The following is a 72,089-nucleotide window of genomic DNA, read 5'->3' as shown; positions in this document are numbered from 1 at the left end:
CAGCCAGCTGGTATTAGAAGTGGAGCAGATGGCAATGCTCACCCTCTGCCTTAACCCAGCTGGTATTAGGAGTGGATCAGGTGACAATGCCTGCCCCCCTTCAGCCAGCTGGTATTAGAAGTGGAGCAGCTGGCAATGCCCGCCCCAAACCTTAAACCAGCTGGTATTAGGAGCATAGCAGGTGTTAATGCCCACCCTCACATTAACTCAGCTGATATTAGGAGAGGAGCAGATGGCTCCCTTCAGCCAGCTGAGATCAGGAGCAGAGCAGGTGGCAATGCCCACTCTCTGCTTTAACCTAGCTGTTACTAGGAGTGGAGCAGGTGGCAATGCAGGCCCCCAACCTTAACCCAGCTGATATTAGGAGCAGAGCAGGTGGCTATGCCCACTCTCCATCTTAACCAAGCCGGTATTAGGAGTTGTGCAGGTGGCAATGCCCACCCCCGCCTTAACACAGGTGGTAATAGGAGCAGAGAAGGTGGCAATGCATGCCCTCTCACCTTAACCCAGCTGATATTAGGAGCGGAGCAGGTGGCAATGCCCATCCTCCACCGTAACCCAGGTGGTATTAGGAGCAGAGCAGATGACAATGCATGTCCCCTCGCCTTAACCCAGCTGATATTAGGAGTGTAACTAGTGGCAATGCCCACCCCCACTTTAACCCAGCTGGTATTAGGAGCAGAGCAGGTGGCAATGGCCACCCAACCTTAACCCAGGTGGTATTAGGAGCAGAGCAGGTGGCAATGCCCACCCCCAACTTAACCAAGGTGGTATTAGGAGTGGAGCAGCTGGCAATGCCCAGTCCCCTTCAGCCAGCTGGGATCAGGAGTGTAGCAGGTGGTAATCCCCGTCCCGCCTGCCTTCGCCTGTTGGGATCAGGCAAGGAGCAGGAGGTGATGCCCACTCCTCCCTTCACCCAGCAGGTAACAGGTAGCAATGCCCAGTCCCCTTCACCCAGCTGGGATCAGGCTTGGAGCAGGCACCAATGCCTACCCCCCTTCACCCTGCCGTAATCAGGCGCAGAGCAGAAGGCAATGCCCATTTCCCCTTCACGTTGCTGAGATCAGGTGTGGAGCAGGTGGCAATGTCCACCCCCCTCTTTCAATGGCCTGGATCAGTGACAGAGGAGGAGGGAATGCCTGCCTGCCTGCTCTCACCTTTCTAGAGATCATTGTATTTTTCCCACAATGGGCTTTGTTTCTAGTCTGATATAATGGGTAGTTAGCAGATGTAATTTATTTAAAATGGCTTGTTAAGCTTTTAGATATGTTTTATTTGCTTTAAAAGTCTGTTAAGCCTACATAGTTCAAACTTGGCTGTCTCTATTTATAAAAAGCCAACCAACTCCCCTAAAGAAAGAAAATCAATAGCTATGCAACAATGTTTACTCTAAATGCTCAGCGTGAAGAAAGTGCAAAGTGCTATAAATAAATACTATACAAAAGATCAATATTACAATTCCACAGCTCATAAATACAATTAATTCATAAATAAGCATAGCACACCACAATCATAATCAACAATTGGTGCAATTCCACAGCTCATAAATACAACTAGTTCAAAATAAATAGGCAAACTACAGTCTTATTCCAATACAAATATAAATCTATATAAACTACAGTCAAATTCCTATACATAACTCAGCAAAAATTCCATCTCATGAAGAATATGTAGTACATTGAATCCGCAGTACATTCCATAAATAATCCTTAATATCAAATCTTTACATTAAGTCTGTGCCTCAGTTCATACGCTTAATAGCCCAGTCTTAATTCTAGTGCATTCCAAAGTTCGTTTCTGCGGAAAACTGAAGACGACTAGAAATCCTAAGTACGTCCTGCTTGTGAAAAGATGTAACTTCTGGGAAGCAACCCAACAAATTGCTAGCTGTCCTTTGTTTCGCTCTAGATGCTTTCTCAGGGGCTATATCATTCTCTAGGGAAATGCAACATTCACACCGGAAGTACCTGGACGGGCTTTATCGGAAACAATGTCCATTAGTTAGCAGATTTAATTTATTTAAAATGGCTTGTTAAGCTTTTAGATATGTTTTATTTGCTTTAAAAATCTGTTAAGCCTATATAGTTCAAACTTGGCTGTCTCTATTTATAAGCTTTACTCAGCTTGACTTAATATTAGTTCTGAAGTACTTTTGTTTCTTTGTTCCAATATTGATAAGAAGAATTAATTAGGCAGTTGTATCTTTAAGTACCTGTTAGTTGCTTGTTTCTACTTTGTAATTGTCTAAAGATTAGATAATAAGGTTAAGACAATGCCTAAGAAGAAAAATAATCAGACATCTGAGACAAACTTACCTTCTGAACCTTGGCCGTTTCCAGACGGCTTACCTGCCTCCGGAACGTTGCGCCATCTTGCGGAGAAAATGCGAAATATCACATTTTCTTGCACAAGTTTTGCGCGACATCACGCAAAACTCGCGCGAGAAAACGCGATATTTCGCATTTTCCCCGCAAGATGGCGCAACATTCCGGAGGCAGGTAAGCCATCTGGAAACGGCCCTGGCCTTTCTTTGATGGATATAAGAGATCTTATTGTTTCTGAATGTACAAATTTTGAGGAAAGAATCATGTTAGCAATGGGGGTAAGATTGATTCTGTGGATAAACCGTTCTTAATGAAAAGGAAACTGAAGAGATTTAATCATTTAAAGAGATTCTTTAAAATGTTTGAGAATTTAAAGATCATCAGGAAATAACTGAACAATTGAAATCAAAAGTTGAAATTTTAGATTCTGAATTTACAGTAAATGATGTGGTAATAAAAATGATGATAAACTAGCTGAACTGGAAGAGAACATTCTGAAATTGGAAGATACGATTGAGAACTTAAATAAGCCCAGGCAGAGGCATACCTGGGTGCTGTGCCATCATAACTGGGGGTTACAATGGGGTAAGTGCGAGATACGCCATTGTATCTCCTAGTTGGCTTCCTAGGCACTTTTGGCATTTTTGATACCTCCCCTCAGGATTGCACTATTTGTTTTAATAAGAATAAAGCTCGGATAAGCTAATTTACTGTGCAAAATAAGAAAAAAAATGGTGGCTTAGCTTTTCCAAACATTGGAAAATATCATGATGCTGTGAAATTACGGTACGATTATAATGGAGGTAAAGATTCAAACAAAATTGCTGTTGAACAATTCTATGTTAGAATGTTGTTAAACTCTAGTATTTTATGCATGGTCCAGTTACAGCATTTCTGAATCTGTCCTGCTTCCCATGTTCTCCAGAGTTATGCACGTGAAAGAGTCATGGGAAGCAGAAACAGGGTTTCTTGTGGGTAAAAAAAGAAGACAATTATGATGATTTTGTTATAAATCATCTTTTATACTGTTGGGATAAGTATAAGAATAAATTGTCTCCTAATATCTCTCCTTTGGCATCTCTGGTAACAAACCTTGATAGGACTCAAAGGTATCAGTTTAATTCTCTTTTTAAGTGGGAAAAGGTTGGGTTAAAAACCTGTAATACTCTTGCAGTGAATAAAAAAATAGTACCTTTAGAAGTAGTTAGTTCTAAATGTTCGAGTTTGATTAAGTTTTTCAAATATATTCCAGTTAAGATGCCACTATATTGAGACAGGCTCAAACACATTTCGGTATTAGGATTGGTTTTTGTGCAAGGTAAATGTCATGTATATATAATATAGTTCTCTGCATTGATTTCTATTGTAGTAATTTAAGAGTAAATGGGTTAAAATGATAGGACGTTCAATTTCTGAACAAAGTTGGAAATACATTCTTGCTTCTGGTTTTTGTTTTTTGTTGTCATTTTCCTATGGCAGATTTTTATCTTCTATGGCAGACCTGCTCTTGTGCAGTAGTTTATTGGAGGAAAAAAGATAAAGCTATAAATGCAGGTGTAAACCTTAATATACCTATGTCATCTGAAATGATCTTTCTAATGTTGAGAAACAATTTCATGATATTATTTTGCATCTTATCACAGTTGCTAGAATGATATGTGCAAGGTATTGGAAGAAGGACGTTGTCCCAGGTTTAAGAAAATGGTTTGATAAAGTTAAAGTTTATTATGATAAAATTAACATTTTTACAAAAAGGAAAAAAACATCACTCGCTATGAAACTAATTGGATCTTTGGGGGAAACTCATTTTGAGTTGTATGTTTAAAGTCTGAAATTTTGTACATTTTGATGAGTTTGTTACCTTATAATTTGCTGCTGAAGTTGCCTTATTGCCTAAAGAAATTGCTTTATTGCCAGAAGGAAACACTCATTGGACAGAAGGCTTTAATTGTATGGATCCTGTGCCTTGGAAGTGAAATGGATATAAGCCACCAAACCCTTTCAAAATCCTTTTGGTTTAGAACTTTTGACACTGTCCTTCTCCAGGTAGATATTTTTGGGAAACTGTTTGGCTCAAAGCTCACTTTTTTTTTTGTTTCTGTACTTGACTATTGAGTTGCTATGGTGATCCCAAAACAATATTTTAGCTTTCATTTATTTTGGGCCTTGGCCCGTAACAAGAAGCTTATGCAGCTTCTGTTGCATCACTTTACAGCATGTGGATTTATCTTTGCCAATTTTTTTCATCGACAGTATGATTATAGTTTGGCTCTCTGTATTTTGAGTTTCTGTTATGATGGCTCACCTCTGGAATTTGACTATCTGAAGGATGAAACCGGACTACATAATTCCAGCAGAAGAGGGATATTATTATTTGTATAAAACTCAGAATAGCTAAAGCTAAGAATTAAATTTTCCTTATTTACCAAGCATTCTTCCTTCAAGGGAATAAAAGCTCATTCACTTTGAGGTGAGCTGACTCTAGGAACTCTTTTTTCTTGCCATTATGTCCCCTGCATGGCATTGCGCTCTGCAGACAAACAACTCCTGGTGTTCCCTGGCCTGAAGGACATCCGTCTGGCCTCGACCAGGGCCAGGGATTTTTCTGCCCTGGCCCTGGCCTGATGGAACGCTCTCCCACTGAAGATTTGGAGAAGACAGACCAGTGCCTGGGTAGCACTAACCAAGATGTACCCCAAGAGGACTACTCAAATGTAAGTCCCATGTTATTCAATAGTGCTTACTCCCAGGGAAGTGGCCTTAGATTTTCAGCCTATGATTGAAGTCTATACATTCCCTCTTCCAAATGTTTCCAAAGCAAATAAGCAAGGAGGGGTTTTACCTTGTGAGGACTCGATTGGCAGAGAGAAAATGCCATTGCTCAGGGAATGATGGGAAAAAACATATGCACTCATGTGCCATGTGCACATTCCTCTTTCCCACCAACAGAGTTAATGAGGTAAGAGCTCTCTTCCCTTGAGATCCAAATTGTGAATGCCGTTAAGGAAAAGAAGATACAGATGCCACTAAGAGGTAAGAATGGAAACAAAACACAAAATTTTTTGGGTGAGAGCGTATCATTGTAATTTGGTTTCCCAGATTTGGTTCTCAGTTCTGGAAACTGCATTAATGAAATGAAATAGCTATTCCCAGGTGTGTTTCCAGTTCACAACTGTTTTGCCATTGACTCTCACCTTATGGTATTGCAAGATTGTAAATAGCATTAACTGTTTTCACGTGGTGGAATTTGCAACCACCCTCAAAGAGGTCTTTGATGAATCAACATCGCCTGATTGTCAGGCGGACGGGTTATGTCCCTAGGTGCAATTCCATAGTTAATAACAGACTTGTGGTATACTTACCTTGTGGAAACTTACCTGCAGGATGTTTTCCTAACTTTGAATACTGTATTTGGTGAACTACCAGACCATAAGGACTTTGAATATTATTGTTTCATAACAGCGGTTTGTGTTGCAGTAATATTTGCTCATTCGTAATTGTAATTTGTAACTTTCACTCTTTGTTTGTAATTGACAGTACAATTTACATAGCTTTTGAATGACTATTCATCTTGAGAACCTATACTTTATAACTTCACTATCCACATACTAATTTAATTTGTATCCTTCATGTGTAGTTTTCTACTCTCTCCTTACTTATTTTGACTCAGAGCGTTGGCCTGTCAATATTAGGAGCAACTTCTTTAAGTAGCAGTGGCTGTCCAGGGTCTCAAGTAAAGGTCTTTCACACTATCTGCTACCTAGTCCTTTTTACCAGGGTGCTGGAACTGAACTTGGGACCTTCTGCATGTGAAGCAGATGTTCTACCACTGAGCTACAGCTTCCCCCCATATGGGGATCCCCATTATTTAGTGGTGAAGTCTCTCTCAGGGACGTCCCTTGCTTTCGGGGTTGCATCTCTTGGAAACGTAGAAATGAACTGAGGAATACTGATTTATTGTGTATCATGGGAATGAAGAGAGGAAGAAAAAACAAACTCAGGAATCTTCCATCTATTAAACACAAACACCTGGTGTTAGCCTCACATAAAACAATACAAGAATGTCCGTGAGAAGCAAAACACTCCCATCAATCACCAACAGGGTCTTAAGTGAGAATCTAAGCTGCCATTTTCTAAGCCAGTGTCTGGAAGATAGATCCAAAGCAAAAATTTTTCTCATGATTGATTGGTCTTCTTTGATGCGCACTTGCTGGAGGCCGAATTATCTGGGCCCAGGGAGTGAGCAAAGGTAAAGCATGTGAATAAATCAGAACAGGGTGGGGTGCGGGTTGCAAACTTCCATTTATTTAGAGAGGCATTGGAATTGCAATTATCTCGAATCAAAGGAGAATTACTTTGCAACTGTGGTCATGCAGACAGGACATATAGTGCTGGAATTTGGTTATTTGCATTGGCAAGCCACTAAGACTCCCTGGGGGGGGGGTCCCTCATAACATTCCTGTCAAAATTGTGACAAAAATAATGTGGGTGAATTTTGGCCTTTCAGTTAAAAATACATCTTGTAAAGTAACTGGCAAGCAGGTTGGGAATGCAACAGCACTGTGCAGCGCTGCTGATATTAATGTATATCATAAACTGCCTACCAAAGCTCAGGCTCATCATGCATATTGCTACTTTTGGAAACGGGGGTGTCACAAATCCGCGTCCAACTCAGGCTTGGGCTGATCTTCCCCTACCCTGAGGTAAAACTTCTCTAAGCTTATGAAGTTGTATACTGGGCTGGGATGATTCTGGTAGTGTGGTTGATGTTAAGCTTCAACTTTCTTTTTGGACCCACCCTTCAGTAACAGAAAAGTAGTATGGTTACGCAGCCAAGTCCTAGTAGGGGACAGATCAGGGGTTTGCACTTCCCTTTAGCAGAAACTGGCACACAAGGCTTGGGGAGATATATTGTCGATATATTGTCAGAGGCTTTCATGGCCGGAGAATGATGGTTGTTATGGATTTTCTGGGCTGTATAGCCGTGGTCTTGGCATTGTAGTTCCTGACGTTTTGCCGGGAGCTGTGACTGGCATCTTCAGAGGTGTAGCACCAAAAGACAGAGATCTCTCAGTATCACAGTGTGGGGAAGGTGTTGGCAGGTGATTTCAAAATGTAACTGAAGTTTTATTTACAGTATGTAAAGTCAGAAGGCAGGTAGGCAGATGTTTGAACTGAAGAAACAGAAAGGTTTTTATACAGAAACTTCACTGGTGTGAGGCACAAAATGCTTCGTATAACACTAGGTTGCTGGCTTCTTTCAGAGGTTGACACTGCTTCACAAATGTTTCCCTTTTAAAGCACAGACACAGCACGACTTTCCCTCCTCTCCAGACTTAAGGGTGTTCCACTGAGACAAACCCTTACTAGATACTGGGCAAGTGTTATAGTTATAGAGTTATAGAGTTATGAGTAACTCTAGTCTTTGGGCCCTGCTTACAAACTCTAGAAGACTCTGGATGCTTTTTGTGTACAAGGACCAGTGAGAATTATACCAGCCAAGTAGCTCTCATGCCTACACATCCAGACTGTTGTCTCCTCATTTTATTCTTTCTAAGAGCACATCTCTTTTCCCCCCCTTTTGGTGAGGCAGTAGGAGTGTGAGTAAAAAGCCTGAGAAATCACTCACCTTTTGAAATCCTTCAAATACTTTGCCAAAGCGGAAACCTCCCCATTTTCTGGGGCTGAGAACAGGTTATGCAGGGCCATCTAAAGAGTTCATTGCTGGAGGTGATGAGATCCAAACCAGGAAGGACCTAGTGGCTCGTACCTTTAGACTGTATCACCTCTGCTTATTTCAAAGCTTTTGTGTATAATCATTCTTAATGTTATCTCAACTGTCTTTGCAGCCCACAGTCTTTCCTTTAAACAGGAAGTATGGCCTTTGGCCTGTTCTCCTGTATATATTGGTTCTTCGTGTAAAAAAGTGGGAGCTGTATTCTGCTACATTCCTAAGTGTCTGCATTCCTTTTATTCTCAGTTGCTCCTGCGGTCCAGGATAAGAATCCAAAGCACCAATATATGGGTTAAGCTAAGTATTATTTTATGGGGTTCCCTTACAAACCTACTACTTCCCTCCCTGTTCAACAAATGACCACCTACGGGCAGCCTCTGCTGGCTTAACAGCATCTGGACAACCCTTCTCTGGATCCAAACTCAAGTGCCATCGACACATCACAAAGTTATTGTGCTTTTTCGTGAATAACCTGAGGACTTTGCATCACATGTGCGGCTCTTTTCGTTTGTGTCCAAAACCGGTAGGGAGAAGCCGCTTTAGGCTTTTGCTGCAGCTGTTTTTGCATCTGCAAAACACCTCCTGGAGCCACTACTGGTCCTGTTGTGAAGCTTACATGTAGCCACATAAACAACATGATTTTTACAGTGCAAACAATAGTATTTGTTCCCCAGCAAACAAAAGACTTGGTAACGTGTAGTTTAGGGATCTCATTCCTTTGGTGGGGGTGGGGATCCTCTGCTTTCAGCTTCTGCCCCCACCTCCACGGGGGAGGAAGGCACGGGAATGGGTTGCCTGGGCATGACAACATCACTGAGCACTCCAGCACTTCACCGCAGGCCGATTTGGGCCCCAAATGGGCTGAATCGGGCCGGTTTGAGGTCCAAATCGGCCCACAGTGAAGTGCCCGCCCACTCTGGTGCCTGTGCGTTGACATCACCGAATAAATCAAGAAGAAGGGAAGAAGGAGGTAAGAGCCTGGTCTGCCCCTCACTCCTGCTGGAGGGTAAGGGGACCTGGCAACCCTCGTGTAGATGGAGCTTCACCCGCTATCCCTACTCTGTGATGTAGAGAGTGACAGAATTTACAATATAGAAACACAACGTTCCTCTTACATTTTCAGCATTACAGAATGGGCAGTTTGTGTTCTTGCCTTAAGAGGCAAATTAATGGTTTGTTTTTAATACTGTGAGACATTGTTTTAATTGAAAGCCTTCTTGAGAAGGACTCTGAAGAAAAGGCATAGAAATATAATAAGTAAATAAGATCACATGACTCTAGCTTGCTCTAGACTTCATGATATACAAGTTATTTTAGTTGCTATTCAGATTAAAGTTTTAAGCCATTCTTCATTCTGGTAGTCTTTAAGCGTGTGTGCACATGCTTGTGTGTGTGTGTGTGTGTGTGAAGTGTCGTCAATTCACAGCCCACTTAGGGCAACCTTGCTGAGATTTTCAAGGTAAGAGGTGGTTTGCCATTGCCTGCCTCTGCAAAGAGGCCCTGGACTTTCTAGGTGGTCTCCCATCCAAGTACTAACCAGGACCAACCCTGCTTAGCTTCCGAGATCTAACAAGATCAAAGTTGCCTGGGCATCCAGGTCGGGGCAGTCTTTACCTAGAGACTCAGAAAGATCACATGAAGAATATTATATATAGAGCTCTATTTTCAGGTCATGAAAATGGTTGGGGTAAGCTCCTCTGCTTACTATATCTCCGTCCCAGTCTGAACTGGGATCCTGCTTGCCTGTTGTTTTCAAAAGAAGAAAGACACTTGGGAGCTCATTTATGAAACTCTCAACATTACATCCATTTGAAGCCACATTGTTGAGGGAGAACTGTATCCCTCCAGTTTCTTACATTACATCCCCGCCCATAAGTCACCACAATAAGACAGCGTCTGAGACTCTCATGAACAAATTGGTGGCATTACTCAAATAGCATACGGCTATGCTTTCTTACCATTTGCATGCGAGAATCCTTTCAGGATCCTCTTTGAAAAGGTTTTTACTTATATAAATGAAACGTGATATAAACCTTTTCAGAATGCTTTTTAAAAAACATTTTATTTTGTTTAAATATATAGGTTGCCCATGTCAAAGATGTAACTGGGTAAATAAGAAATTTAAAAGCCAAATAAAACATCCCCTTTATAATTAACTTTAAAAGGACAAAGTTTAAAATATTTACTGTTAAAAAGAAATACAACAGTAAAACCTCAACCTTCTGCAGTTGCTCTCTGAAATGGGCAAAGGAACAGTTTTCTTGAAAAGATTTTTTTCCTGGTAATAAACGGGTACAAGAGAATATTTATTAAAGAGGAATTAATGAAGTACTTTAATCAAGAAATATTGTCTCAAGCCTATGTGCTGTGATAATGAAATGTCTTGAAGCTCCCCTTCAGTGAACACGTCCTTGGTCCTATTCTTCTTCTCGACAGGGGCTTTCAATTAGTCACTGTGGCCTCTCGCCCCTCATTAACTCAAAATTAATGGCAGAAGTAGTATTTCATTTTCACCTACCCACCATTGATCAGAAGAAGAGAAGGTGAGAGATGATAGCTAAACCGAGCTATCCCCTCCCTCACAAGAGGCAGAACAAATGGCAAATGTGCTCTCAGCTCTTCCACAGTCCTGTGCTACTGTATACCCTCCATGGCTTTTCTTTCACCCATTCTTCAAATACTCCCCAGAGAGCCACGTACTCAGTTCTTCTTGATGGACTCATAAAGCTAACATTGGCCCATTCCACGCAGCATGTTTTAAGCAGGCAATTCTGAGCATTCACGATGATTGGTGCTGAAACGGCTTGGGGTCCCGTTATTCTGCACTGCATGACCTCGAGGCGATTTGGTGTCTGCTGTGGAGTTGAAATGTGTCTGTTTGCAACTGCATTTTGTGGGGGCTGGAGCTGAAGTAATTTTTTAAAAAACATTTTTTGCATGTATGGTAATGTTGCAACGTTGGAACTCATCTCCTCCCCCCACCCCACCCCCAGTATTTGTTGATTGGGCTGTCCCTTACTCATTGGAGAGGCAATTGGTGGTGGAGTTCTGGGAGGAAACATGTACTTTTCATGCTTGTTCTACTCTCATTTATTTTTTTAAAGCCAAGCCAGGAAAGGGTTAAAATGCTGCTGCTTCATTCCCTCCAGGCAGCTTCCCTGCCTTTTTGTTTTGCAAACTGCTGTGCAAAATGCTTGGGTTTTTCCTCTTTGGCATTAGGAGAAAACGCTGAGAAGGAGGGGGAAACATCCATTTAACCCTTTCCTGGCTTTTAAAGCCAGTAGGGAATAAGCAGCAGTGTGAGAACTAGTTTCTGGCTTTGAAAATAAAAAAAGAGAGTGCGTGCATACCCAGGAGGAAGGAAGCAAACCGAGAAGCAGCCTTATGACCCTTACTTCACTTTACTGATAAAAATGGTGGAAAAGAGAGCTGAGAAGGGTGGGAGTGGTTACCAGTGGACAGACCAATCAGCTCCTGGGGAAAAGAAGAGGGGAACACGAGAAGCAGAACAGGAGTTTTTGATTCTGCATAGACATAACACGCGCCAGCAGCGACTAGGCAGCAGCTTCAAAAAATCGGGGAATGTCCGGAGGGTAAAAAAAAACGGGAAAGATGGACAAAACCCATTCCTGCTTCCCACGACTCCCTTGCACGTGTGGAACTCTGGAGAACATAGGAAGCAGAATAGATTCTGAAACGCTGTAAAGTAACTGTGCAAAAAACTCCATTGTCTGTGCCTTCAGCCTTGGTTTGAGCCATCCCCCCCTTTGGTTCTTTCCTGTTTCTTTCCCTCCTTTTTATTGTTGTTGTTGTTGCTACTGCTTTCTCTAGAGAGAACCCATTGTTTCCTTTTCTGTCAGGAGACTAAAGGTTAATGTTCTACACCAGCTCGGTCCTGCTCTTGCAAATAACCCCCCATTCTTACAGCTCTGGCTCTCAAATCTGTTTTAAGTAGCCCTCTTGTGCCCGAAACGTTCCAGCAGTTCATTTGAACTGATGGGCCTGCGAGAGACTTCTGTCAAGGTGGCAGATAATAAGGAGAGAAGTTCTGTCAGAATGGCACTTAATAAAGGGCTCTCCAGCGTAATACAGGGTTTACAGGCGTACCAGTGAAACTGCGGCACTGACAGGGAAAGAGGAAAAATCCAGAATCTTACAGAATGTGTCACACATTTATGACATGCTATTATTTGCCCTGAATACATCATTCTGACTAGACGACAAGTAAGCATTTTCTGCTTAGGGAATGTATATGTATGTCACAATTGCTACAGAAAAGATAATCCCTGGCTCTGATTCTCAGGCACTGCTTCTTGCTTAGTTACATTGGGTTGGACCGGCCATGATGTTTTTCTAGGCCGGTACCCTTGCTTGTAGAGGAAATCTTCATCAGTTCTGCCTCCTCTGCAACTGGTTAAGGCAGGGAAGGAGGGAACAGACAATCGTGGCAGGTGGGAACTTTTAAAACCAGACTGGTTGTGGATGATTGGCAGAGAACAGCCTGCCCTATACTGTTCTTTCTGATGCTGCTATCCAGGGCTTTTTTTCTGGGAAAACAGGTGGTGGAACTCAGTGGGTTGCCCTTGGAGAAAATGGTCATATGGCTGGTGGCCCCGTCCCCTGATCTCCAGACAGAGGGGAGTTTAGATTGCCCTCTGCACCAATTGGGGCGGAGGGCAATCTAAACTCTCCTCTGTCTGGAGATCAGGGGGCGGGGCCACCAGCCATGTGACCATTTTCAAGAGCTGCCGGAACTCTGTCCCACTGCATTCCAGCTGAAAAAAAGCCCTGCTGCTATCTCTTTGGTGTGTAGATTATTACTCTCAGGGAACTTCTTTCTGTCCTCCTCCTCCTTCATTTCCCTCATGTGAGGACACAGGACTTGTTCCCTGTATCCACCAGCATCCTAGCTTAGACAGATTAGATTCTCTCTCTCCTTTTTCCTTTCCTGAATGGAGTTCCTAAATAAAAGGACTCTTATTTTCTTCACTGCAGTTAAGTGGACTTTGTGTGAGTTTATTGCCTCATTAGCACACATGCACAAACACTTAGCTGTGCTCTCTGAATTGCTCTGTTTAACTTATTTATCCTACATTGCCAACAAGGGATAATATCCATAAAAGAAAATACCAGAAGCTGGTACGTTCAGAAAAACATACACAGAGAGAGAACCACTCATATCTACCCTGGATCTGTAAACTTCTCTCTTCCAGGTCTGTGCTACCAGATAGCCTTTCCTTGTTGGTTTATAACAGGGAGGCCCCCTGGCACCCACTGACACTTTTCCTGGTGCCCCAAGTGTTTTTAGAAAGCAAGTGGGGCCAGATGGGGCTTCTGCCCAGCTGGGCTTTTGATTTGCTATTACAGAACGGACTGGCTGTGCAGACTTTTTAAAAAATTCCTTTGGGGACAGCTGCCACTACAGCACAAGGATCTTTGCTGCATTATGGAATGTAAGCTGTGTGTCTGCAAGAAAATATATTTAAACAATAAATTCATTTTTAAAGGCATCCTGTTAAACAGGACTTCTGCCTGAAGGGTTGAAAAGTTACTGTTAGGGAAATGTGTAAACTCAACCACTGACATTTTGAGGTTGACTCTTCCTCCTACATCAGCCATTTTGTGCCCACCACCCCGTCAGAATTCCAAAGGTGCCCAGAGGCTCAGAATGGTTTGGGGTCCCTGCTTTATACTCTATTCTTCTTCTCAATGGGAACCCAGACTACACAATACTGGGTTTGACTCCCCACTCCTCCACTTGAAGTCAGCTGGGTGACCTTGAGTAAATCACAGCTTCTAGGAGCTCTCTCAGCCCCACTGACTTCACAGGGTGATTGTTGTGAGTAGAGATGGGCACGAACTGGGAAAAAACGAACTATGAGGTTCGTGGTTCATCACATTTCACTAACCACGAACTTTCACGAACCAGCCCTGGTTCGCAAACCAGTTCATTTGGTTTGTGAAAACGTCATTTCCAGGTCAGCAAATCATTACTTCCGGATCAGCAGAACGTTACTTCTGCAGAAAGTCTGCAGAAAGCCCAACCCCCATTGCTTAGGAAACGGATTGATTGGTGGCAGGCTGTCTGCAGTGACGAACCGAAAAATGAACCAAACGAATCTGCCTAAAGTTCATGGCAGTTCATCAGAAATGGGCTCTGATGAACCAGCTTGGTTCATGCCAAACTTTGACTCGTATTTTGGTTCATGCCCATCTCTAGTCGTGAGGATAATAATAGCATACTTTGTAAACTGCTCTGAGTGGGCATTAAATTATCCTGAAGGGCGGCATATAAGTCGAATGTTATTATTAATACGTCCAATTTCTCTTAATCTACATCTTCTTTAAAGGATAATACTGTGCTTTAAAAGAAAATGATGTGGCTGTTGATTTAACATTACCATAAGAAATCAGATGAAATTCATGGAAGCTGCTTCTTGTCAGAAAAACAGAGAAATTGCCTTTTTGGAGTGGAAATGAAAGTCATGCCTCACTGCCCAAGACAGGAGTTTGTTGTTCTTTGTTTACATGGAGATGTGAATACACTTCCCTGTATCTTACAAGGAGAGAAAGTAGGCACGACCTTATGAAAAACACCCAGATAACCCAAATATTTTGTCACATCTAACCAGGCCCTTATTGTGTTCTTCTTGTCACCCACAGCCAACCAGGAGTTAGCACTGGCTGCACTTCAGAAGGACGGGGATAACAAGGTGGAGGCAGAGGTCAGCTGCTGGGAGTGTGCCAGAGCTGGTGGCTTGCTGCATGGGAGGCTGAGCGCAGAGTTGGGAGGCCCTCGCTAAGCCACTCACGCAGCAAGCCGGCCACTCCATCATGCGCCTGCGCTGCTGCCGCCACCGCCACCAGCTCCGTGGTGCACCGTTCGCTGGGGCAGCTGGCTTGCCTCACGGGCAGCATGGGGCAGCGGGGCAGGCAAACCACGCAGAGGGCCTCCTAGCCCTGCGCTTAGCCAGCTGCCCCAGTGCATGCCCACGCCATCACTGCCAGCTCCACAGCGCACCAGGCACCGGGGCAGCCAGCTTGCCGCTCAGGCAGCATGCCTCCCGCCCCTGCATGATGACATCATGGAAGTGATGTCATCACACAGCGCCAGGAGCATGTGCGCTGTGCACATGCTCGGAGGGCTGGACAAGGGTTGCACCTAGTGCCAGAAACCCTAGATCCAGCCCTGGTTTTAAATACACAAACACCTGAGGGGCTTTCTCCATCCAGAACCAGTAGCCAAATGGTAAGAGGGCTTCCTGCCCAGAAGAAAAAATCGAAATGATAAAAAATAGAAAGCCATCTCTTCTCATTACTGTTCTGGGAATGGTCACCAACTCAGATGGCAAAGGGAGGAGTGAAGAACCAGCTGGAACTTTTTCTTCTCCCTCCAAGGAGCAGCCAGATTTGGTCACAGAGGAGGGCTCAAGGACAAGGAAACTCTAGCAATTTTAACATTCAATCCCAAGAGAGAAACAGTGTCTGTTAGAAAGGAGAAACGGGACAAAATGGCGCTTTGGGAAATGTGTGGGAAAGGATCGAAGATAACTCTCAGGAGGAGAAACACTCTCAAGTGATGGGACTGGTGCAGAATCTCATACATGCAACCAAATGTAAAGAGGCTTTTCCACCAAGTGCTCCATCATCTCTGGTTTGTCTGAGCATTCTTAGACATGTACAAGAGGAGAACTCAGAGCGGGACCACAAGTGACGCCTGACACAGGTTGGACACTTGCCAGCTTCCCTCAAGTTTTGATGGGAAATGTAGGCAGCTTGGCGGAATGTTGGACAAGTGACAGTTGAAAAGTCCATTGGACAGTAGTTGGAGAGCCAAGCTGCAAGAGCAGGATGCCTACATTTCCCATCAAAACTTGAGGGAACCTGACTAGTGTCCAACCTGTGTCAGGCATCACTTGTGGTCCCGCTCTCAGTCATCACAGGGCATGTTCAATCCAAGAACCTGCCTACCATCTCTGATATGGAAGTTAGAAATTTGATGAGTGAGCTAGTGAATGGTACTTCCCAGGGTGTTGCATGTGCTGTTCTAGCTGAGACACAGAGCCTCAAAAGCAGGCAGTGGATTGTCTACTCCACAGAACTGATGATGTCCTTGGAAGCAGAACTTCCATTGAGGAACCTCATCTGACCCAAAGCAATCAGCATGAAAATTAAATCAGCCTTCCACCCAAAATCATGCTGCCTAATGAGCTGTTACAAAATTCCTTAGTGAAACTGGAAGCTTTTGTGCTATCCAAACTAGAGTTCCAAAAACCTTCAACGAGTTTGGACTTGTTTTCCACCATGGATCAAGATGCCTGGAAGTTTCTGCCAACTTTGTGCAGCTTATCCAACTTTGGCTGTTTCCACACAGCTGGTCGTTCCCACCCTTTGCCCGCTTTTTGTGCGTGTTTCACTGAGTCACTCCAAAAATGCAGCCTCCCCACACACTTTTGGGCACTTTTGTCATCGTGGCTGGGCTCCCTTTCATAAGTTTTTTTTTTTTTTGCTCTGCATATGCACGATTGCATGCTGAGAGCTTTGGGGGGGAGCTGATCAGACGATTCTGCTTTAACTATTTGCATGCCCAAGAATGCAGAAGAAGCACTCTCTCTGTCAGCTTGTGGCAAAAGAAAAGGCATCGGGAAAAATGGAAGGGAAAAAAGGCTGCAAATGTTTTGCAAACAGAGACCTCTGCAATCATGGGGGAAAGCCGCCAGCATCTTTTTGTCTTTCTGGCTTTTTATTCTTATGTTGCCTTCCCCGCAAGGAACTTAGGGCAGAATGCATGGTTCATCCTCATAAGTTTCATATTCCTTACAACAACCCTGTGAGGTAGGGGAGGCTGAAAGAGAATGACTGGTGCTCTGTCACCCATGACCTTCATGACTAAGAGCCAAGCTACAAGTGACGAATGACACAGGTTGGACACTTGTCAGCTTCCCTCAAGTTTTGATGGGAAATATAGGCGTCCTGGTCTTGCAGCTTGGCTCTCCGACTGCTGTCCAATGGACTTTTCAATTGCCACTTGTCCAACGTTCCGCCAAGCTGCCTACATTTCCCATCAAAACTTGAGGGAAGCTGACAAGTGTCCAACCTGTGTCATTCATCACTTGTAGTTTGGCCCCGAGTAAAGATTTGAACCTGGGTCTCCCCGGTCCTAGACTGACAGGAGAGTTAAGAAGGAGCCAGAGAGGGATTTTCCTCCATTTAATAGGAAGAAATTAAGTGGTTTATAGGTCACAATGATAAAAGATGCTACTAGGGAGGATAAAGGATGTGGAGGAGAGCTGAACTAGATACATTGCAAACAAAGCAACTGAAAAGCAAAAGGTTACGGGCCATTGGGGGGGGGGAGCAGTGTTTGAATCACTTCCTCAATGGGTGGTCCCCAAGGGATGCTGCCAGGGGAATTGAGGGGGAAGGTTACATATGCTTAAGTAATTATCATTCCCTTCTTGTTTCTGCAGAGACCAAGAAATCAAAAAAAAAGAGATCCATCTTCTGCATTCTCTTTTGTTGTGGCTGCAGCAGACAGAGGCCCTTAAAGAGATGTTCTGCACCTCTGCATGAGTCATTTGTCCTCTTTTCTTGTCAGATTCTCTAGAACGGTGCCAGCACTGCGAATAGGCATCCTCTGGTCATTTCGCAGACAAGAAATAACTGATAGACACACCTCTCAGCAAACTTTGGAGTTTCAGAATTGCTAGTGTGGTCAAGTCTCCAGTGACTGCACCATCAGCTGGCAATCACGGCTCAGTGTGCTACCCAGGGCCCTGTGATTGGCAGAAACGACCTCAGCCGACCACAGCTGACCAGAACAGACATACAGCCTTGTAAAGTTTTAAAGGAGCTGAGCAGGCGGAGAAAGGACATGCTCTAGGAATGCTCAAATGGGAAATTCCTGGAGATTTGGGGGGAGGGGAGTAGCCTCACTAGGCTATAAGGCTTTAGAGTTCACCCTTCAAAGCAACCACTTTCTCCAGGGGAACTGATCTTGTCCAATGGAGATCAGTTGTAATTCCAAGAGACCTCTAGACACCATCTGGAGGGGGCTCTGACTCTCGAAAGCTTACGCTCTGAAAATCTGGACTCATATCCTGCTATACTTCTATACTGCTGTTTCTTGTTGCTCAAAGCAGTTTACAATACCACAAACAAATGAAAGCCAAACAGAAACCTTAAACATTAAAATAGCAACACAATTTAAAACCATTAAAACGAGTCATGTAAAAGTCCAACTAGACAATACAGCCTTACACTGCAGCTGAAATAGGATGAGAGAAGAGGCAGTCCGTTCTGTACGGATGAGGCCACGCTCTTTACACTGACAGCCACTGATCTCCCCTCTGACCAACACAGCTACCTTCCTAACGATCCTCCAAGTAGGAAGAGGCGATATCTTACAGGAATAGCTGTTTGTGAGTCTCTGTGGAAGACAATTTAGATCATTATCACACTTGCATACTGTAGCAACCCAGAGATTCTCATCCCCTATCCCTGACAGCTGTACAAGCCACTTAGGACTAGAGAACAAAAGAAAAAATGAACAAAACAAACAAGAACAAAAAGATGAACCAGGGCGTTCGTGGTTTGTGGGTTTCACGAACCACAAACCACGGAACTGGACCAGTTACGAGTCAGTTCATGGTTCATGGTTCATGAGGTTTAAATGCCCCTTTCCGGCCTTAACAGTGGCAGGGAAAGGGGCTTTTAACAGTTTAAAGGGCCCTTTCCTGCCTTGCAAGTGGCAGGTCCCTTTAAACTATCAGCTGGCAGGTGGTGGGGGATCCCCTCCTCACCGCCTGCCAGCTGATCATTTAAAGGGACCTGTTGGTGGCAGGGCCTCAAGGATCAAGGCCTATTCCTTACACATACATACCCAAATACTGATATCTTTGCTCACATTCTGTCACTAGTCTGATGAGTGAGTAAAAGCTGACTTTAGAAATGGGAATGTGAAACCAGTGTTGTTGTTTTTTTAACATGCCCTTGATCCGACTCTTGATTTGATTTGGATGTTACTGCCTTCCTTATCTTAGGAATTGCAATTGCAGAAGTTGTGTCCCCAAATTTGGTCATGCCAAGTACTTTAAGAGGAAGGCAGATACCGTATTAAGTTACCCATGACTGGGCCAGGTTCCACGGCCACATGCAGCCTGGATTTGAAGAGTTCATCTCTGAAAAAATTGCCTGATGGCAAACAACACATTAGTGTGTGGCAGTATTGTTCTGCATTGGTCTATCTAGATAGCCAGTCTTCACCTTTAGGAGGGGTCTTACAAGGGAGGAAATTACATTTGAATGCTCCCTCCTTTAGCGCATTCCCACCAAATGTAGACCCAGAAAAGCAGGAAGTTAGGAGAAACCCAGTATGTCTCCTATCTCTGAGTCTCTCTACACCTCATCGCATGTTCATCAAGTATAGGGAGATGCAATGTTAGCCAAGAAGCATAGTTTTAAAAAATAGAGCAGGCAGAGATTGCTCCTCAAGAGGGCTTGTTAATTTCATCTTTGCCTCCCCAAAGGCTCTGTCAATTTCATCTCATTGAACAAAAATTGTGTGGGATTGCAACAAGAGGGCAGCCAGGAATGGAAATGGGCTGGAGCTGCCTTCCAGAGCTGGGCTTGGACCTGGAGAGGTTATAATGGGTTGAAGTTTCCCTTCTGGCATTTCACATCCCCTTCACACAGCTCCAGTGTATAGCAGCATCTTTGCCCTGCTGCCAGCTCTGTCTTTTTAAACTACCCTTCCCGGCTAACATTGCATCTCCTGACATGTGTTCTTCATGTGTGTCTTGTATAGAGAAACTCTAAGCTGATATGTTCCTGATATGCAGAAAAGCATGCAGTGCTGGAAACCCTTCTTATTGCATTCTGAAAGATACAGTTCTGCTAAAGCTGTATCATGTTGCTTTTCCTGCACACGTAGATCAGGCCTGAGATATAACACAGATGGAAAGGAAAAATCTTCTCAACAGTAGTAAGTTCTCTGTGTTACCATAGGATGTGTGATGAAACCAAGTTTGCAACTCCCATTCTGGTAATAGTCCAGACACAGCTCTACATGGCTGCAAGACAGCTTTAAAAAACTCTTTAATTACAGGCGATCAGAATAGATTATGGTAGGATCCAGAAGCATTCGGGCTGTAGGATTTACTGGAGCAATACTGGAGCAATACTGCCAAGCTTCCAAGATGTACAGAGCTGGCACTAAGAATTGGGCAACTCAAAAAGCTTGCCCCAACCTCCACTGTTGTGGGTCTGGAAGGAATGGTTATTAAAACCACTCTGGTTCCTTAACATTGCACAATTTAAACAAAAATTAATCAGTTTAGGGAATACTTTCATGCCTGTAATTTCTCAAAAAGGAGAGACCTCCACACAGACAATATACTTAGCTATTAATACTCTTAAGTTTTGGTGGTATATAGTATCAGAAGGAGAGTATTGTGGCATATAAAATAGGCACAGAGGCACAGTCCTGTCTTTTAAAAAAGACTTACAGTTAAATAATGTGGTCATGTGAGCTCTCTCTTGGATGCTTTATAGGGCAACCACCTTTTAATTCTTTATGGAACGTGCCTCGTGCTTCCCAAAACTACAAAAGCTTAAATGCTTTCAAGGGCTATTTTCAGATTTACTGCTTAAGAAAATCTTGCCTGGCCATTTAAGAGCCCCTCTGCAACACAGACGGCAGATCAAGCAAGGAACGCCTTTCCATCTGTCCAGTGACATTCTAAAGGGGGTTCCTGTCAAAAATAGACACAGTATATTGGTAGGTAGGTAAATTTATTGTACATGGCCATTGGCCTTTATAAAACAAAGCATATATACAAATTACAGTAATAAAATTTAAAAGAATTCTAAAATACCAGACAACATTAAAATTATTCAAAACACAAGCAAGACCTGTTCAAACTGATGAGATGCTGTCTTAGAGACTGCACTTGCTCTTCTTTTTCTTGCGGCCAAGGCAAAAAGAGCCACTTTATAGGATACAGAGACATCTATGTCAGATAACCTGCAAACTAATTTGGTGGAATCAGAGAGGGAGGGTTATTAGGGTCTTGGGCAGGAATTTCTTTCTTGGTTCTGTATACAAGGGGAAAGCCAGAACACAGTGAAGAAGGTCCTCTACTGATAGACCACATAAAGAAATGCATTGCTCCTTTCGTTTTTTGACGTACTGGAATAGTATATTGCATTTCATGATGATGCGTGCACTGTAACATCCTGTAAGCAACTCATCAGTAGAGATGGGCACGAATTGGAAAAAAAACGAACCATGTGGCTCGTAGTTCGTCAAATTTCATGAACTACGAACCATGAACTTTCATGATCCTGCCCCTGATTTGCAAACCGGTTCTTTTGGTTCATGAAAATGTCACATGCAGGTCAGAAAACCATCACTTCCGGGTCAGCAGAAGGTCACTTCCGGGTCAGCAGAAGGTCTGCAGAAAGTCCATCCCCTGTTGCCTAGGAAAATGATTGATTGGCACCAGGCTGTCTGCAGTCATGAACCAAAAAATGAATCAAACGAACCAGCCTAAAGTTCATGGTGGTTTATCAGAAATGGGATCTGACGAACCGCGGTTCACGAACCACGAACTGGCCTGGTTACTGCTTAATTTTGGTTCGTATTTTGGTTTGTGCCCATCTCTATATGCAATCTGTCAATAAGTTGTGCTTAAAGTTAATTGCTGTTTAATTATACTTTATTGTGACATGTGAATGTACTTCATGTGTCCTAAGCAGCTGTCCTTAGCCAAGCAGCTAGATCACAGTAACATCTAGGTTAAAATGAAAAATTGGTAGAAAGCTATTTAGCAATGCTCTACGTTTTGTATCCTGTATTCCACTATAGAAGCAATCAACCCTGTTGAAAGGAATATGATCACGCTGTGAGTCTAAAGATTTCTTTTCCATTCTGCCATCACAGTGAGAGATGTCTAAATCCACAATTTCTCCCCTTGTTAATACCCACTAGAGTCAAATTAACAAATGCATTCAGAAGTCCCCCTCACCCCACGTAGATTTCAAACTGACTTCTTCAAAATGGGGAGAGTTCCAGACAACACAGACAGGCTTCTTTTGTTAAGCATATAGGTCAGCTTTATTTCCATGTTCAACTCATGTTGAGATCCTACTACAATCTGAACGGAGGAGGGTAAAGCACACTGTGGTGCTCTGTTGGCACACTAAAGCATGAAGTGTGGAGGACTGTTCTCTCGGTGATATTTTCCCCATGCAAAACCTCACTTGTCTGTGAGCATGAGTTTGTAGCAAGCCCACCAGGGTTGCCCTTTGGCAGGCAGCTGTTGAAAGCTGCCCCAACAGGGGAAGCAAGGCTGGCGAATCATGCCGTATATACTGGTGATGGACTTCTTTTATAAAAAATTAAACTTAACCCTACAGTGTGCAACGGCAATAAAAAAAGGTCAACGCTATGCTGGGGATTATTAGGAAGGGAATTGAAAACAAATCAGCTAGTATCATAATGCCCCTGTATAAATCAATGGTACGTCCTCATTTGGAATACTGTGTACAATTCTGGTCACCACACCTCAAAAAAGATATTATAGCACTGGAAGAAGTGCAGAAAAGGGCAACTAGAATGATTAAAGGGATGGAACACTTCCCCTATGAAGAAAGGTTAAAGCGCTTGGGGCTGTTTAGCTTGGAGATACGACAACTGAGGGGTGACATGATAGAGGTTTACAAAATTATGCATGGGATAGAGACGGTAAAGAAAGAAGTATTTTTCTCCCTTTCTCACAATACAAGAACTCGTGGGCACTCAATGAAATTGCTGAGCAGTCGGGTTAGAACGAATAAAAGGAAGTACTTCTTCACCCAAAGAGTGATTAATACATGGAATTCACTGCCACGGAAGGTGGTGGCAGCTTCAAGCATAGACAACTTCAAGAGGGGATTGGATAAACATATGGAGCAGAGGTCCATCAGTGGCTATTAGCCACAAGGTATAGATGGAACTCTCTGCCTAGGGCAGTGATGCTCTGTATTCTTGGTGTTCGAGGGGACAATCAGTGGGAGGGCTTCTAGAGTCCCTTCCCCACTGGCAGACCTCCTGATGACACCTGGTTTTTTGGCCACTGACATAGAGTGTTGGACTGGATGGGCCATTGGCCTGATCCAACATGGCTACTCTTATGTTCTCTTATGTTCTTAACCCTTCTCCAGTAAAAGAATAAAAATTTAAAAGCAGTGCCTTTCAAAGGACCCTCTGTAGGCAGCAAGTGCAAAAAAGGCACTTCACCTTGTCGGAACGAATGAATCCTTTGCATTCACTGTACAAAGAGAGAATATAAATTTTAAAACCATCAAAGACGTAGAAAGACTGTCTGAAAAATCGATGAATCTTTTTCCCGTCACAAGATGTGGTGCCTCCCAGAAGTTCAAACTACCCCTCTCCCACACTTTGGCAGTCAGAAGGTTATTTTTACAATGGCTTTTGGACTACCCTGACTCCACAACAGTAATATTTTTTTCATTTATAAAAAAATTCAACTGTCCACCCCTTCAGGGAGGTGAAAATGAAATTAACAAACTCTCTGAGGCATGATCTCCATTGGCTCTGTGTTTTTTAACTACCCTTCTGTAGAGAAGTATAATGGACAGAGCCTTCCAGGAGGTGAAGATGAAATTAACAAACGTCTGAGGAGCGATATCCACTGGCTCTGTCTTTTTAAACTACCCACCTATAGAGAAGTGAAATTGACAGAGCCTTCTGGGAGGCAAAGATGAAATTAACAAGCCCTTTGAGGAGCGTTCTCTGCTGGCTCTGTCTTTTAAAAACTGTGCTTCCTGGCTAACATTGCATCTCCCTACACTTGAGCATCCCCGTGCAAGACATCTTGTGTAGAGAGACTTTGAGAAAGGAAGGATAGTTAGGGCTGTTGTCAGAGGAGGAAGAGGTAACAAAGAGCAGATTATGGCAGGGTTGGTGGTGGAGGCTTCTGCCCCTCCAAATCCACTGCCTCATTTTGCTTCATTATAGAGGCAGCTCTCCTAATATTGTAGTTCACCCTGGAGGAGTGAGTGTTTGAAATAACAGGATGGGTTTTGAACCAAATCATGACACTTTTCGCCTGCAGTCGTGTGCGGGAATATAGTCTTTAACAGGATCACATCAAGAGCTTCAAGCCATTACTTTTGAAAGTCTCACCTAAGGCTCCTTAGATCAGATCCAAGCCTTGTATGCATGCTACTCCCTTTGACCTCTGTGAGAGCCGAGCACCAATGCAGTGGGATCATTATTGACATGTAGTAATAAGTGGGCCCTTCTGGTACTCTCTGGTTTACTTATCTTATTATCATAACATGGTTGTGCAGCAGGGTGCAGCTGAGGAATGGTAATGCCTCTGAAAACGGGCCAACAAAAATATACAACGTTGAAATGAATATGGCAGAAGACCTGTAAATCGCAAAGTAGTTGTGACTTTAAAATATTGACATTTGGGTCTCCTATTTAAAGAGCAATCATTCCCACATTTAATAGGACTGTAAAGAAGATGTTTCTATTAATGGGGGCTGGGAGTGTTAGGCTCAGATTTATAGTCTCCATGGTTCATACACCATGGGATGGGATGAAGAGAGAGAAGGGCTTCTCTTTGATCTAGTCTGGGCTTTTGAAGATTGACAAACCTAGTTTTGTTGCATACTGGTGTGATTTCTTGCATTTGTAGGTTGAAAACAAAGTGTGAGATTGGCTGAGCAGGTCAAGTGGAGGAACGCTGATGCCAAACAACGTGCGGTGCTGAAACTCACGTAGCTTGTCTGCTACTTTTTCTTCTTTTATAAAATGCAGCTGGTTAGTATATATGTATGTTTTACTTAATTTAGACCTAATCCTTCTCTCCAACGGGAACCCAAAGTGGCTTGTACTGTTTTCCTCTCCTCCATTCTGCCCTCATAACAACTCTGTGAGGTGGGTTAAGCTGAGAGCCAAGCTACAAGTGATGCCTGACACAGGTTGGACACTTGTCAGCTTCCCTCAAGTTTTGATGGGAAATGTAGGCATCCTGGTCTTGCAGCTTGGCTCTCCATTTAATTGTACAGAGCGGCTGTCTATAGGAGGGAGAACATGCGGTCGGGAGGGGAGTGCAGGTGACAGGCTCTTACCAGGCACCCCCCTTCTCCTCTGCTGCGTGTGTGTGTGTGGAGGGTTTCTGTAAACTTCAATTAGATGGAGACCCAAGCTGTAAGACCAGGACATCTACATTTCCCATCAAACCTTGAGGTAAGCTGACAAGTGTCAAACCTGTGTCAGGCGTCACTTGTAGCTTGGCTCTGAGTGTCTGCCACTGACCCAAGCACGCTAACTACTACACCATACTCTCTTTAGATAGTTATACCATGCTTTTTCTCCCATGAGCACCCAAAGCATCTTACACCACCTCCTTCCTCCATTTTATTTTCACAATGACTGCCTTGAGAGTGGCTGGTCCAAGTTTCTATGAGTTTCTATGAGCGATTCCAACCAGTACACCATGATGAAAATTCCTTCCCAGAAACTCCCCCTCAAGAGCCTGGCTGTTTCCCCATGGTCTAAAAACAGTGCGATATTCACAGAAGGCTGTCATCCTTCTCGCATGATTTTTGATGCCATCCATTTACAAAATGCCACAAATGTGGCGTTACATGGTGGCGGCAGCGAGAGTACTATTTGCAGCACAATGGAAAACTGATGCTTGTCCTGGGCTCCCAGAGCGGAGAGAGAAGATTTATGAATATGCCTCAATGGCCAAACTGACTACCTATTTACATAATAGATCGATAACTGAATTCTGGGGGAAATGGAAGGGCATTTTTGATTACCTAGGCAGAAATTAAATGATATAGAAGTTTACATAATTAAAATATGCTAGGTAGAGGGAAGGAGAGGAAAAGAGAAATATATTGTATTCCGGCTTAGGTAAAGGTAAAGGTAGTCCCCTGTGCAAGCACCGAGTCATTACTGACCCATGGGGGGACATCATATCACGACGTTTTCTTGGCAGACTTTTTATGGGGTGGTTTGCCATTGCCTTCCTCAGTCATCTACACTTTACCCCCAGGAAACTGGGTATTCATTTTACTGACCTCAGAAGGATGGAAGCCGGCTACCTGAACCCAGCTTCCGCCGGGATCAAACTCAGGTCGTGAGCAGAGCTTGGACAGCAGTACTGCAGCTTACCACTCTGCACCATGGGGCTCCGTATTCAGGCTTAGAGATGCTAAATATAACAGATTTTTGTTTATTTGAATAGTTTATTTAATCACCAAAACTAATCTATATCTACTGTTCACACATTGTTTATATATGATTGTATACGTTTCAATTTAATGTCTAATCTAGAACCTGTATAATTTTTTTATTACGCACTTTCTTTGAAATAAAATTCTTTATTAAAAAAAATCGCGCGAGGAAGCCAACAGCCTTCCGTGAGTATTGCGCTATTTTTAGACCATGAGGAAACAGTCCCTGTTTGGCGTAGTGGTTAAGAGTGACAAGACTCTAATCCGGAGAACTGGATTTGATTCCCCATTCTTTCACTTGAAGCTAACTGGGTGACCTTGGATTAGTCACAGCTCTCTCAGAGCTCTCTCAGCCCCACCCACCTCACCAGGTGATTGTCGTGAGGATAATAACAACACACTTTGTAAACCACTCTGTCTGTAGCCATAAATTGTCCTGAAGGGTGGTATATGTATCTAATGTTATTAATGTTACTGAAATACTTGTGAACTGCTTTGTTTCTTTATTGCTGTACAGGGATATGACTTTTTCATCTTAATGTTTGGGAGTCAATATTCTGTACTTGCCAGTGCTCAAATGTGACTCGTTTGTGACAATTATACAACAGTGCAAATCAACAATTCCACACATGTATGAATGACCAAACCGGGAAAGAACAGAGTCCCAAAATAGAGTCTCTCTCCATGGGTATGTATAGTTTACATACTCATGGAGAGAGAATCTATTTTGGGACTCTGTTCTTTCCCGATTTGGTCATTCATACATGTGTGGAATTGTTGATTTGCACTGTTGTATAATTATCACAAACTAGTAGCACATTGCACTTTGAAAATACTTGTTGATAATTTGCAAGAGTGTGCCTTTTTTTCTCCCGGGAGTTCTACTCTATTTGCACTACGGAGCTGTTACGGGAGAAGCCATTGTACTCATCCCAGCGCTCAAATGTGAGGCAAGGTGGTGGGAAGAAGGCAATTTTGAAAAAATAACCATTATCTTTCCTGTGAGTTGGGGCTCAGTCAGCTTAATTCTAGAACATGTTTTTGATGCTAATCTTAGCCTTGAAACAGGCCAAGTAACATCAGAAATTACTTTGAGTGTGTGCAGAGAGTACCCTTCTCTGATTTCCACCCCATCATACAAAGAACTTGCCCTCACATATTTAAGATTAGAGGTAAAGATTTCTAGGACTTAACCACCAGCCTTGATTCTCTTCTGCTGCTCTTGAGAGATGCCAGTGGTTTCTGGAAAAAACAGTGGGGTTATTTTCTGACCGGTTTCTAACTGGGACAACAGATTATGTTCCAAATTGAGAGCCAAGCTACAAGTGATGCCTGACACAGGTTGGACACTTGTCAGCTTCCCTCAAGTTTTGATGGGAAATGTAGGCGTCCTGGTCTTGCAGCTGTAATGGAGAGCCAAGCTGTAAAACCAGGATGCCTACATTTCCCATCAAAACTTGAGGGAAGCTGACTTCCGGTTTGGGATTCATGGAGGTCTAACGCAGCTCCATTTGTGGAGCTGACCGGATTGCCGTTTTAACCGGCCGGAGGGGTGAAAATAACCCGTGGCCGACTGCTCTCAGGCGGGGAGCAGGCAAAGAACGCTCAAGACCCTAGGGTGAGTTAGATCTCGGACGAGGGGGGGCTCTACACAAGGAGTCTCCCCCCCGATCCTTGAGGTCCCACCTTGCGACGGGTCGGCTATAATCTCTGCGGCAATTTTGGGGCCAATTCGGCTGGCATAAGACCTACATACCCAAGCTTCGATCGGGGAGGGAAGTCGAGAGGAGAATTTAAGATCGAAACAGCGATTACAACCCGAGAAAGCTGGAGAGAAGGTAAAGATCGCTATCTCTTGAAACGGGACAGATTGACAAAAACAGAGAGGAAAGAAAGTAGACTTTTAAACTGCAACAGACTAGCGAAAAGGAGGTGAAGACTCGGCAGGAGTTGTATTTTAAAAGAGACTAAGTTTAAAGAAGTTATTACAAAAATCGGACTATTGTTTTGAATACCTGTGGTTTTGGAGCTGTGGGAAAAAGACACCATCGCGAGACCTGCTGTGGGAAGACGGGAGACAGGAAGTGCGTAACAACAATAGAGTGGCTGGAGGGAAGCGGCCCTTGCCAAAGGACAGGAAGTGGGGAATCGCCATCTTTGAAAGTGGAAGGGTCGTGGCTTCAGCGGAAGAGGAAGTAGGCCATCTTGGATTATAATAACATAGAGAAACCATAGAGAAAAGACGCCCGACATTTTGGATATAAAAAATTAATTTTGGCAAAGATTGGGACATTTAAAAAAAAGGAAAACGTTTAATTATACGCCACGGAGCTGAGGAAGAGAGCAGATTCGTGGGAGCGAGCTAAAGCAAGCCCCACGATGTCGAAAAAAGAGTGGCAATCGGCAATAGAAAACTTGGACAAAAAACTTATAGACATGATGAAAGAACTTAAGGACACGAAATTGGAGCTTATTAAAGAGGTCAAGGAAGTTACACAGACAGTAAAGTCGGAGCTGTCAGAAGTGAAAAAAGGTGTGGAAACGATTAGCAGTGAATTACAAGGAACGCAGCAGAGAGTTAAAACAGTAGAAGACGCGATGGAGAATTTAATAGACACGCAACAAACAGAGATGAGGCTGGTGAAGGGGAGGATGTCAGTTGCAGAAACTAAACACATGGAGAAGCAGCTTCGTTTTCGCGGTCTGCCAGAAGTGGAAGGGAAGTCAGCGCAAGAACAGATGACTGAGGTGTTGGCTGATTACCTGGGGAAGGAGGAGGAGGAAATTGTGGCTATCCTAGATGTGGCGTATCGTGTGAACTCGAGAATTGCAACCCAGAGGAAACTACCAAGGGATGTGATTGTGCAGTTTACAACTAGAAATATGAAAGAGAGGATTGTGACCAAACAATTTCAAGATCCATTGGAGATTGATGGCAAGACGATTATTATAATGAAGGAACTGCCCAGATCAGTGTTATTGGACAGGAAAAAATATAGAGTGCTAATTCAGACTTTGAAGGACATGAATATCAGATACAGATGGGAGTTACCGGAAGGAGTGTCCTTTGAGTTTGGAGGGGCAAAAAAACGCATCAGATCTGAGCGGGAGATGGAGAGATTTATCAAGGACAATGAAAAAGACTTACCAACAAAACCATGAATATGGAGTGTAAAGTATTATCTTGGAATGTAAATGGACTAAACTCACCGAATAAGAGAAAAAATATTTTTCATTGGCTACTAAAACAAAAATGTGATATTGTTTGTTTGCAGGAGACCCACATTAGAAAACAGGATGTAAAATATTTAAAATCTGGAAAATTGGGCAAAGAATTTGTAGCGGCTTCCAACAAGAAAAAAAGAGGAGTGGTGTTGTATATAAAAGAGGAGCTGCAGCCAAAATTTGTTATGAGAGATGTGGAAGCTAGATTTGTAGCAGTGGAATGTAATTGGAACTTAAAGAGAGTGTTGGTAGTCGGACTTTATGCACCTAACGGTGCAAAGGAAAGCTTCTTTGAGGACTTAAGGAAGCACCTAGACGATCTTGTATATGACCAGATAATTCTTGCTGGAGATTTCAATGGAGTGACAGATTTGGAATTAGACAAAAAGACTACAAAAGCACAAAAGAAAAGAGGACTATTGCCAAAGCTTTTTTTTGAGTTGATTCAACAAGAGACTCTCGAAGACGTATGGAGGAGAGAATATCCTAAAACCAAACAGTTTACTTTTTATTCTGCAAGGCATCTTACATTATCAAGAATTGATATGATCTGGGCCTCAAAGGACTTAGCGCTATGGACTAAGGAGGTAGAAATAATGCCGATGGTAGGCTCAGATCACAACCCAATTATGTGGAAATTTGGAAAAAGGAGAAAAAGGAAAGCCTGGAGAATAAATGAGGACCTGTTACAGGAAAGTGAGAATATGGAAACACTGAGAAGAGAGACTAAGTTTTTTATACAATACAACGTGAATAAAGAAGTACCAACCAGTAAAGTTTGGGACGCGTACAAGGCGGTTGTAAGGGGCATACTAATGGACTTAAATGGTAGAGCAAGGAAAAAGAAAGAGGAGAAAAGACAAGAGATTGAGGAGAAAATAAAGGCCAAAGAAGTACAGTTAAAAAAGAGACCAGGGAAAAAGAAAATACATCAGGAAATCAAAATTCTTCAAGAACAGTTAACAGCAATGAGTAACAAAGAATTGGAGTGGAACCTTAAAAGACTGAATCAAAAAGCTTTTGAGGGTGCTAATAAACCTGGGAAATATTTGGCATGGCAATTAAAGAAGAAAAGGGAAAAGAAAATAATAAATAAAATTTGTGAAGAAAACAAAACGTATTTGGAGCAGACTACCATTAGCAGAGCCTTTTATAAATTTTACGCTAAGCTGTATAATAAAAAAGAAGTAAACAAAGAATCAATAGCATCATATTTGGAGAAAACCAAACTTCCAGAGATCTCGGAAGCTTGGAGAAATAAGCTGAACAGTGAAGTAACTGATGAGGAAATAAATATGGCAATACAATCCGCAAATCTAGGAAAGGCGCCAGGGCCAGATGGACTTACGGCTAAATTTTATAAGACAATGGCCAATGAACTGGCACCATTCCTAAAAGAGGTGATGAACGGAGTTTTTAGGGATCAAAGAATTCCAGACACTTGGAGCGAAGCGAATATATCATTGATCCCAAAAGAGGGCCAAGATCTGACTAGCGTGAAAAATTATAGGCCTATATCACTACTCAATAATGACTATAAAATTTTTGCGAAGATATTGGCGGAGAGATTGAAGGGGTGGCTCTCGGAAGTCATAGAGGAGGAACAAGCAGGCTTTTTGCCAGACAGACAAATAAGAGACAACTTAAGGACAGTGATCAATGCTATTGAATACTACGACAAGCGTTGTGACAAAGAGGTTGGTTTCTTCTTTGTAGACGCTGAAAAAGCGTTTGACAATTTAAACTGGGACTTTATGTTTGCCACTATGGAAAAGCTACAACTGGGAGAAAGATTCGTCAGAGCAATCAAGGAAATCTATAGAGACCAGACTGCAGCAATTGTAGTGAATGATGAATTGACCAAAAAATTGACGATTAGTAAAGGAACAAGACAAGGTTGCCCGTTATCTCCATTGTTGTTCATTTTAGTATTGGAGATTCTGATGATACAAATTCGACAAGATGAGGAAATACGAGGAATAAAAATAAAGGACTATTCATATAAGGTCAGAGCATTTGCAGACGACATAATGTTAATTGTAGAAGACCCACTAGAGAACATGCCAAAAGTGATAGACAAGATCAAGGAGTTTGGAGATTTGGCAGGTTTCTTCATTAACAAAAAGAAGTCAAAGATATTATGCAAAAACATGACTAAGCAGAAACAACAATTGTTAATGGAAACAACGGATTGTGAAGTAACTAGTAAGGTGAAATACTTGGGAGTTGAGCTGACTGCAAAAAATATAGATTTGTTCAAGAATAATTATGAAAAATTATGGACTCAGATAGAGAGAGACTTGATCAAATGGAATAGATTGAACCTGTCATGGTTGGGCAGGATTGCAGCAGTTAAGATGAATGTGTTACCAAGAGTAATGTTTTTGTTACAGACAATACCAATCATCAGAGACTCTAAACAATTTGAAAAATGGCAGAGGAAAATATCAGATTTTGTTTGGGCAGGCAAGAAGCCTCGAGTGAAAGTAAAAGTTTTACAAGATGCAAAGGAGAGAGGCGGAATGCAACTGCCCAATCTGAGACTTTACCATGATGCAATCTGCCTAGTTTGGCTAAAAGAGTGGATGACATTAAAGAATAAGAAACTATTAGCCCTAGAGGGATATAAAAAAATTTTTGGATGGCACGCATACCTATGGCATGACAAAGTAAAGGTCAACTCGATGTTCCTGCATCATTTTGTAAGGAGAAGTCTATTTACAATCTGGAAGAAGTATAGAACTTACCTACAAGAAGGAACCCCCTTGTGGGTGGTTCCATATGAGGTGATAGATCCGAGAGCTGTGGATAATGAACAACAATGTTTAACGTACAAAGAAATAACTAAGATTGAAGTATCTAAACTTAGAATAAAGACGCAAGAGGAACTATCACCTAACTATGATTGGTTTCAGTATAGACAGATTAGAGACTTATACAACTCAGACTTTGCAAAAGGGGGCATACGAACAGAGAACTCGGAACTAGAGCAGACCCTTCTTAAAGAAGACAAGAAAAGAATATCCAAGGTATACCAAGTATTGCTGAAATGGTATACTGAGGATGAGATAGTTAAAACACAGATGGTGAAATGGGCTATAAATTTCAATAAAGAAATAACAATGGAGGCATGGGAATACTTGTGGAAAACTACAATGAAGACAACGACATGTATCAATATTAAAGAGAACATTTTCAAAATGATCTATCGTTGGTACATGACACCAAAGAAGATTGCGCTAGGGAATTTGAATACTTCTAATAAATGCTGGAAATGTAAGAAACATGAGGGCTCCCTCTATCATATGTGGTGGTCGTGTGAGGTAGCTAGGCAGTTCTGGGGGGAAATAATAAGAGAAATGAGTGAAATTTTACAGTTTCAAATAAATAAGAACCCAGAACTCCTGCTGCTAAACTTGGGAATGGAGGGAATTCCAGCCCATCATAGGACGTTGATTTTTTATATGACTGCAGCAGCTAGACTTTTGTATGCGCAGAAATGGAAAGTACAAGAAGTACCAACTATTGAAGATTGGATCTACAAATTGCTGTATATGGCTGAAATGGACAAGATGACAAGAAAACTGAGAGATCTGGACTCAGGGCAGTTCAACACAGACTGGGAGAAGCTGAAACAATACCTGGAGAAGAAATGGGAGGTGGGAGGAAAACTGTGGCAGTTTGAGAACTACTGAAATATAATAAAAGTATAAAAGAGAGGGGTGACTTTACCGGGGGAGGAAGAGAAATGTGAATTTATAAGCAGTTAGATTAATTGATTGAGATATATATAGATATGTATAGGTCAACTGATAGAGAATAATTAATGATAAGGTTTAAACATGAGGATTGACTAACTAACAATATTTTCTTTCTTTGACAAGATTTATATGCACCAAACTGAATGTATAGAAGAGTTAAATTGATTGAGTATCTGAGGAGTTATATAGAATTACCATAAAAAGTTGAAATGAGTAATATATAGAGAATAAATCAAATTGTTTGATTTAAATGTGGGAAATTTTTATGGTTTATATATTTTTATAGGTTTATATAGAATTATTCAAAACTGGAAAATGGGATAAATTGTTTATCTAAAGACGTATAGTTTGGGTGTATAATAATTAAAGGAGTTAATGATGCACTGCTTAATATAATGGAGAATGTATATCTGTTTTAGACAGAGGAATTTAATAGAAGTAAGGGAAAAGGGACAGAGGGTGGGAAAGCTGTTGGAAGTCAACAAAAGGGGGGGAAAGGGAGGGGGTTAGAAACGAAAAATTAGGGGAAAATTGATTGTAATGTAAAAATAAAAATGTTCTAACCCAATAAAAAATTTTTCAAAAAAAAAAAAAAACTTGAGGGAAGCTGACAAGTGTCCAACCTGTGTAAGGCGTCACTTGTAGCTTGGCTCTAAGTCCCAAAAGGTCCCCTTGGACAGTTCAATAAATGCCTGGAAGTCTCTAAGCCCTGATGGAATGATATTGTTAGATGGGGTTGATCTACGGGTAGGTCGCACTTGCAACCTCTTAGCCACAAATCACCTTTGTTCTTTCCAGATGACTATTTAGATTTACCAAAGGCTGCAGAGAGGTAGAAGTTCTGTGAATGTACCATTGGGAGTGGCAGAAAGGTTCTGTTTTGGATCTGATTGCTTTAGGCTCCAGGGAGGCTCCGCTATATTTCCCATTGGGCTCCCCTTTCCACCACCGCTCACCACTCCGCACCGCGCTGTCCAAGATCTGGAATAGATAATAGTTGGATAGGGCAAGCCTGTTCAGTGTTCAAAAGCACCCGATTAGTGAAGAAGGAAGGAATGTTAGGAGCTGTGGTGGCAAAACGTGGCAGTGGCACAAAGGTGAGATGGAGGTAGTGGTGGAGGCTTCCCCCCCCCGACAAGTCTACCACCAAAGGCCACTTCTCATTCTTGATAAACTGGCTGTGCGCTGCTGAATGCAATTTCTTTTTTCTTTTTTCATTTACTTTCTAGCTATCGTTTAACCATCTGTTGGCTTTGAGTGTATTCTTTTATGATGGTTTTAAAGACATTGCTGTGGTTTCAACATTTGATTTAAATTTTGTAAGCAGTACAGGAGCTTGTTGGTAAGCTGGTTTGACAGGAAATACACTTTAAAATAAACAACCTAATAAGAATAAGCGGACACTAATAATAATGATAACAATAACAACAACAACAACATTCAATTTATATATTGCCCTTCAGGACAACTTAACACCCACTCAGAGTGGTTTACGGTGTGTTATTATCATCGTCACAATTACCCTGTGAGGTGGGTGGGGCTGAGAGAGCTCTTTTTTTTTTTTTTTGAAAAATTTTTATTGGGTTAGAATCCATTATTTCCACATTTACATTCAATTTTCCCCAATTTTTTCATCTCTAACCCCCTCCCTTTCCCCCCCCTTTTTGTTGACTTCCAACAGCTTTCCAACCCTTTGTCCCCTTTCCCTTACTTTTATTAGCTTCCTCTATCTAAAACAAATATATATTCTCCATTATTCTAAGCAGTACATCCTTAACTATTTTTAACATTATATGCCCAAACTGTAAGCCTTTGTTTCCATCTTAGATAAACAATTTATCCCAATTTTTCAATTTCAGGTATTTCTATATATCATAAACCATATAGATCATACATTCGTTTATATCAAACAATTTGACTTATTCTCTCTATATATTACTCATTCTATCTTTTTATAATAGTTCTATATATCTCTCCTCACGTAGTCAATCAATTTGACCCATCTATATCTTCAGACATTCAGTTTGGTACAAAACTTGTCAGAAAAAAAAAGAAAATATTGTTAGTTAATCGCTCCTTATATTTAGTCCTTATAATTAATTATTTTCTCTATGTTCTGTTTGTTAACCTATATATATCTATATATATGTCAATCTATTAATCTGACTGCTTATTAATTCACATTTATCTCTTCTCCCCCCGGTAAAGTCTCCCCCCTCTACTTCAATACTTCAGTAGTTCTCAAACTGCCACAGTTTTCCTCCCACCTCCCATTTCTTCTCCAGGTATTGTTTCAGCTTCTCCCAGTCTGTGTTGAACTGCCCTGAGTCCAGATCTCTCAATTTTCTTGTCATCTTGTCCATTTCAGCCATATACAGCAATTTGTAAGTCCAATCTTCAATAGTTGGCACTTCTTGTACTTTCCATTTTTGCGCATACAAAAGTCTAGCTGCTGCTGTCATATAAAATATCAACGTCCTGTGTTGGGCTGGAATTCCCTCCATTCCCAAGTTCAGTAGCAGGAGTTCTGGGTTCTTATTAATTTGAAATTGTAAAATTTCACTCATTTCTCTTGTTATTTCCCCCCAGTACTGCCTGGCTACCTCACACGACCACCACATATGATAGAGGGAGCCCTCATGCTTCTTACATTTCCAGCATTTATTAGAAGTATTCGAATTCCCTAGCGCAATCTTCTTTGGTGTCATGTACCAACGATAGATCATTTTCTCGAATTCACACGGTATGCCACATCTAGGATAGCCACAACTTCCTCCTCCTCCTTCCCCAGGTACTCAGCCAACACCTCAGTCATCTGTTCTTGCGCTGACTTTCCTTCCACTTCTGGCAAGCCACGAAAACGTAGCTGCTTCTCCATATGTTTAGTTTCTGCAACTGACATTCTCCCCTTCACCAATCTCATCTCTGTTTGTTGCGTGTCTGCTAAATTCTCCATCGCGTCTTCTACTGTTTTAACTCTCTGCTGCGTTCCTTGTAATTCATTTCGTATTGTTTCCATACCTTTTTTCACTTCTGACAGCTCCGATTTTACTGTCTGTGTAACCTCTTTAACCTCTTTTATCAGCTCCAATTTCGTGTCCTTAAGTTCTTTAATCATATCTAAAAGTTTTTTGTCCAGGTTTTTATCCAGGTTTTCTATTGCCGATTGCCACTCTTTTTTTGACATCGTGGGGCTTGCTTTAGCTCGCTCCCACGAATCCGCTCTCTTCCTTAACTCCGTGGCGTAAAATTTAACGTTTTTCTATTTTAAATGTCCCGGTCTTCTTATAGAAATTAAGTTTTAAAGAGTCCAAAATGTCGGGCGTCTTTTCTCTATGGTTTCTCTATGATTTTGTAATCCAAGATGGCCTACTTCCTCTTCCGCTGAAGCCGCGACCCTTCCCCTTTCAAAAATGGCGATTCCCTACTTCCTGCCCTCCAGCAAGGGCCGCTTCTCTCCAGCCACTCTATTGTTATTACGCACTTCCTGTCTCCCGTCTTCCCACAGCAGATCTCGCGATGGTGTCTTTTTCTCACAGCTCCAAAGCCACAGGTATTCAAAACAATAGTCCCATTTCTTTAATAACTTCTTTAAACTTAGTCTCTTTTTAAATTCGATTCCTGCCGAGTCTTCCCCTCCTTTTCACTAGTCTGTTGCAGTTTAAAAATCTACTTTTTTTCCTCTCTGTTTTTATCAATCTGTCCCGTCTCAGAAGATAATGATCTTTACCTTCTCTTCACTTTTCTCGGGTTGTAATCGCTGTTTCGATTTTAAGTTCTCCTCTCAGCTTCTTCCCCCAATCGATGCTTGGGTATGTAGGTCTTATGCCAGCCCAATTGGCCCCAAAACTGCCGCAGAGATTATAGCCGACCCGTCGCAAGGTGGGACCTCAAGGATCGGGGGGAGACTCGTTGTGTAAAGCCCCCCCTCGTCCGAGATCTAGCTCACCCTAGGGTCTTGAGCGTTCTTTGCCTGCTCCCCGCCTGAGAGCAGTCGGCCGCGGGCTATTTTCACCCCGCCAGCCGGTTAAAATGGCAGTCCGGTCAGCTCCGCAAGTGGAGCTGCGTTAGACCTCCATGGATCCCAAACAGGAAGTCTCGGGCTGAGAGAGCTCTGAGAGAGCTGTGACTGACCCAAGGTCACTAAAATGGCTTCAAGTGGAGGAGTGGGGAATCAAACCTGTCGTGCTGCTCTTAATGACTATACCAAACTTGCTCTCAGCCTCAGGGTTGATTTTTAAAAGGGCAGTAGGAAATAGCCACTTCTTCTTTCTTGTCCCTCAGAAATGCTCAAAGCAGTTAGAAGTGATGGAAGTGAAGGGCAAGGAAGGTTGCATTTCAGAATACAACTGATTTGAGAGAGGAGGTGTTAGATTGAATTATAGATCAAGCTGAAAAGTCCTGTGTGGGCATTTCATCAGATGCTGCATAGTGCTGACATAGCAGCACATGCTCGGCCATTGCTTGAAGGCTACCCTTTTGCAGCATTGCACATTATGTGCGTGTTTGGTAGAGTCCTGTGCTTTTATTTATGCAGCACGATCTATGGGCATGACCTTCACCAGAATAAGCAAACAAAAAAACCAGAGGAAATCTCCATCCCAAGCAATTTGCAGAATATATTGTGACAATGGGAAAGAACAACGACCTATTATTCTCACGATTATCTATTTAACTACATCATAGCGGTTGTACTAAAATGGGTTCAGCAAATGCATCCTAGCTGAAAATGTTCATTTAAAAAACTAAATAAAAGAACAATGAAATAGGAAAAGGATGGATGTTAGTCATTACCACAGTTATGGAAAACCTTGCTTTTAGGAGACTTACAGCAAAATGATAAACAGTTCCTTCTAAACGAGGGCTGCCAACTCTGGCTTGGGAAGTTCCTGGAGATTTTGGCGAAGTGACTAGGGAGTACAGTTGCCAGGTCCAGGACCCAGCACTTACCTTCTGCAGCCCCATTTCAAATCCTTGTGTGCCGACATAATGACGTCGCTCACGGAAGTGGTGCCGTCACTTCCGGAAGTGATGTCGTTGCACTGTCAGGGGTGCTCTCCCATGTTCCGCCCAGCTCTGATTTGGCCAATTTGGGGCCCAAATCAGCCTCAAGTGGAGTTCATAGATGCTCCTGCTGCCAGTGCAATGTCACTTATGGAAGTGACATCATCGTGCTGGGTGGCAGCCTGCGCACGGTGCGCACTCCTGAGGCATCTGCCAGTGATGGGCAAGCTCCAGAAGTTTGCCTCCTACCACCGATCGCCCAGCGATCGGTGGATGAGAGGACAAATCTCTGGGAGTACCTGGGAACCCTACTATGCAGGGTGGAATTTGGGGAAGGGAGAAAGCTCAGCAGGGGTGTTATTCCATAGAGTCCACCCTCAGAAGCTGCCCATTCCTTCAGGGGAAGTGATCTCTGTAATCTAGAGACCAGTTGCAGTTCTGGAAGAACTCCAGGTTAACTTGAGGTTGATAAACCTATTCTAAGCCCATTGATTTCAGTCAACTTTAAAGTGTGTAACTCTTCTGCACTAGGGGTGTGCAAGCCAAAAATTTTCGGCTATAGCCGAAAGTAGAAAGCCGAAAGAAGATTCTCTATCGTTAAAGCCGAAAGCCGAAACAAGAATCTCTTTCGGCTTTCGACTTTCGGGATTCTTTCGGCATTATTTCGGCATTCTTTCGGCTTTTTTCTAAGGGAAAATGCCTCCGTCTTCCAGGACGCCTGGAGGAGGCATTTCCCCACCAAATAAGCCCAAAATTGGTGGGGACCTTCCTCTAACCCTTCTCTAACAACCACCCAAGTTTCAGACAGATTGGACTTTGGGGGGCCATGTTATGGCCCCCCAAAGCAGGTCCCCCCATCCTCCCATAAGAAAGCGAAGGAGCAGCATATTGTTAGCATGCTGCTGCTGATCTTTCTTCATTATTTCCTATGGGGGAAAAATGAAGAGGCAGGCTTCCTTTGCCAGGGGTGGCATTTTGCATGCAAAATGCCCCCCAGCCCTCAGGGGCCCTTCTCCCACCCCTCCTCCCACCCCCCACCAAGGCTCAGCCTGCTCCCACTTGGGGGGGGCATTTCATGGCCTCCCCAAGTAGGTGCTCTAATCTCTACCACTGACAGCTGGGGGAGGCTTGTGTTGCCAGGGGTGGCATTTTGCATGCAAAATGCCCCCCAACCCTCTGGGGCCCTTCTCCCACCCCTCCTCCCACCCCCCACCAAGGCTCAGCCTGCTCCCACTTGGGGGGGCATTTCATGGCCTCCCCAAGTAGGTGCTCTGCTCTCATCTCTACCACTGACAGCTGGGGGAGGCTTGTGTTGCCAGGGGTGGCATTTTGCATGCAAAATGCCCCCCAGCCCTCTGGGGCCCTTCTCCCACCCTTCCTCCCACCCCCACCAAGGCTCAGACTGCTCCCACTTGGGGGGGCCATTTCATGGCATCCCCAAGTAGGTCCTCTCAGCCCCTAAAGTCCACCCCTTACAGCCCCACACAAACCCAATTCCCCCCCAGCTGCCACACACAGACCCAAATCCCCACATTAGCCCCTCACAGACCCAAATCCACCCCCACCTGCCCTACACCCATAACCCCAGGAACAGGCTGGCAAAGGCCAGCCCTCTCCCTTTGTTCCCTATGCTGGGAACTTCTAAACTCTCTTTCCCTGGGCAATTCTGCACAGCCCAGAGGTGCCACAATGGTGGGCACACTTCTGAGTGCCAGCTGGTCCCTGTGAAAGAGCACCTGAACCACAGACACCCTCCCTCAAATTCCCCCACCACCTACAGAGATGGCTGGCCAGCCAGCCCCATTGTTCCCTATGATGGGAACCAACTGCACAACAAAGAATAAAACAAGAACAACACAAAATAAAGTTTTAAAAAAATTATTTTCTCCCTTCCAAAGTACAAGTAGGCAAAGCATTATGACACATTACACCAGCAGTCCCCCACACAGAAAAATTAAAACAAAACTCACTTAACATCAGAGAATCACAAAGCATGATTCCTGTCAAAAACACTTTATTTCTTGAACAGCTTTAGGTTACACAGCAGGGGGGAACACCAAAGGGCATGGCAGCACTATCTTACACAAAAATAACACAACTCACTTAACATCAGAGAATCACAAAGCATGATTCCTGTCAAAAACACTTTATTTCTTGAACAGCTTTAGGTTACACAGCAGGGGGGAACACCAAAGGGCATGGCAGCACTATCTTACACAAAAATAACACAACTCACTTAACATCAGAGAATCACAAAAACACAATTCCTGTCAAAAACACTTTATTTCTTGAACAGCTTTAGGTTACACAGCAGGGGGGAACACCAAAGGGCATGGCAGCACTATCTTACACAAAAATAACACAACTCACTTAACATCAGAGAATCACAAAAGCACAATTCCTGTCAAAAACACTTTATTTCTTGAACAGCTTTAGGTTACACAGTAGGAGGGCACAACAGGGCATGATAGCAATGTACTACAAAAAATAATACAACCCACTTCACCGTTTTTGACAGCAATTGTGTTTGTGTGATTCTCTGATGTGAAGTGAGTTGTGTTATTTTTGCGTAGTACACTGCTTTCCTGCTCTGCGGTGCCTTCCTACTGTGTAACCTAAAGCAGTTACAGAAATAAAGTGCTTTTGACAGCTATTTTTTGGGGTGATTCTTTAATGTGAAGTGAGTTGTGTTATTTTTGTGTAAGATACTGCTTCCATGCCCTTTGGTGTCCCCCCCCCCCTGCTGTGTAGCCTAAAGCTGTTCAAGAAATAAAGTGTTTTTGACAGGAATTGTGCTTTTGTGATTCTCTGATGTTAAGTGAGTTGTGTTATTTTTGTGTAAGATAGTGCTGCCATGCCCTTTGGTGTTCCCCCCTGCTGTGTAACCTAAAGCTGTTCAAGAAATAAAGTGTTTTTGCCAGGTATTGTGTTTTTGTGATTCTCTGATGTTAAGTGAGTTGTGTTATTTTTGTGTAAGATAGTGCTGCCATGCCCTTTGGTGTTCCCCCCTGCTGTGTAACCTAAAGCTGTTCAAGAAATAAAGTGTTTTTGACAGGAATTGTGTTTTTGTGATTCTCTGATGTTAAGTGAGTTGTGTTATTTTTGTGTAAGATAGTGCTGCCATGCCCTTTGGTGTTCCCCCCTGCTGTGTAACCTAAAGCTGTTCAAGAAATAAAGTGTTTTTGACAGGAATCATGCTTTGTGATTCTCTGATGTTAAGTGAGTTGTGTTATTTTTCTGTGTGGGGGACTGCTGGTGTAATGTGTCATAATGCTTTGCCTACTTGTACTTTGGAAGGGAGAAAAAAAATTTAAAACTTTATTTTGTGTTGTTCTTGTTTTATTCTTTGTTGTGCAGTTGGTTCCCATCATAGGGAACAATGGGGCTGGCTGGCCAGCCATCTCTGTAGGTGGTGGGGGAATTTGAGGGAGGGTGTCTGTGGTTCAGGTGCTCTTTCACAGGGACCAGCTGGCACTCAGAAGTGTGCCCACCATTGTGGCACCCCTGGGCTGTGCAGAATTGCCTAGGGAAAGAGAGTTTAGAAGTTCCCAGCATAGGGAACAAAGGGAGAGGGCTGGCCTTTGCCAGCCTGTTCCTGGGGTTATGGGTGTGGGGCAGGTGGGGGTGGATTTGGGTCTGTGAGGGGCTAATGTGGGGATTTGGGTCTGTGTGTGGCAGCTGGGGGGGAATTGGGTTTGTGTGGGGCTGTAAGGGGTGGACTTTAGGGGCTGAGAGGACCTACTTGCGGATGCCATGAAATGGCCCCCCCAAGTGGGAGCAGTCTGAGCCTTGGTGGGGGGTGGGAGGAAGGGTGGGAGAAGGGCCCCAGAGGGCTGGGGGCATTTTGCATACAAAATGCCACCCCTGGCAACACAAGCCTCCCCCAGCTGTCAGTGGTAGAGATGAGAGCAGAGCACCTACTTGGGGAGGCCATGAAATGCCCCCCCAAGTGGGAGCAGGCTGAGCCTTGGTGGGGGGTGGGAGGAGGGGTGGGAGAAGGGCCCCAGAGGGTTGGGGGGCATTTTGCATGCAAAATGCCACCCCTGGCAACACAAGCCTCCCCCAGCTGTCAGTGGTAGAGATGAGAGCAGAGCACCTACTTGGGGAGGCCATGAAATGGCCCCCCCAAGTGGGAGCAGGCTGAGCCTTGGTGGGGGGTGGGAGGAGGGGTGGGAGAAGGGCCCCTGAGGGCTGGGGGGCATTTTGCATGCAAAATGCCACCCCTGGCAAAGGAAGCCTGCCTCTTCATTTTTCCCCCATAGGAAATAATGAAGAAAGATCAGCAGCAGCATGCTAACAATATGCTGCTCCTTCGCTTTCTTATGGGAGGATGGGGGGACCTGCTTTGGGGGGCCATAACATGGCCCCCCAAAGTCCAATCTGTCTGAAACTTGGGTGGTTGTTAGAGAAGGGTTAGAGGAAGGTCCCCACCAATTTTGGGCTTATTCGGTGGGAAAATGCCTCCTCCAGGCGTCCTGGAAGACGGAGGAATTTTCCCATAGAAAAGCCGAAAGAAAGCCGAAAGAATCCCGAAACGTTTCGGCTTTTTTCTTTCGGCTACCCGAAACGTTTCGGCATTCCCCGAAACGTTTCGGCATTCCCCGAAAGAAGCCGAAACACTTTTGTTTCGGCATTCTTTCGGCATTCTGAATGCCGAAACGCACATCCCTATTCTGCACCATTCACTGCATTGATGGGAAATGTTAAAAGGCAGCAAGTCCCATAGATTTCCCTATATACTACCATTTTGAAGAATGTGGATGATTTGGGACCCCACCTCAAGGCCTCACTTTCATCTAGGCTTCCCAACTCCCGGAAAGCAGAAATCTGGCATGGGGCGAAGCCCAAACCAGAGTCCCCCCACGCTGTTTCTGTGTGATCAAGGGACACAGACGGTGTGCCTAGGGACAGAGCTGAAGGGACAAAGGGCAAAAGGAAGAGGCAGAGCCAATGCAAAATACTAATTCACCTAATTCGCTCTTGCTCTCTTTGGATGAAGAGTTATCAGGAAGGAAAGAGAAGTGGCCACAGCATTTAGAGAAGCTGCTTTTGAGACACAGGAAAGTCTGAGCTGATAAATTAAAGTTGGAACTGGCTGCAAGCCATGTGCTATAAAGGCAAATTCCTTGTCTTAAAGGCAGTATGGCAAATTCTTTTGTCTTAAAAGTCACTAAATAGGTGAAACTCGCCTTTCTCCTATTTTTCCCATTATATGATGAAGGCCTAACAAAGCAAACTGCTAGAAGGTGGGAAAAACCAGTTATGCCTTACGAAAACTAGCCAGAGAGCAACCGTGTTTTCATCTGATGCAAATACTTCTGTATCTTTTGCTGTCAGATAATCATAGGTATGCTTATCCCTTTAAGTTCTCCAGTGCAGAGTACCATATCTGTTAAGGTTTAATGAGCAAATGATACTCTGGTAAATGGGAATTGGGCTACTAACAGGTGAGGTTGTAAGAACGCTTCCTAGAGAGTAGGTCCCATTGAATTCAATGGGATTTGCTTCTGAGTATACATATTTAGGATTGCACTGTAAATGTTCTCTTTAGATATTGCCAAGTCAACACTAAAACAAAAGAAAAAAAATTACACAATTTTCTGACTTTGTAAAACTTTCCCAAGAACATTGTGTGTCAAAATTCGGCATCTAGATTCCTCTTTCCAGCACAATTATGTAGCTTTTTAATGCTCTCTTTGCCTCCCTTGAAGTCTTTCATGTCCCCATTGACCCACACTGTTTAAAAAGAAAAATATGTCTATAAACCCCTTTCATTTCAGGCAAGAAAATCTGACAATGCACAGTTCAGGGATGTCCTGAAATATATATGCATAAGCCAATCTGGTGAAGTACAGCTGATTGTTTTAAGAAGTGAAGGGTGCCATTGTTAATTTTTCAAAGAATGTTCTATTAGGAAATTGTTTGTTAGGGTTAGATTAACAGCAGCACCCTTCACTTCTTAAAAACAATTCTTGTAGGGGGGACTACTCATCATGAAGACAAGGGTAGGCAGGGCTTTTTTTCAGCAGGAACGCGGTAGAACGGAGTTCCAGCAGCTCTTAAAAATGGTCACATGGCTGGTAGCCCCGCCCCCTGATCTCCAGACAGAGGGGAGTTGAGATTGCCCTCCTTGCCGCCGAGCAATCTAAACTTCTCTCTGTCTGGAGATTAGGGGGCGGGGCCACTGGCCATGTGACCATTTTCACTAACGGCGATTTAAACTTTAAAAAACTCCCCCCCTTGTTCCAGCTGACCCAAAGTTACGTCATTGTGTGGTACTGAGTTCCACCACCTCTTCCCTCCCCCCCCCCAAAAGCCCTGAGGGCAGGTATGATATTTTCACATGGTTGGGGCAGCTCCTCTTCCTGACCATTAGTCTGTTCCTCTTTCTATTCTATTCTATTTTATTCTATTCTATTCAAACCGTTTTTTGTCTTTTAAATTCTTCAGGCCTCGCCCAAAGTTCAAATGTAATTAAATAATTTTGTCGGTAGAGGTAAAGAGTGTCATCAAGTCATAGCTGACTTATGGCTGCCGCGGTGGGGTTTTCATGGCAAGAGACTAACAGAGGTGGTTTGCCATTGCCTGGCTCTGCAGCCCTGGTCTTCGTTGGAGGTCTCCCATCCAATTACTAACCATGGCCAACCCTGCTTAGCTTCTGAGATCTGGCTCACCTGGGCTATCCAGGTCAGGGTAAATCATTTTGTTACGAGACAAAAGTAAAAGTTTGACAAGTCAATTTAAAAAATTTACTTGGGGATCGAGATTCTTTCTTAAAGTTCATTTTCCATTCTGTACTGTACACCACAATCCAACGCATGTTCGCTCAGAAGTAACCCCCCATTTAGTTTAATCTATTTCCAAGTAAGTGTGTGGAGAACTGCAACCTCAGCTTAACCTCTTCTGTGAAAGAGAAAAGACAGAGGGTACAAGCCTATATATAGTGACTCCAGTCTTAACCCACTGAAATGCACCAGAAAAGGACCATATTGGAAGTCGATTAGTGAGGAAGACTGCCATGTCGAATGGAGAGAACAGCCCACTCCATTCTGCTCCAGGCACCTTAAGGCTGTTAGACAGGAAACAGATGTGTGACATGGCTTCAGTTCTCTTTGCCTGTGTGTATCCTGGGCACGAAATATTCCTCTAAGGTTTCGGTTGCACCTGTCAGGAGACATATTGGATGCATCCATCCAACTGACAGCAGAGGGCCAAAGGGCAGAGACTTTAGGGAAGTCAAGGGAATGGTTTTCATTTATATACAAAACACTAGAGTGTGTGACTTGCCAGGATGTTGACAAACTGCCTTCTGTTCCTTATTTTAGACTTTTTTTTAAAAAAAGTGATAGCCCAGTTTCATAAGTCAATATTGTTGGATGACAATGTGGAAAATACAGAGAAATTTGATGGACTTTTGGGGGGGATGTGCTGTTAAATTGAACTCAATATTACGAGGTAGCTTGTATGCTTAGGTACGATTGACTCAATTGCATCCAGAGGGGACCCCATAACACTCTTTCTCCCCTTCATCCATTAACCTTTGAGTGGAGGAGGAAATAATGCTGGGCATGGATCAATGCATCTGTCTTAGCCATCTCCAGGACTAAGAGCAGAACCACAAGTGACAATAGGCACAGATTGGACACTTGTCAGCTTCCCTCAAGTTTTGATGGGAAATGTAGGCAGCTTGGCGGAATGTTGGACAAGTGACAGTTGAAAAGTCCATTGGACAGCAGTCAGAGAGCGAAGCTGCGAGACCAGGATGCCTACATTTCCCATCAAAACTTGAGGGAAGCTGACAAGTGTCCAATCTGTGCCTTTTGTCACTTGTGGTTCTGCTCTAAGAGGCCCGTTTAGATCTCCCTAGAAGGATGAAGTGGCTCGTCTCTTCTCTGAGGCTACAAATATTCATACTTGGAACATAAATAGCCTACACACTGTAAGCCTAAGGATAAGCCAGGCAGTTGGATCTTTCTATATGAAGTATGGATGGACAGCCTATTCTCAGCTGGGTTGCCAGCACTGGCTTTGGAAATTTCTAGAGATTAGGGTGTGGCAGAGTTTAGGGAGGGAAGGGAGTCTAGCAGGAATGTGAATGACAGAGTCTTGCCTCTGATGCCAATGGGGAAGTGGGTTGTGGGCAAAGATAACCAAATGTTTATTTAGCTATGTTATTTATAGTTCTCCTTTCCCACTGAAACTCAAGGGGGATTACGCAATATAAGTCAATACAATCATTGACTGGGATATGCAATAAACAATACATTCGGGTAAGGATAACAGAAATTTAGGAAAAGCAGAAACCCAATGTCTTCTCTAATCAGTGAAGTAAGTTTTGCCATTGACGCAAACTCCAATAATTTTATCCACCATTCCTCCACTGTAGGCAAAGTTGGAGTTTTCCATTTTTGTGCATAGAGCACTCTTGCTGCCGTGATCAAATATAAAAACAAAGTTCCAAAGCTTCTTTCCAGCTGGCTGTCCATTATTCCCAACAAAAAAGTTCCACGGTTTTTTCCAACTTCCAAAGTTCCAAGCTTCTTTCCAACTGGCTGTCCATTATTCCCAACAAAAAAAATCTCTGTTTTCAACTGAATTCTAATCCTCAAAATCTTCTGAATCAATGATTATATCTGTAACCAGAAGCTCTTTGCTTTCTTATATGTCCACCACGTATGAAAAAAATGTCCCTTCTTGTTTAGCACATTTCCAACATACGTTTGAAGCACTCTTTACATTCTAGTCAATTTTTCAGGAGTCATATACCAACGATACATCATCTTATAAAAATTTTCTTTGATACTAGAGCTTAATGTAAATTTCAGCCCCCTTGTCCACATATTTTCCCATTGCTTCATTAATATGTCATGTCCACAATTTTTTGCCCGTATGATTAATACATTATTTTACTTGCTCTTCTTCCATCTCAAACCTCAACAAAAGTGTATACGTTTTAGAAATAACATGTTCATCATTTGTACAGAGGGCAATTTCAAGTTCAATTTTAGATTGCTCAAAGTCATAGTGACTCTTGTCTAATGTAAATCTCTCCGAGATTTACATATAGGGAGACCACTGGCAAACATGCCCTTCTGCTGCTAAGTCCTCCTTGATTTAATTTTAACTTGACCTTGAGAGAATTCCAATAAATCAAGATAAATTAACCTTTTAGGTGGACTCGCCGTTTCCCTTGTAAAATGAGCTTCTTGCAATGACAACCACATAGGTATTTTCAAGCACAATCTAGGTTTGTATTTATTCCATATTCTCAAAATGACACACCTTACATAATGATTATTAAACTCTTCATTGGCCTTAACTTTGTCATACCATAGATACCCATACCACCCAAATTTTTAGTCATGCCCTTCAAGATCCAATAGTCTATTTTTTAACATTATCAATTCCTTCATCCAAACCACAAACAATTGGCTGCAAAATATACTTTCAAATCTGGTAGACCTAAACCTCCCCTTTCCTTTGTATCCTGTAGAACCTTAAGTTTAACCCTTGGTTTTTTTGCCTTGCTATATAAATCTCAATATATCCTTCTGCCATTGCTTAAATGGTGCCTCAGTTGTCAATATTGGAATTGTCTGAAATAGGAATAACGTTCTAGGTAAAACATTCATTTTAATTGTCATTCCCAACAGTGATGATTGAATCTTATCCCATCTTAACATATCCCTTTTAATTTCATTCCAAGTCTTAATATAATTATTTTGGAATACCATCCTATTCATATTTGACAGAGTAATATCCAAGTATTTTACCTTTTTCTCAATTTTAAACCCTCTTTTGCTCTCCAGTTTCATTTGGTCCTGTATTTTCATATTTTTAGTTCACACTTTGGTCTTCTGTTTATTAACCTTAAAACTCGCCACTACACCAAATTCTTTCAATCTTGTCATTAAGGGTTCAATTCCCTTTAAAGGGTCCTCCAAAACCTCCGCAAAGGCTCTTGACTTATAATTCTCCTGTTTCACCTTTAAACCTCGAATTCTTTCACCTTGTCTTACGCTCCTGTTCAGAACTTAAAGTACCAGTATAAATAACAAGGTGACAATGGGCAACCTTGTCTTGTACCTCTTTGTATTCCACATGGTTTGGGTAACTCTCCATTAATGCCTATTCGTGCTGTCTGGGATGTATAAATCGACTTAGTCCATTTTATAAAATTGTCTCCAAAATCCGTGACTTCCAAAATCTTAAACAAAAATTTCCTATTTAAATTATCAAAGGCCTTCTTGGCATCTAGGAAGATCAAACCAGTTTGTCTTTCATTATTTTTTTCCAATTACACCAAAACATCCAATACTATTCTTATATTGTCCTTCAGCTTCCTCTTAGGTAAATATCCACTTTGATCTTCATGAATAATGTCCTGTAGGATACTTTTAAGTCTTCCCACCAAAATCATGGCAAACAGCTTATGATCATTGTTTAATAATGATATTGGTCTGTAATTTCTTGTCAATGTCTGGTCTTGACCTTCTTTTGGTATAAGTGTTATGTTGGCTTCCTTCCACATCTATCCAATTTTCTCCTGTTGGGCATTCCTCCACTTTCTGTTTGGTTGCCATTACTAGTCTGGCTGCTGTCAACATGTACAGTTTATGTTATGTTCTTTCAACATTATCTGGCAAAATTCTTTCCCAATTTTTTTGGTTTTTTCCAAGTCCATATGGTAAAAAGTTATCTTCTGCTTCTTTACACTTCCAACATGTCCCTATGTATTTCTTATCCATTTTTTCAATATCGTCAGTGTAATATACCATCGGTAGAATATCTTATACCAGTTTTCTCTTAATTTTTGACTTGCAGTAAATTTTATATCTTTCATCTATAAAATGTTATCTCTTCTCTGGAATTCTGGATCCATTTCACCATAATGTTTTAACTTGTTCTGTTTCTGTATCATATTGGAGTAAAAGTTTATAGATTTACTGTAACACATGATCTTTCCACTGGGTGATTATCTTTTCAAAATCAGTTAAATCTCATATTCAACCTCTATAATCATGAGCAGCTTCTTTTAATCTCGAAATTAACTGGAGATATACCAGCTACTGTATCTTCTTTCCTTCTTTATTGACTGTTTGCCATATTTTATTTTTTTCATGTGGATCTATCATGTCCTGATAAATTTTCTTCTTTTTTTTTAAAAGAATTTTTATTGGATGGGTCAATATATATAAATCACCATACATACTTTTTAACAACCATCACATTATACTATTCCCACCCATTCCCACCCCTTTTCAGTTGACTTCCAACAGTTTTCCATTCCCTTCATTTATACTATATTATCATTTATACTAAATCACTATCTCCTACTATATAAACTTAAATATTTCTACATTATAATATATACTATATAATATAACCTAACCTAACCTCTAATATAATCTAACCATAGTATACTCATCTCTATCATATTCCAAATATATTTCTAATATTTATTTCAATATTACTATACTCTTCTTAACATATACTATCATATTTTCATCACTAATTACAAACCAGTGAAGATCTATTCTCCCCTTCTAACAATTATCCAAAGACCACATTTTTCCTTTCATGTCCCTCTTTTTTTCCACATAATTCCTAAATTTTTCCCAATTCGTAACATAGTCCAAAGTATCTTGTTCTTTTAACTTCCTTGTTAACTTGTCCATTTCTGCCATATTCATTACTTTCAAAATCCAGTCTTCCACTGATGGTATTTCTTGACTCTTCCATAGTTGTGCATAACACATTCTAGCCGCAGCAATCATATAGAACACCATTATTCTGTCCATTTTATCAAATTCTTCTAGGTTCATACACAATAGCATCAATTCTGGGGATTTATTCACAATTTTCTGTAAAATATCCGACATAACTTCTATTATTTCTCCACAGAACTGTTTAGCTTTCTCACATGTTCACCACATATGGTAAAATGAACCTTCATGTTTCTTACATTTCCAACATTTATCTGACATTTGACTATTTCTGTTGGCTAGCTTCTTTGGTGTTAAATACCACCTATACATCATTTTATATACATTCTCTCTTACAGTGGTACATGCTGAAATTTTGACTGTATTTTTCCACAACTTCTCCCAAGCTTCCATTGGTATATCTTTGTTACAATTTATTGCCCATTTTACCATTTGAACTTTAACAACTTCCTCTTCTGTAAACCATTTCAACAAAATCTTATATACTTTAGATATCATTCCCCCCCCCCCTTGGAGTAAACATTCTTCTAATTCCGAATTTACCATCCTGAAACCTACTTTTCTACGATCTACATTATACAAATCTTTTATTTGTCTATATTGAAACCAACCATACTGAAATGGCAAGTCTTCATTATTTTTAAGAGTATATACATTCTGATTAACCTCTAAAATTTCTTTATACATCAACCACTCCTCCCCAGCATATTCCATCTTTGATTTACAGCTTCTGCAGGTATAATCCACATTGGTGTTTTCTCTTCCAGGTATTTCTTATATTTTGTCCATACCATAAATAAATTTCGTCTTACAAAATGATGCAAAAACATGGCATCTGCTTTCACCTTGTCATACCATAAATAAGCATGCCATCCAAAAAGCTTGTTATATCCTTCTAAAGCAAAGAGCTTATAGTTTTTCAGCACCATCCATTCCTTCAACCAGACCAAACATTTAGCTTCGTGATATAATTTTAAGTTTGGTAATTGTAATCCACCTCTTTCTTTGGCATCATATAGTACCTTCATTTTCACTCTAGGTTTTTTCCCGGCCCACACAAACTTCAAAATTTTTCTTTGCCATTTTTCAAATTGCTTATTATCTTTAACAATTGGTATTGTTTGTAGTAGAAACATTATCCTTGGAAGTATATTCATATTCCTGATAAATTATCAAATCATTTGATTTCCTCGCATATTTACTGCAAAATATATCTCTATTGGTGACATAACTGGTGAGGTCAGTGGACTAATCCTCATTCTTACAGAATCCCAGATTTTAAGCAGGCTATCTCTGATTACATGACTTTTATATTGTGTTTTGAGTTTTTTTCTTTACCCACAGAAGATTATGCACGCCTTCAGTCAGATCTGCCACTTCTAATTTCATTGCTCTATCATTTAGATTTCTGATCCGATCTATAATCCACACAAGTCAAGCTGCTTGATAATATAGCTCAATATTCAGTACCGCTAAGCCTCCTCTTTTTTTTTTTCATCTTGTAACACCTTAAATCTAATTCTTGGCTTTTTACCATTCCAAACAAATGTATGCATCTGTTTTTGTCAGTCTTTCAAGGTCTTCTCTTGTATGTTAATTGGTATCATCTGAAATAAAAAATTGATTTTTGGTAGAATAGCCATTTTTATTGTGGAGAGTCTTTCCAGCCAAGACAGTTTTAATTTAAACCATCTTTCAATATTTTTGTGTTCTCTTCCAGACTACTTTATAATTGTCCCTAAATAATGTCTCTTTTTGCCCTGTCAAACAAGCTCAGACATTATAGTTATTTCACATCCCATAATTTTCTTGATAATTTCCTCTTCTTGCCTGGCTAAAAAATTAGGAATTGTTTTTTGTTTTTTTCTGTTGACTTTAAATCCTGAAAAGGAGCCAAATATTACAAGGTGTTCTATAACATATTGTAGCATCTTATGTGGATTCAAAACCATCAAAACAACATCATCAGCACAACTTTTCAATTTAAACTCCTCTCCATCTTTTTTTAAACCTTCAGTTTTGGGATCTTGTCTTATTTTTGAAGCCAAAATTTCCATTGCAAGAATAAATAACTGTGATTATAAAGGACATCCTTGTCCAGTCCCTTTTTCAAACTGAAATCCTTTTGTTAATATTCCATTTTGTGTAAATTCCTTGTATCCAGTTCTCAAATCTAGACCTGCAATTTAAGTATTGTAATACTTTTTGTAAAAAAAACCCAGGAAGGATTGTCAAATGCCTTTTCAGCATCTAAAACTATAAATGCCATTTTTTGTCCCCTTTTCTCCATGAATTCCATTGTAGATTTTTGAGATTAGAAGTAGAAGGCTACTCCAATGGTTCTTGGAACATCAGTTGATTCTTGGAAAATAATTTGATGTGCCAGGTGTGCCCTTTCCAAGAAAGAAATGACTTACCTATCTATACTCTGGGCAAATCCAAGTTTGATTACTTTAACGCCTCGGGGGAAGGCACTGCCTCTCAGTAACTTCAGCTACTCTCAAACACTGCAGCAAGAGTATTAACAGGGAGGGGTACAATGCAGTAATCACTTCCCCTGTAGTAAAAGGACAGCATTGATTAGTTATTTTGTTTCCATATGAGACCCTATAGAATTTGTGCCCAAAGTATCTAAACTACCTTCTTTTCTGTATAATCTTTCTGGTGTGTTCTTCCGGAATAGCTCGTCCAGGTGCTCTCACTGGTTGAGGTGAGTTGGTGGGTAAAAAAGGTTTGAGACTTCTCATTGGTGGTTGCTTCTCCCCACAGAAGTTCACCTGGCCAGTGAGGAGGAGAAAGATGAACAAAGACAGGCCAGAGCACACTGCATGTAATAATAATAATAATATTTGATTTATATACCACCCTTCAGGACAACTTAGCACCCACTCGGAGCGGTTTACAAAGTATGCTATTATTATCCCCACAACAAACACCCTGTGAGGTGGGTGGGGCTGAGAGAGCTCCTAGAAGCTGTGACTCACCCAAGGTCACCCAGCTGGCTTCAAGGGGAGGAGTGGAGAATCAAACCTGGTTCTCCACATAAGAGTCCCATGCTCTTAACCACTACACCAAACTGGCTCTCCAGTTTGTGCATTCCACAAGCCCCAATGATGTCACTTCTGGCTTAAACTGGAAGCTATGGAGTCTCAGCCGGGCCAGTTCTATACAGCTGAGTTGCCGTGTCTTCCAATTTAAACCAGAAGTGATATCATCAAGGGTGTGTGAAGCGTGCATAGAGAGCATGTGTGAGAGAAGACAATCATCATCTCAGCAGCCTCCAGACTCTTACCATATATGCCCTGGAGCGCCTATCAGCCAATAAGAATCTGATGGTGGTCCCTGCCTGGCCTTGATCAGAGCCTGGGCCTTCTCAGTGCTGGCACCAACCTGGTGGAACTCTCTCTCTGCTGAAACCTGAGCCTAACAACATGTGCTATCCTTTTGTTGGGCCTGTAATACGGAGACGTTCCACCAGGTATAAGACTGAGCTGAGCTATTTCCTGCTGGTCTCTTGTTGTGGGGAAATGTGACATCCCACTTTGTTTTTTCCACCAGCTAGACCACTGCTGTTCTTTACCTCCCACCCCATGGAAATATTTTATTGGGGCTGGGTAATATGGGCCACCACCTGAAGTTGTTTTATGACAGATTGTATGTTATTTATGGTTTTAAAGTAATATTTTAATGTAAATCTAATATTGATGTTATCCGCTCTGAGCCCATTTGCAGGGAGAGCGGATTATACGTCAAATAAATCAAATCATTTTTCAAGAAGAGAGACTTGGCAACCTTACCCCCTTTGGACACATAACTGCCCTTGTATACTTGGAAAAGTCTTTAAGGCAAAATCCCGCAAACGGCATTTACTTAACAAACAAAATAATAATAACAGATTGTCAAAAATTCACCTTGTCCCTCTACTTCAGTCATTCTAATTATGTAAAGCAAAAGGTTATTATTAGTTGTTATGCCAAAGAACTTATTCTAAGACAGTTCATACTTCTTCCTGCTAAGCCCTTCGTTAAGTCGGTGTCCGATATACCTAAAAATATGACTGACCACTACGGGAGACAGGATGTAGGACTAGATTCAGCTTGGGGTGGTCCAACAAAGCAATTCTTACGTTCTTAAAGGATAAGGAGGGCAGTAGCAATTGCTTCTGTGGCTAGCGCTTTCTATCCCGTTTTGGTAGGGCTGTTTTCATTACAGTGATCAGAAACAGGCAGAAAGCCCCAAATATGAGTCAATATGGTGTCTTCATATCCTTTGATATGGCTTTGGGCAGCTGAACAGTGGACTGGATTGGATAAGACATTGCAGAAACAGCCTATAGTATTGTAGATTGCGAGCAAAATAGCTGTCATTTCGTACCCCAAAGTGCTGCATTTTTTTCCCCGTTAGACTATAATGTGTTCGGGAAAGCCTCACAATTTGATTAAGTTACCCACACGCACACAATCTGGTTTGGGCATGCTGTTATCACTTCCAAGAAAAAGCTTTATCCAATTGCTTCCTTTTTTTGTTTGCAAGCTGTGCAGCTCCATCCTTGGCATTCGCTCGCAACGCTTTCAGTACAGGAGACAGAGATCAGGAGGGCGAAGAAGGAACTGGGGGGAAAAAAACCCCCAAAACCCTCACATCACTGCCTTGGCATTAAAAACAAGAACTGCTGGTTATAAACCCCAGAACAGCAACCAAGCCACCTCCACAGCATGACCAGGCATACAACTGAGGAGGGAGCCGCCACCCTTGAAACAGAGTGAGTACTGATGGGTTCTGTTTGTGCAGTGAGCATCCTTTCTCCCGAAGCGTGTTTCCATGGTGATGGATCCGATCGGGGCTGGTAACTGATTCGTTTGCTTTTTGTTTAGGCATTCATGTGTGTGTTTGTGCATCTGTAGTGGGAGGAAGGAAAGGAAACATTATTATGTAAGAATGCAGGTAGAGTGTGTGTGTGTGTGTGTGTGTGTGTGTGTGTGTGTGTGTGTGTGTCAGAGTAGACATTGTCTTGGGAGTCTCATCCGTATGTAGAATCAGTTTGCATATCTCACCAGTTCCATCATCAGCTTGGTATTTTCTTGCTGGTTGGCTGCAACAGCCATTATTTCCAACACATAACTGTGTCAGCACAATTTGTCATCAGGTGTGATAGCTAAATGTGCCCTGGAGTGAAATACTAGTCATTTGGGATTGTTGACTTTAAGGAAGGGGGGGGGATATAACTTGGTTAGCCAGAGAGAGCCAGTTTGGTGTAGTGATTAAGAGAGGCAGGACTCTACTCTGGAGAGCCAGGTTTGATTCCCCACTCCTCCATTTGAAGCCAGCTGGGTGACCTTGAGTCAGTCACAGCTCTCTCAGAGCTCTCTCAGCCCCACCCACCTCACAGGGTGATTGTTGTGGGGATAATAATAACATATGTTGTAAACTGCTCTGAGGGGGCATTAAGTTGTTCTGAAGGGCGGTATATAAATCAGAAGTTGTTGTTGTTATTGCTTGGAACAATATGAAATAGGCCTCTTGCTGTGTGATCCTAAGCAGAGTGATGCCCTTCTCTAAGTCCACTGAACTCACTGTGCTTAGTGGAGGGTGTAACTCTGCTTAGGACTGCACTGCGAGGTTCCAGAAAGGACAAGTGCAGCTATTTTGTTATGAGATGGAAGCAAGTTCTCAAAAAAAACCCTGCCAAATATTTAGCTTCAGTTGACAGTAATTGTACTGTGACTCCTGTAGAAATGAGGAACATAAAATCAATGAGAGGATGTTTATGAATGGAAGAATAAATGATCATTCAGGTGTTATACAAGTTTCATGTTGACCAAGAATTTTGCTAGCAGAGTTAGTAATGACATCCTGCATTATGGCAAAGAGGGTGATGGTGGTCTTTCCATTTTTGTGATGTTGTTGCTCTCCTTGCGGGCCCAAGGAGGTCCGCCTAGCCTTGACTAGAGCCAGGGCCTTTTTGGTCCTGGCTCCCACCTGGTGGAATGCTCTGTCTGCTGAAATCAGGGCCCGGCAGGACCTACTATCCTTCCGCCAGGCCTGTTCCGCCAGGCATATGGCTGAGTCTGGGCCTCCGCCGGCCTGGAAAAAGGGGTGTATAAATCTTAACCCTCCCTGTGAAGGCTGTCCACCATCCTGTTTTAAATGTGTTGGTTTTAATGTATGTGAATTTTTAATTGTATTTTTAATATGTTGTTAGCTGCCCTGAGCCCTCTCGCGGGGAGGGCGGAATACAAATCTGAAATAAATAAATTGCCGTTCAGTTCTATCTCAATTTGTCTACTGAGCTAATGCTGCCATAATGCAAACATTTTAGCAGTAAATTTATATCAATAGAAGGGGGCAGGTTTTTGCTGATCCCCTCTCTTATTTGATCCATAGGATCAGCATTTCATAGATCATTCGGGGCCACATGGGGTGGAGTCAAATTTTACTGGTGGAAATCCCTTCCATCAGCACAGGTTTAGCATTGACGGCTCCAGGGCCAAGACAACCAAATGATTGTTTGGGTGGACACAATGAGGAAGGAGCCAATGTACTGCAAGGACTTGGCTCACTCTCTGCTATTGGCAGAGAAGAAAGTGGCTGGCATTGCCCCCTGGACCTGCGCTGCTAAGGATTTGTCTTACAACTGGCCACACCAAGAGGCAATGGGTGTTCCTTGCTTGTGAGTGGAAAGCTGTCTAGAAGAGCCTCCATCTAAGAGTCTCTCTAAATGATACGAAGTACACGTGGAGGCTCAAGTGAAGAGAGTTCCAAAAAGACAGATTGGAAAGTTTTGTCAATTTCCCTCTCTACAGAGCCCACAAAGAAGATTGCTGCTTGGTGTGTGTGTGTTTACTTCCTCCCCAGCTCCCAAAAGGGAAGGTGAAACTGACAGACCCTTCAGGGAGGTGGCGAGGAAATAACTCCCCCCCCTCCCAGCAGCAATCTTCTTTGCCGGCTCCGTAGACAGTCTGGAAATTGACAAAGTCTTCTGCTCTGTCTTTTAAACTCCTACGTTTCCCGACTAGCGTTGCACCTCTCTTCACTTGATCCTTCAAGTGTACTTTGTCTTGATTAGAGTGACTCTAATATTCAGTTAGTTAGGCCTTTGTGCTATAAAGAGGGCTGCAAATAGCCAAAATAGAGGACAATTTGTAAAGTATTCTCGGTCAACATGCCCAGGATGTACCAAAATCTTTACTTTTTTACTTGGAACCAACAAAAGTTGGTTCCAAAGGATTGAAAATATTCCTTAGTTCCTAGCCTCATTCAGCATCTTAAATTTTTTTTCAGGCTAGCTGTCTACAATTGACACTTCATAATAAAGATGTACTCTGAACGCATAACATTCTGGCGTACAGCCTGCAAGTTAAAAAAAAATGTTAAAATTGTGCCAAGGTTGGGGGAAGAAATCCACCCTTAACCCTCATTTAGGTGAACTGGAAAGGACTGTTGGAGTTCTGAGATTTTTATTGCACCCCACTTGTCTTTGTGTTTTGCTTTCTGTCTTGGTTTTATAAGAGAAGAAAATAATTTTTTGTAAGAACCACGCCATGTGCAAAAGACTAGAGACAATAGGTCATATCTATCCAGCTTTTCTGCTGAGGGAAAGGAAGAAGCTTTTTGACCATCCAAAAAGACTATGCTGAGTATCATGGAACCTGTATTTACAAAAGCCATGCAAGACAGGGGCTGTAGTATGGAGGAGCATTGGGTGAGATTGAGTAAAAAAGCTGGCTGGTTCCAATGATATAAATGTCTCTGTTGAATGTTACATAAGCATGTGCCATATTGCATATGCGCCAAGAAAACACACACTGCTAAATGTGGTGGAAAGTGCCCTCAAGTCATAACTGACTTATGGAAAACCCTGGCAGGGTTTTCATGGCAAGAGACTAACAGAGGTAGTTTGCTATTGGCTGCCTCTGCTACCCTGGTCTTTGTTGGAGGTCTCCCATCCAATTACTAACCAAGACCAACCCTGCTTAGCTTCTGAAATCTGATGAGCTCAGGCTCACCTGGGCTATCCAGGTCAGGACACATTGCTAAATAAGGGTGCCAAATATGCCAGGTTGGCCACTGTTAAATAAATTAATAAATCGTTGACCATTGTTGAGATGCATCCAGATGGTGTCTTGTATTCGTGAATGAAGGTCATCAATACAAATGCTGTTTTATGTACTTCCAAAAGCCCATTAAAACCAGATCAATAGAATTATTTAAAATGTCTACATAAATAAAAACATCCTTTGGAGATTTCTGGCTGGATGAGGAAAGAACAACAGAGATATATTTTATGAGTATAAAGAACGGTCATGAGTTTATGCAGTTGGCTTCATTTTCAAGAGGTCCCAGTAATGTTGGCACGCTGTTGCTTTGGGTTTATTCCAGGGCTTGATTCTTGTTTAGCTGAACACCTTTCTTGGCTCCAGATTAACTAACAATACCAAGAACCTTAACACAAAATTGATTTTTCCCCCTACCCCCGCAATATACTGTTAATTATCTTTGTGCCAGAAAACTGTACATTCCAAAACCAACAAAGAAGTCACAAGGATGCTGTAAATAATTTGTCTAACCATGTTTTTTTTCCCCTGATGAGTTGTAGTGTTTGATTTGATTAGCTGATTTTTATTACTTGCCAGGATATGAGCTGTTGGAATGTCTAAAATGTGAGTGGGGCAGGCAGCTCATTCCAGTTTTCAAAAATCCAGGGAAACTATAGAGCCCTCATTTTTAAGCTAGAGTCTTTGGAAGTAAAAGGCATTATCCCACGCAAATAATTCCCAAACGGTTAAACCCAGGGTCCTCAACCTTGTTGAACTTGGGGGAACTTTGGTAATCTTGGGAATAGAGAGCGAGTGCTGCAGCAAAATGGCTGCTGTGGCCGCTGGGTCCTTCACTCAGTGAGTAATTAAATTGTGTAATTAAATGCCAGTGGATGCAGTGAAGGCCACCAAGAGAGATAGGGGGTGGGCCAGAAAGAACATCAGGAAAAGTCCTTGTCCTTTGCCCCTTTTTTGTTGGCCTTCTTGGGCAACTGGTTGTCCACCACATGTGACTGGATGCTGGACTAGATGTACCACTGGTCTGATCCAGCAACTTACATTCATCACCATCGCCATCGCCATCGCCACCGCCACCACCACCACCACCACCACCTCCATCATCTAAATTTATAGCCTGTCCTCCCCACGAGCGGGCTCAGGGCAGGTTACAGCAATAAATAAGAATACAAAAGATAAAAATACTGAAATCACATATCTACAGATATACTTCCTATAATCAGACTCAACAAACATAAATTCCAGTATCCCACATGGACCTCCTTCACCTTCTCTGCACACCATATAAGAAAGGGGGAGGTGTCAGTTGGTACATCATAACTACTCATGTGTGGGGGGCAGATGACCGTATGCCCCCCCCTGCTAGTAGGAGTCTGAAAGGGAGGCTGATTAGGTGGATCCAGTGCTGGCCTCAACCATATGCCTGGCGAAACATCTCTATCTTGCAGGCATGCTGAAAAGATACAAGATCTTGGCAGGCCCGAGCATCTTCTGAAAGAGAGTTCCACCAGGTTGGGGCCAAGACAGAGAATGCCCTGGTCCTGGTCAAGGCCAGTTGAGCCTCCCTGGGGCTAGGGATCACCAGAAGGTGTTTACTTGCAGATCTATGTGTTCACCTGCTTGTGTAGGGAGGTGTGATCCACCTTATGGTCTTGTTGGCCTTTTGAGCAGGACCAGTCTTCTCTTCACCAGAATATAGAATATACACACAGTAGACCATGGAGAAATGTTTTATGCCTTCATACAAACCACACCATATGTAGAATCGCATGTATGGTTATTGTATGTACATGTCCATCTCAATTGACCGAAAGCCTCTTTCGTTCCACTGTTCTCTCTAACAATGGACCGAAAAGAGATTACAATTAAGTTCAAAAACTACAACCCCAATAACAAAATATTAAAACAATAAATGCAGACGATCCAAACATATTGAGCCAGCCTCATACCCATTTCAGATATCCCCCAGCACCATCTTGAACAATCCTGTCTTACTCCACTTAATAAAAATTGTAAAGTAGCGTGTCTTCCTGACCATCTCCAGAAAGCTGACCCACAACATAAGGGCTGCTACAGTTAAAGCTTGAGAACCGGCAATTCTTAGAGATGAGTGCATGCTAATTGTATTTTCTTTCACAAAAAGAGGTGATGATGATGATGATGATGATGATGATGATGATGATGATGATGATGATGATGATGATGATGATGATGATGATGATGATATCATTCAATTTATATACCTCCCTTCAGGACAACTTAGAGTGGCTTACAAAGTGTGCTATTATTTTCATGACAATCACCCTATGAGGTGGGTAGGACTGAGAGAGCTCAGAGAGAACTGTGACTGACCCAAGGTCCCTGAGCTGGCTTCAAGGGGAGGAGTGGGGAATCCAACCCAGTTCTCCAGTCCTGCTGCTCTTTACCATTACACCAAGCTGGGAATACATGAATATGTGCTGATAAAATGTGACATTTTACTTGTAGCACGGTAGTAGTTTCTGACTGCTCCATTGTGTATTATATGTCTCTATGTCAATAGGACTATGATAGTATCATCCTAAGAGTTATTCCCTTTTAGGCCGTTGAAGTAAGCTTTTCAGGCCGCTGCAGGGGACCTAAATTGCCCATGCTTTACAAAGTGGGCAGTGGGAGGTGGGTTGCCAGGTTCCTGAGGGGGCCAACTGAGTGACTGGGGGGGGAGTCATGTGGGGAGGCACTTACCACACTCACCTGCACTCCGGAAAACCCTGTGTTGTGCCAGGAATGATGTAATTCCTGGCACAATGTGGAAGTAATGTGTTGTGCCATGGGGCAATTAAGTAAAAATGGGCCCCGAACACTAAATTGCCATTCCTGGTATGACATAGGGCATGAGGGGGCACTCCAGAACACACAGAAACTCGCTTCACCCCCATCACCGCATTTCCACACCTTTCTCCCCACCAACCAGATGAGAGGTGATGGGGGAGGGGCAAGGGCAAACCTATTGTGAGGGAATGATATTGCAGATGCTGTGATGCCACTTCCTAGTGTTCACCTGGAAGTGATGTTGCAAAAGCACTCACCTATCTACCCTGTGTGATGTCCTAGGAATTCCTCCAGTCTCTGCAGTCTTTACTAAAGATGGGCATGAACATAAAAAAAACCCGAACATGATGTTTGTTGTTCATTGCCATCCAGAAACAGGGACTCACAAACAACCACGAACATGACCCTGTTCATGAACATGTTCGTGATTGGCTGTTCATAGGGGCCAGCCGGCTCTCCTCCAGCCACCATCCAAGTTTGGTCAAGATCCTGCACCACTCCCAGAAACCTGATCTGAGCAGGCAGCAGGAAAGGTACCAATAATAAATAATAGCTTGGCCCCAGAGCCCGGCAGCAGCCCTGGAACCTGAGGGTGGGTAGATCCCTAACACACCACTCCCAGATACCCTACCTGAGCAGGCAGCAGGAAAGGTACCAATAATAAATAATTCCTTGGCCCCAGAGCCTGGCAGTAGCCCTGGAACTTGAAGGGATAGATCCCTACCGCACCACTCCCAGAAACCCTACCTGATCAGGCAGCAGGAAATGTACCAATAATAAATAAGGGCTCCAGATCCTGGCAGCAGCCCTGAAACCTGAAGGGGTAGATCCCTATCCCAACACACACAAAGAAAATTCAAGCTCCAATGCACTCACCCTGTCTCTCTAACAGCAGCTGTCTCTCCCTGAAAGCCAGAGCTGGGAGCCCCCCTCCCCCCTGGTCTATTAATAATAAATAATAGCTTGGCCCCAGAGCCTGGCAGCAGCCCTAGAACATGAAGGGGTAGATCCCTACTGCACCACTCCCAGAAACCTGACCTGTGCAGGCACCAGGAAAGGTACCAATAATAAATAATAGCTTGGGCCAGAGCCTGGCAGTAGCCCTGGAACTTGAAGGGGTAGATCCCTACCGCACCACTCCCAAAAACCCTACCTGAGCAGGCAGCAGGAAAGGTACCAATAATAAATAATAGCTTGGCCCCAGAGCCCGGCAGCAGCCCTGGAACCTGAGGGTGGGTAGATCCCTAACACACCATTCCCAGATACCCTACCTGAGCAGGCAGCAGCAAAGGTAGCAATAGTAAATAATAGCTTGGCCCAGAGCCTGGCAGCAGCCCTGGAAACTGAAGGGATAGATCCATATCCCACCACACACAAAGAAAATTCAAGCTCCAATGCACTCTCCCTGTTTCTCTATCAAAATGCCAACAGCAACTGTCTCTTCCTCTCCACTGTTTGCAAAGACAAGCCAGAACTGGGAGTCCCCCTTCCCCCTGGTCTTTGCTTCCTTGTTGTAACAAATTTGGAGCTCCACACTTGAAAGGAAGACCTGCCTATCAAGCTAAATTGAGCTTAGATTGGGGTTTCCAGGGCAACAGCAGGAGTTCAGACAGAGTTCAGACAACCCCTGCCTACATTGCCAAGGGAATTGATTGCAGGTGCCAGACTGTCTGGCTTGACGAACAGCAACGAACAGCAATGAATGAGGCTCGCAACAACCACCTGTTTTTTTAGAATGGGGCTTCATGAACAGCTTGTTCTTGAACAGCAGACTGGGCTGTTTGTGGCTTTTTTTGGTCGTATTGCTATTCATGCCCATCTCTAGTCTTTACTATAAATTTGGGGAAACTCCTAAAGCATTGTTGGCAGGGGGAGGGGTTACTTTGAGGTGATCATCTGGAATTGATGTCACATCATCTGTGCCATTTCTCCATCCTAGGCTCCACCCCTTCAGCTCTCAGGATACATGGCCCTGGGTTTGGTAACTCTAACAAGAACAGTACAGTTAAGTATAGTTTTTGCACAAAGATAACATGATCCTTGCTAAGTTTACCGGAGACTAAAATATGAGGTTACAAGTATAACTAGAGAACTGCAACTACTTACAAAATTTCTAGGCCTGGAGCACCTTACTAACTGCGACCACCAAGCTAGAACTGCTAAACCAAAACGGATTAACAGAAATCCAGAGGAGTTAGCCGTGTTATTCTGTAGTAGCAAAATAGTAAAGAGTCCAATAACACCTTTAAGACCAACCAACTTTATTGTAGCATAAGCTTTTGATAGCCACATGCATCTGACGAAGAGAGCTGTGGCTCTCGAAAGCTTATGCTACAATTAAGTTGGTTAGTCTTAAAAGTGCTACTGGAATCTTTACTAGATTAACAGAAAGTATATCTTAAAGATCCAATAACTGTTTATAGAACTCTTCTGTACACCTCATGTGTAACGCTGTAAGTCATCTCTGACATGTATATTATATCTGTTGATGCTTGATACACTAACTTCTGTTTCAGCCAAGTAACTTCCCATGATAAACCTATAGAGGGAGTTGTATTAGGCAAGAAATGCCATTCCTTCTCAATCCAGAAGGTGAGGGACAAATTATGCTTCTGTTATAACCATTTTCCTAGAAATTAAAATTGCATGAACTATAGCTTTGTTGATCTTCCCAGCATTCAGCAGCCAGTGCTGTAGAGATTTAGACAAGGATGTTAGGATGATTCAAGCAGAAAAGAAAGCATTGGCTTGGGTGAATTGATATATTGTGTGTTTTCAGTCTCCATCGCAGTTGTGGAAAAAATGATAGCACAACGTGCATGAGTTGTAAATCCCTCTGTGAGCACAAAAGACATACTGGGATATATATTAAACCCATAAATTAGGATTTCCCTGTTTTTGCTCAGTCTTCCTTTTCATTCACTGATAAATGCTTTTTGGTTTGGTTAGTTTAGACTGCTGAGAAGTGACAGGAGACTCAAAATAAATGACCACAGAGCTGTTGAAATACCCTTGGGCAGCAAGAGAGAAGTAACACAGAGCCGCAGGATGAGAATGGGGTAACTGGTAATTGTGAAGGAGACACGCTAGAAAGCAAAGTCTGCCAAAGTTTTGGCAAGCCAGAGCAACCATGAGTCAGTAGCCCTGAAATACTTTCAAGTTGTTGGCTATTGATTTTATGGCTTAAGCGCAGTCACTTTTTTCAGCCTTTTGTTGGCTTGCCACTTGCTTTATGCTGCTAAAAGAGTCAGGTGATTTACTACCATTAGTGAAACCCATTGCTGTAATTGCAGATGTGTGACTACTAATATCACTGCAATTCTTTTGCTTGCTTTGACATCATTTCTGGGTGAAGACCTGGAAGTGACATCAGTCCTCCATCCTATAGTATTCTAGGAACTGACCCAATCTCTATGATATTTACCATAGAGTTTAGTGGGATTCCTAGAGAATCATGAGGGGATGATGTCACTTCTTGGACTTCATCTAGAAGTGACATCAAAGCATCAGTGATGGTTCTCTGTTTTCAGGAATTGTGAGCGCAGGCTTAGCATCCCTAGGTTCAGCCAACGTCTCCAGGTCAAAGTACTGTCTCAACAGTGCTAGGATAAGTCCTCTGCTTTGGAGCCTGGATAGTTCCTTATAAAAAGAGACAATCGTTGGCTAGATGAACCAATGGTCTGACTCCCTAAAAGGCAGTTTCATACAGCTGAAAATACCTGCACGGGTTGGACCTCTCTCTTCCATAGCTACATCATGAGTATGTGTGTATCTGTACTTCACATCTTTAGGGGTACTGAGAATGAAGCATAATCTATTTAAAGGACTGAACAAATTCTTCAAGTTTTCTCCAGCTAATGAGTTCCACATTTTTCCACGCAAAGGGTTGAATTTGGACTGTATCCCTCTTGCAAATGTGTGGTTTTCTTTTGAATAGTTTATCTGGCTTAAAATAGACTGGAGGCTGGACAGCAAGTTGGTGACATACAATATTCTTCTCATTCTGCAAAGCAATATGAATTTTCCCCCCACTATAAACAGTTATTTCCCCGTCAGCACAGTTCTCCATTAGCATCTCTTTCAAGTGATTTAACCTAATTTAAGTTTTCAGTGTTTTTTTCAACAACAAAAAAGATCTATTTTGTGATCCCTTCAAATATTGTTGCAAATGCTCAAGGCATGCTTGACAATGATACACAGAGAAAGAAGAGAGTTCATATAATGTGAAATTTGTTCTAGGAGAGAGAATTATGTTGCTTGTATTATTTTTACATCTTGGAATTTCTGCTTCTGGCAGTGAAAAGTGAATAGATTGCTGTGGTAAATATAGAACGTAGGATTCCCTTTCCCCTTATTTAATCAACATAACAGTAAATCTTTGGTTCATAACTTAGAGGCTGTCTTCAGTTTACTCAGATCCCAAACATTTTGAATGTTGCCAACGGTCCCATTTATATTATGGCTAAAACAGGACTGGCTCATTATATGGAAGAAAAACCTGCAATAGAATTAGCAACACTCTCCTTTTTGCTGTTTGCTCTTACAGAGATCCCAAACCTTGTCTGTGAGTGTTTGGAGGATTTTGAGACAGAGAGCCAAGCTAAAAGTGAGGCCTGACACAGGTTGGACACTTGTCAGCTTCCCTCAAGTTTTGATGGGAAATGTAGGCAGCTCGGCGGAATGTTGGACGAGTGACAGTTGAAAAGTCCATTGGACAGCAGTCGGAGAGCCAAGCTGCAAGACCAGGATGCTTACATTTCCCATCAAAACTTGAGGGAAGCTGACAAGTGTCCAACCTGTGTCAGGCCTCACTTGTAGCTTGGCTCAGAGTATTGGGACCCACCCCAAAATGGCTGCCACAGGAATGTGGCCAATCCCTGCCACAGCAGGGAGAAATGAGCTTGAATCCTTAGACATCAATACTACGACCAGTATATACCTTAAAGGAACATCATGAATAATCAACTGGTTTCCCACCTGGAATTAGTTGCTTGTCATCTGTAGATCAAGATGGGTAGCCATGTTAGTCTGTCTGTAGCAACAGAAAAGAGCAAGAGTCCAGTAGCACCTATAAGATTAAAAAAATTTGTAGTTGCGTGGGAGCTTTCATGAGTCACAGCTCACTTCTTCAGATATGAGTCCCTCTATCCTTATATCTTTGGAAAGTGGGGTTATTTCAGATGCTGAATGACAAAAGCCAGTAAATGACAATAGCAGACATGATTGGATAGGGTTTGGTATGCTGAGGGGTAGTATGCGTGGAAAAATCAGCATTGGTAATGAGACAGGAAGCCTAGTTCTTGATTCAATCCAGGTAGATACGTTGTCTTGAGCATCATTATCTGTTGCAATTCAGCACTCTCTGATCTCTAACCTCTTCTAATCTCTTGTGGTCTGTGTTATTTAAGAGGTATAATGTTGGGCACGGAACAAGTTTCTAGTCATAACTGTTGTGCAGATTTGTAAGTGTGTGGCAATGTTTGTTTTGATCTTAAAAGCCAAGAGATTTGTCCACCACAGTTGTCAAGCAGCCTGAAGTAGGTCTTCAGAGCTTTGCTTATTTCCTCTCCCTGCCCTATCAGCAACATAATTAGAATGATTTATGTAAAATGAGAGAAATTCATATACGTCACAGCTTTACCTAGAACAAAACCTGGATTACCATGAGGAAGAATTTCCTTTCCTTTTTAGAGCTGAGTATAGACTAGCTGAATAAAAAAAAAATCCTAGTACTTGGTTGTAATGTTTTGCCATGTAAATATTTTGTGTATGTTTTATACACAAATTATTTACAAGTTCCTGGCACATTAAACCACATGCTCAGTGATGTAAAACCAATGATGTAAAGTCAAAGCTCCAGTCCCAGGGCTAAATTTACAGCAAGAGGCCAGAGCAGAATATAAAATTAGTTTCTTAGCTGTTGACAGATTCATACTTGATACAACTGACTGCATGTAATGCAGCGTATTGGTGTTATCTGTATTACTGAACATAGCAATTTTATTCAGGTTTAACCAACATGGATTTCCCATAAGAATACAGGAGATGCACAGGAAAGCAAGTCTGGCTCGGGAAATTCCTGTTTCTCCTAAACGCTATGGTATACCTTAGAACCTGCCCTGTGAAACTGCCATAACAACAACAACAACATTTGATTTATATACCGCCTTCAGGACAACTTAATGCCCACTTAGAGTGGTTTACAAAGTATGTTATTATCAGAGGTCATTTCGTAGAAAAACAGCTGGAGGAACTCATTAGCATAACACATTAGCATAACTCATTAGCATATGCCACGCCCCTTGACATCACCAGAAATGTGTCATTAGCATAACTGATTTTTCATATGCCACACCCCCTCCCATCACCTATCCTGGCTGTTTTGGACCCAATCCTGGCCATTCAGGACCAAAATTGGGCCCAAAATGGCAAAAAAGGGCTGAAAATGCCCGCAAAGGGGCCCAAAATTGTCAGGATCAGGCCACTGCTGAGTAGAGAGTGATCCACCACCCGTCAGAGGCCCAACCCGGGCTGTTTTGGCCCCAATCCAGGCTGAAATGGGCCCCAAATGGCTGAGAGTTGGGTGGGCAGGGCCACCTGTCATGTGACCTCTTTGGGGAACTGCCAGAACTGCGTTCCTACGTGTTCCCCCTCAAAATGAGCCCTGTTTATTATGATCCTCACAACAATCACCCTGTGAGGTGGATAGGGCTGTGAGAGCTCCTAGTAGCTATGACTGACCCAAGGCCACCCAGCTGGCTTCAAGTGGGGAATCAAATCCAGTTCTCCAGATTATAGTCTCGCACTCTTAACCACTACACCAAACAGGCTCTAGCGGAACTGTTCTCTGTCATCTGGAGATCAGTTCCAGGCTCTACCTGGAGGCTAACAACCCTAAGCAGACGTAACTAAGAATTTTTGCACAAAACCAGGATATGTTACGGTTGCCAGATGCCCCCCTGTGGTGGGCAAACTGTATCCCCCAACCTCCAATGCCCATGCTTGCAGCTAGAGCAAGTGGTCACCTGATCCCCCCAAGTGATCACCTGAGAGTGACATCACAGCATCAACAACACTTCCCCCTCCTCATGCTCTGTCCCCAACAGCTCCCTGGGACCACAAACATGGATCTGGCAACCCTATACCCCATGGAATTATCCTGCCATTTTTTGTTCCATGTTGTCCAATTTCCTTTCTCATTACAGTACCTATTACTTGTGGCTTTTATCCACATGATTCCGTGATCTCTTGCATGGTTGTTTCAGTAGCTGACAGGAGAACTCCTTCTTCCTTGGCCGGTAGAAAAGTTGTTATGCTCCAGCCCAATGTGTTTTTTTCTTAAAAGTTATAAAGCCTTTTTCAGACTTCATGTCCTCATATACCAGGAGGCCAACAACTACATGTACAGGGAACATGTTGCCATGTTGCATATTTGTATACTTCAGGTTGGTGTGAACGAGAACCCTGGAAAATCCAGTGATCGGTTAGCACGTATCTAAACTGCATGCACATGCAGAACATGTGCAGTGCACCTGTTCAGACAACATGACAACCTCACGTTACAGTACACATAGTTGCCAGCCTCCTGGCACACACAGACATAATATCTGAAAATTTCTCTTGTCTCATTGTACTGGGGGGCTTAGTAACATAATAAGTTGGGTCCAGCCAGTTTTTTCACTCAATCTCACCCAAGTCTCCTGCTTAGTACCACCCTTGTTCCACATGGTATTTGGACATACAGGTCCCATGACCCCCAGAGAAGCTGGTTTGATGGAAACCTCTCATTATTTTTTCGTCGCCAGAAAAGTGGTTGGGATCCAACCCAACAACCACAATAATTAACAATTAATTTTCAGAGGGCTGCTTCTTAAAACCGACAGAAATAACTACATATTAAGAATAACCTTAACAATTAGACAAAGGTTTCATCATCTCTTCATTGCAATGCCAGCTATCCAGGGCTTTTTTTCAGCTGGAACGCGGTGGAACAGAGTTCTGGAACCTCTTGAAATTGGTCACATGGCTGGTGGCCCCGCCCCCTGATCTCCAGACAGAGGGGAGTTTAGATTGCCCTCCACGCTGCTGGAGTGGCGTGGAGGGCATTCTAAACTCCCCTCTGTCTGGAGATCAGGGGGCGGGGCCACCAGCCATGTGACCATTTTCACCGAGGGCGATTTAAACTCCCCTCTTATTCCAGCTGACCCAAAGTGACATCATTGGTCCTGGGAGCATGCACACACTTTGCTCACTTTGCGTGCCCCCATGTAGTACCAGGGGCAGCACCTCCCACCAAGAGTTGCCCCCTGTGCTGGCAACCCACTGAGTTCCACCACCTCTTTTCCCAGAAAAAAAGCCCTGCAGCTTTCCATATGCCTCTGGAAACTCAGAAGCCAAGCATGCTGCATAACAGAGCACTTTGGTTGTTACCAACATCTCTTAGCCCGAATATGGATGTATCATAAAACTATAACCAACAGTATACTTGTCTTCCATGAATGTTGAATTCACCCACTGCACTCCAGAAATTTTCCCTCTTCCTTAAAGAATTAACTTCTTTATTTTGGTATGCTCCTCTGCTATCCTTTTGCCTCTTTCCCCCCTATCAAACAGCCTTTCTCCCTCTCTACTTTCATGGCTCTCAGCTGCTGACTCTATCCTATATAACCTGGACAGGTTGTTTAGTTTGGAACATTCCTTCCTTCACCACCTTTGTCAAACCTGCATAGCCTTGAAACATAAGCAATCATTGTGTGAGTTACAGCATTGCATCAAATACATAATCCTGGCTCATGTTACGAGTCAGAGCATTAACAGAAACTACCCTTCTATTCTTATTTATTTACTATTTTTTTTTTACTCACCTTAGGCGACGTACAACATTTAACAATATAATAAGTTAAAAACCAATATAAGAACAAGTAATAAATACATTACTCACTAGCCCACTAAGATGGAATTTCATATGCCGCTAAAGATCAGAGCTAGACATTGAGGGAGTCACAAGACAGCGGCTGATAATGACAGCCCTTCTTGTATCTAGCTCATAACTAGAGATGGGCACGAACAGCAATACGAACAAAAAAAAGCCATGAACACCCCAATCTGCTGTTCGAGAACAAGCTGTTCGTGAGGCCCCATTCCAAACAAACAGGTGGCCATTGCAAGCCTCATTCGTTGCTGTTCATCAAGCCAGACAGTCCGGCACCTACAATCAATTCCCTTGGCAACTTAGGCAGGGATTGTCTGAACTCTGTCTGAACTCCTGCTGTTGCCCTGAAAATCCCAATCGAAGTCCAATTTAGCTTGATAGGCAGGTGTTCCTTTCAAGTGTGGGGCTCCAAATTTGTTACAAGGGAGCAAAGACCAGGGGGGAGGGGGCTCCCAGCTCTGACTTTACAGACAGTGGAAAGGGAGAGACAGCTGCTGTTGGTCTTTTGATAGAGTGCATTGGAGCTTGCATTTTCTTTGTGTGTGGTGGGATAGGGATCTACCCATTCAGTTTCCAGGGCTGCTGCCAGGCTCTGGGGCCAAGCTATTATTTATTATTGGTACCTTTCCTGCTGCCTGCTCAGGTCAGGTTTCTGGGAGTGGTGCAGAAGGGATCTTGACCAAACTTGGATGATGGCTGGTGGAGAGCCTGCTGGCCCCACGAACATCCAACCACGAACGTGTTCGTGAACAGGTCATGCTCATAAGTGTTCATGAGTCCCTGTTCGTGGATGGCAACAAACAACAAACATCATGTTCATTTTTTTTTCTGTTCGTGCCCATCTCTACTCATAACTCTAATGGACTGCTCCTCAACCATTCCAAGAATGTTCTCCACCATGGTGTGAGCTCACCTTGTTGTCCCACTGCTTTTCTCAGCATGTATGCAAACAGAGGCAAAAGGTATGCCTTTCATAGTTCTTATTGGCTCAGGTTCTTCAAAAAGGCATTCAAAACATGGCAACTGTACAGGGGTTCATAACCCACGAGAGTGTTCTGATGCCTGATGCATGGGTTGAAGATCAGTACTCTAGTGAAACTGGAACACATTGTGTGTTGTCCATCATGCTGTGAATTTCCACACATTGTTGACTACTACTGTTGGGGATGCACCATTATGAGATCATATCACATGATGCAATCGTTTCCATTAGTCCTGAAAGGGGGACTAGGAGAGATGGTGGACAAGCTGCCATTTTTATGACAACCCTATGTCTCTCATGACATTTTCTTGTGTCACAAATAAAGGCACTTTGGTGGTGTATTATTGTTGTTTCTTCTAACCTTGTGATTTGCACACTTTGTGCACTTTGTGCACGTTTTGATACAAACTATAAACCAGATAGGCTTATAATACTTTCATTCATTCTCTCATTTTTCACACTTCTTCATGAGAAATCCACGTGCATGCAAACAGCTATGGAGCAAACCAATTGTGACACTGAAGCATCCCAGCATTTTTAAAGGACAATAGAGCCACACAGGGCCATGGTTCAGATTACAGATGTGATATGAGCATAGAGGGAATATAACCTTTTCCCTCTGGTGCCATTTAAGCTATTGAAAGCAACCCCCTGTTATTAGCTTGGAAGGAGGAAAAAGCCACCCTTTGGCTGGCGCTGGTGGCTTCAATCAGTAAAATAATGAAGACTTTTTCACCAGGCCTCCAGTGCCAAAATGGCTACTATTCCCCTTTTAACATGCTGAGATTTGTTCTTGAATTTTCCATTGTAGTTGTTTAAGCTGCTTTAAAAATAGCACAATGCAACAACAACGACAACGACAACGACAACGACAACGACAACGACAACGACAACGATAACGATAACGGTAACGGTAACGATAACGATAACAATAACAATAACAATAACAATAACAATAACAATAACAATAACAATAACAATAACAATATAGAAGTGCACTTATGTACCACTCTGCTAAACACATTAGTGCCCCACTCAGAGCAGTGAACAAAGTCAGTGTTATTATTATTCCCAAGTACAATTGGGGGGCTGGGGGGTGAGGCTTACCAAAGGCACAGCAGTAGTGGAATTCAAACCAGCAGAGTGCTGGTTCACAGCTCAACTACTTAACCTCTATGTTAAAGAAACATTCATTTATGATGAGATACTCTTGTTTGTGTACAGGCTTTTGTTAATTTCATAAACAGGGTATATCTGTAATACTCACAAACATTA

Source organism: Eublepharis macularius, chromosome 8, assembly GCF_028583425.1.
Source record: "Eublepharis macularius isolate TG4126 chromosome 8, MPM_Emac_v1.0, whole genome shotgun sequence".
Lineage (NCBI taxonomy): Eukaryota > Metazoa > Chordata > Lepidosauria > Squamata > Eublepharidae > Eublepharis > Eublepharis macularius.
This window is presented reverse-complemented; position numbering follows the sequence as displayed.